The sequence below is a fragment of the Salmo salar genome, chromosome 06 (assembly GCF_965601325.2).
Source record: "Salmo salar chromosome 06, fSalSal1, whole genome shotgun sequence".
In the NCBI taxonomy this organism is placed as follows: Eukaryota; Metazoa; Chordata; class Actinopteri; order Salmoniformes; family Salmonidae; genus Salmo; species Salmo salar.
Window position 1 is genome coordinate 82,428,656 of NC_138296.1, and position 72,089 is coordinate 82,500,744.

Here is a 72,089-nt window from a genome sequence, read left to right on the forward strand (position 1 = left end):
ATATGCCATGTACTGACAGGGAGAGATACAGTACAACAATGGAGTTGGAGTTGTATGGAGTTGTATGGAGTGGCAGATTACAAGTATTTCCCTTATAGCACCAACCAGTGTCATAGAGATGCATTTAAAGTGAAAACCAATTCCACACAGTATACTCCTACTCACTGTTGCTTTAACATTGGCACCGCTGCATGACAATTAACCTCATTTCATAAGTGGCTTAATGATGGATCGGCCTCTTAACTAGCTGTTGAATGGCTTATGTACGGTTTAGCTCTCAACTCAAGGGCCTCCATCTGCCATTAGCTTAGCGTTGTGTTGTTATGTCAGCTGCATGCTCATTAATGATCCCGATAGCACATGGAAACAGGTGTTTTAGAATGGAACAACTAATTAAAGATAGAGAGGGATGTCAACACGCTGTTCATTCTACCATCATCAGAACACACAGCTCTGTCTATGAGGTTCACTGGCTGTATGTCTCTGACAGGGATAGGACAGCAGAATGAAATGGTTGGCAGCTTAAGTGTGGTCTGGCAGGGTGTGTGTGTGTGTGGTAGGAGGATGAGAGAGAGAGAGACTACAGTGTAATATATAATAGTACAGTACTTAATATAGAATTCTGAAGTATACTGTAGAAAGCTATGGTAAATACGGTAACACTTTACTTGACACCCAGTGTCATAACACATTATGACAGGGTCATAACCATGTTGACATAACTTGTCCTAATCTGTCATACGATGGTCATAACATTGTCATAACCAATGTTCCCTCTAAGCTGTGAGTGGGCGCAAAGTAGCCCGAGAATGCCGTGCAGCTCCCCGGGACTGCCATGCAGAATAAATACTGTATCAGCCCGTAGAGAGGAGCACGAGAATGAAATTCACTCAACACTATCAACATTTTCCTTTACTGTGGCAATTGTGATAGCATGAACGCAATATTAGCCCCTTCAATGCAACATCCCAAAACAAAATGAACAATGCAAGTGATTTTGTTTTAGGCAGAATGCATTAGATGAGGATTCTAATGCACTGACACTCATGACTCAGACCGTACTCTACAGTAGGCCTACAGTGCTTTCGGAAAGTATTCTGACCCTTGGCTTTTTCTACATTTTGTTACGTTACAACCTAATTCTAAAATGGATGAAATAGTTTTTTCCCCCTGTTAAATGCAATGCATTCCAGGTGACTACCTCATGAAACTGGTAGAGAATTCCAAGAGTGTGCAAAGGTGTCATCGAAGCAAAGGATGGCTACTTTGAAGAATCTCAAATATAAAATATATATAGATTTGTTTAACACTTTTTTGGTTATTACATGATTCCATATGTGTTATTTCATAGTTTTCATGTCTTCACTGTTATTCTACAATGTAGAAAATAGTAAAATAAAGACAAACCCTTGAATGAGTAGGTGTGTCCAAACTTTTGACTGATCCTGTATATATACAGTACATCACATGTACATAAGTATTCAGACCCTTTACTCAGTACTTTGTTGAAGCACCTTTGGCAGCGATTACAACCTTGAGTCTTCTTGGGTATGACGCTACAAGCTTGGTACACCTGTATTTGGGGAGTTACTCCCATTCTCTGCAGATCCTCTCAAGCTCTGTCAGGTTGGATGGGGAGCGTCTCTGCACAGCTCCAGAGATGTTTGATCGGGTTCAAGTCCAGGCTCTGGCTGGGCAACTAAAGGACATTCAGAGACTTATCCCGAAGCCACTCCTGCATTGTCTTAGCTGTGTGCTTAGGGTTGTTGTACTGTTGGAAGGTGAACCTTCGTCCCAGTCTGAGGTCCTGAGAGCTCTGGAGCAGGTTTTCATCAAGGATCTCTCTGTACTTTACTCTGTTCATCTTTCCCTCAAACCTGACTAGTCTCCCAGTCCAAGACACTGAAAAACATCCCCACAGCATGATGCTGCCCCCACCATGCTACACTGTGGGGATGGTGCCAGGTTTCTTCCAGGCATGATGCTTGGCATTCAGGCCAAAGAGTTCAATCTTGGTTTTATCAGACCAGAGAATCTTGTTTCTCATGGTCTGAGAGTCTTTAGGTGCCTTTTGGCAAACTCCAAGTGGGCTGTCATGTGCCTTTTACTAAGGCCTGATTGGTGGAGTGCTGCAGAGAGGGTTGTCATTCTGGAAGGTTCCCCCATCTCCACAGAGGAACTCTGGAGCTCTGTGAGAGTGGCCATCGGGTTCTTGGTCACCTCACTGACCAAGGCCCTTCTCCCCCAATTGCTCAGTTTGGCTGGGTGACCAGCTCTAGGAAGTCTTGTTGGTTCCAAACTTCTTACATTTAAGAATGATGGAGGCCACTGTGTTCTTGGGGACCTTCAATGCTGCAGAAATGTTTTGGTACCCTTCCCCAGATCTGTGCCTTGAACACAATCCTGTCTTGGTACTCAACCCTGTTTTTGCTTTGTCATTATTGGGTATTGTGTGTAGATTGATGAGGAAAACAATTGTTTTAATGCATTTTAGAATGAGGCTGTAACGTAACAAAATGTGGAAAAAGTCAAGGGCTCTGAATACTTTTCAAATGCACTGTAGGTGTCCTAACCAGCCATAAAATAACAAAATACAGCTGAAGTGGGAAGTTTACATACACTTAGGTTGGAGTCATTAAAACTTGTTTTTAAACCACTCCGCAAATTTCTTGTTAACAAAATATAGTTTTGGCAAGTCAGTTAGGACATCTACTTTGTGCATGACACAAGAAATTTTTCCAACAATTGTTTACAGACAGATTATTTCACTGTATCACAATTCCAGTGGGTCAGAAGTTTACATACACTAAGTTGACTGTGCCTTTAAACAGCTTGGAAAATTCCAGAAAATAATGTTGTGGCTTTAGAAGCTTCTCATAGGTTAATTAACATCATTTGAGTCAATTGGAGGTGTACCTGTGGATGTATTTCAAGGCCTACCTTCAAACTTAGTGCCTTTTTGCTTGACATCATGGGAAAATCAAAAGAAATCAGCCAAGACCTCAGAAAAATAATTGTAGGCCTCCACAAGTCTGGTTCATCCTTGAGAGCAATTCCCAAATGCCTGAAGGTACCACGTTCATCTGTCTCCTAGAGATGAATGTACTTTGTTGAGAAAAGTGCAAATCAATCCCAGAACAACAGCAAAAGACCCTGTGAAGACGCTGGAGGAAACAGGTACAAAAGTATCTATATCCACAGTAAAACGAGTGCTATATCGACATAACCTGAAAGGCCGCTCAGCAAGGAAGAAGCCACTGCTCCAAAACCGCCATTAAAAAGCCAGACTACGGTTTGCAACTGCACATGGGGACAAAGATCGTACTTTTTGGAGAAATGTCCTTTGGTCTGATGAAACAAAAATACAACTGTTTGGCCATAATGTCCATCGTTATGTTTGGAGGAAAAAGGGGGATGCTTGTAAGCCGAAGAACACCGTCCCAATCGTGAAGCACAGGGGTGGCAGCATCATGTTGTGGTGGTGCTTTACTGCAGGAGGGACTGGTGTACTTCACAAAATAGATGGCATCATGAGGTAGGAAAATGATGTGGATATATTGAAGCAACATCTCAAGTCATCAGTCAGGAAGTTAAAGCTTGGTCGCAAATGGGTCGTCCGAATGGACAATGACCCCAAGCATACTTCCAAAGTTGTGGCAAAACGGCTTAAGAAAAACAAAGTCAAGGTATTGGAGTGGCCATCACAAAGCCCTGACCTCAATCCTATAGAAAATGTGTGGGCAGAACTGAAAAAGCGTGTGCGAGCAAGGAGGCCTACAAATCTGACTCAGTTACACCAGCTCTGTCAGGAGGAATGGGCCAAAATTCACCCAACTTATTGTGGGAAGCTTGTGGAAGGCTAACCGAAATGTTTGACCCAAGTTAAACAATTTAAAGGCAATGCTACCAAATTCTAATTGAGTGTATGTAAACTTCTGACCCACTGGGAGTGTGATGAAAGAAATAAAAGCTGAAATATATACAGTGGGGCAAAAAAGTATTTAGTCAGCCACCAATTGTGCAAGTTCTCCCACTTAAAAAGATGAGAGAGGCCTGTAATTTTCATCATAGGTACACGTCAACTATGACAGACAAAATGAGAAGAAAAAAAAATCCAGAAAATTGTAGGATTTTTAATGCATTTATTTGCAAATTATGGTGGAAAATAAGTATTTGGTCACCTACAAACAAGCAACATTTCTGGCTCTCACAGACCTGTAACTTCTTCTTTAAGAGACTCCTCTGTCCTCCACTCATTACCTGTATTAATGGCACCTGTTTGAACTTGTTATCAGTATAAAAGACACCTGTCCACAACCTCAAACAGTCACACTCCAAACTCCACTATGGCCAAGACCAAAGAGCTGTCAAAGGACACCAGAAACAAAATTGTAGACCTGCACCAGGCTGGGAAGACTGAATCTGCAATAGCAGATGGTTGGTTTGAAGAAATCAACTGTGGGAGCAATTATTAGGAAATGGAAGACATACAAGACCACGGATAATCTCCCTCGATCCGGGGCTCCTCCACGCAATATCTCACCCTGTGGGGTCAAAATGATCACAAGAACGGTGAGCAAAAATCCCAGAACCTCATGGGGGGACCTAGTGAATGATCTGCAGAGAGCTGGGACCAAAGTAACAAAGCCTACCATCAGAAAGGGCATTGAAGATGAAACGTGGCTGGGTCTTTCAGCATGACAATGATCCCAAACACACAGCCCGGGCAACGAAGGAGTGGCTTCGTAAGAAGCATTTCAAGGTCCTGGAGTGGCCTAGCCAGTCTCCAGATCTCAACCCCATAGAAAACTTTTCGAGGGAGTTGAAAGTCCGTGTTGCCCAGCGACAGCCCCAAAACATCACTGCTCTAGAGGAGATCTGCATGGAGGAATTGGCCAAAATACCAGCAACAGTGTGTGAAAACCTTGTGAAGACTTACAGAAAACGTTTGACCTGTGTCATTGCCAACAAAGGGTATATAACAAAGTATTGAGATAAACTTTTGTTATTGACCAAATACTTATTTTCCACCATAATTTGCAAATAAATTCATAAAAAATCCTACAATGTGAATTTCTGGATTTTTTTTCTCATTTTGTCTGTCATAGTTGAAGTGTACCGATGATGAAAATTACAGGCCTCTCTCATCGTTTTAAGTGGGAGAACTTGCACAATTGGTGGCTGACTAAATACTTTTTTGCCCCACTGTAATTCTCTCTACTATTATTCTGACATTTCACATTCTTAAAATAAAGTGGTGATCCTAACTTACCTAAAACAGGGAATTTTTAAAAGGATTAAATTTCCGTAATTGTGAAAAACTGAGTTTAAATGTATTTGGCTAAGGTGTATGTAAACTTCCGACTTCAAATGTATATGTGACAACAGGTCTAAATATGTGTGTCATGACAGTGTTAAGACCATATTGTAACAGGTTATGACAAGTTATGTCAACTGTTTGTGACCGTGTCATAAAGTGTTATGACGCTGGGCGTCAAGTGAAGTGTTACCGTAAATATTACAAACACTAATGTCTGCAAAAAGCCTACAATCCAAAAAAACTATAGTAAATACCCCAGCATTTAATTTGCATATACCCTGCCCATTCCCCTCACCCACATCTCAAGTTGTTCCATCCATAAGTGAGAAACCTACAGTACATGCCAAGCAAACAGGAAAACGCTCATCCAAAGGTGGCATCTAGTGGCCGGGGACTTTAATGCAGGGATACTTAAATCCGTTTTAAGTCATTTCTACCAACATGTTAAATGTGCAACCAGAGGGTAAAAAACTCTAGACCACCTTTACTCCACAAACAGAGACACATACAAAGCTCTCCCTTGCCCTCCATTTGGCAAATCTGACTATAATTATATCCTCCTAATTACTGCTTACAAGCAAAAACTAAAGCAGGAAGCACCAGTGACTCTGTCAATAAAAAGTGGTCAGATGAAGCAGGTGCTAAGCTACAGGACTGTTTTTCTAGCAGAGACTGGAATATGTTCTGGGATTCTCCGATGGCATTGAGGAGTACACCACATCAGTCACTTCGTCAATAAGTGCATCGATGACGTCGTGCCCACAGTGACTGTACGAACATACCCCAACCAGAAGCCATGGATTACAGGCGACATCCGCACTGAGCTAAAGGGTATAGCTGCCGCTGTCAAGGAGCGAGACTCTAACCCGGAAAATTATGAGAAATCCAGCTATGCCCTCCGACGAACCATCAAATAGGCAAAGCGTCAATACAGGACTAATGGAAGGACAGCCGCGAGCTGCCCAGTGACACAAGCCTACCAGGCGAGCTAAATTACTTCTATGCATGCTTCGAGGCAAGTAAAACTGAAACATGCACTAGAGCATAAGCTGTTCCGAACGACTGTGTGATCATGCTCTCCATAGCCGATGTGAGTAAAACCTTTAAACAGGTCAACATTACCAGGACTTGTACTCCAAGCATGCGCTGACCAACTGGCAAGTGTCTTCACTGACATTTTCAACCTCTCCCTGTCTGAGTCTGTAATACTAACATGTTTCAAGCAGACCACCATAGTCCATCTGCCCAAGAACACTAAGGTAACGTGTCTAAATGATTATTGCCCTGTAGCGCTGACATCTGTAGCCATGAAGTGCTTTGAAAGGCTGGTCATGGCCCACATAAACACCATTATCCCAGAAACCCTAGACCCACGCCAATTTGCATACCGCCCAAACAGATCCACAGATGATGCAATCTCAATTTCACTCCACACTGTCCTTTCCCACCTGGACTAAAAAGGAACACCTATGTGAGAATGCTTCTCATTGACTTCAGTTCAGCATTCAACACCATAGTGCCCTCAAAGCTCATCACTAAGTTAACGGACCCTGGGACTAAACACCTCCCTCTGCAACTGGATCCTGGACTTCCTGACGGGCCGCCCTCAGGTGGTAAGGGTAGGTAACAACACATCCACCACGCTGATCCTCAACATGGGGGCCCCTCAGGGGTGCGTACTCAGTCCCCTCCTGTTCACTCATGACTGCATGGCCAGGCACGACTCCAACACCATCATTAAGTTTGCTGATGACGCAACAGTGGTAGGCCTGATCACCGACAGCGATGAGACAGCCTATAGGGAGGAGGTCAGAGACCTGCCCGTGTGGTGCCAGGACAACAACCTCTCCCTCAACGTGATCACGACAAAGGAGATGATTGCAGACTACAGGAAAAGGAGGACCGGACATGACCCCATTCTCATCGACGGGGCTGTAGTGAAGCAGGTTGAGAGCTTCAAGTTCCTTGGTGTCTACATCACCAACAAACTAACATGGTCCAAACACACCAAGACAGTCGTGAAGAGGGCATGACAAAACCTATTCTCCCCAGGAGACTGAAAAGATTTGGCATGGGTCCTCAGATCTTCAAAAAGTTCTACAGCTGCCTGGTATGACAACTGTTCGGCCTCTGACCACAAGGCACTACAGAGGGTACTGTGTTCGGCCCAGTACATCACTGGGGCCAAGCTCCCTGCAATCCAGGACCTCTATACCAGGCGGTGTCAAAGGAAGGCTCTGAAAATTGTCAAAGACTCCAGCCATCATAGTCATAGACTGTTCTCTCTGCTACCGCACGGCAAGTGGTACCGGAGTGCCAAGTCTAGGTCCAAAAGGCTTCTCAACGGCTTCAACCCCCATGCCATAAGACTCCTGAATAGCTAATCAAATGGCTACCCAGACTATTTACATTGCCCCCCCCCCCCCCTTTTTTTTACACTGCTGCTATTCTCTGTTTATTATCTACGCATAGTCACTTTAACTCTACCTAGATGTACATATTACCTCGACTAACCGGTGTCCCCACAGATTGACTTTGTACCGGTACCCCCTGTATATAGCCTTGCTATTGTTATTTTACTGCTGCTCTTTAATTATTTTCACCTTTTGTTTCTTATTTTTTACTTATGTATTTTTTACTTAACACATATTTTTCTTAAAACTGCCTTGTTGGTTAAGGGCTTGTAAGTAAGAATTTCACTGTAAGGTCTACACCTGTGATTTGAAGTATAAACCATGTATTGTGTTCCATACAGGGAAGAGGAAATAGCGGACACTCTGAACTATCTGGTCAGACCTCAGTCCTGCCTATCTACAGGTTATGGAACATGTGCTCTTATAGTATTTCTTCCATAGGTTTCCTCAAGGAGAAAACCTCCACTTCTATGTCAAAGATAATAATTCAAAACACCATAGTAAATACTACAGTAACGTCCGCATAAACACTACAGTATACCGCAGTTATAAAACACTACAGTATTCTACAATCCGTAAAACACTACATTATTTACTATAGTATATACAACAGTTCTTATACTACAGTATTTAAACTATAATTGACTGTAAATACTACAGTATACAACGGTAAAGTCCAGAAAAACACTACAGTGAATACTATAGTATTTATACCACAGTATTCTTTCCCCTGTTTGAGAGAGAGAGAGAGAGAGAGAGAGAGAGAGAGAGAGAGAGAGAGAGAGAGAGAGAGAGAGAGAGAGAGATTGCATCACTGGGCTCTGATCTTCTTCTCAGACAAGAGGAGGCTGGTGGGTGGAGCTATAGGAGGACGAGCTCATTGTAATGGCTGGAATGGAATTAACGAAATGGAGTCAAACATGTGGTTTCCATATGTTTGATGTGTTTGACACCGTTCTATTAATTCCATTCCTGCGATTACAATGAGCATGTCCTCATATAGCTCCTCCCACCAGCCTCCTCTGTCTCAGACAGTAGAACACACACAGACAGACACACAGACACAGACACACACACCAACCAACCTGACATGTAGATAGATAGCACACGTCAACATTTAAATCCAGTGCACACCAGGCAGGTTGCTGTGAGAGAGCCGAGAAATAGTTTTCCTCGCACTACTATTTCACACCCATGAAAATGGCAGAGTGATTTATGCGTTTCCACTTGAAATATGAATTTTGTAGCATGTTGGAAATTTGGCAGGAAAAATGATTAAACTAGAGGCTCAAAGCAGGTGAGAGAGAGCCAATGGAGAGAAAGAGCTTGATGTGATTAATAGTGTGTGTGTGTGTGTGTGTGTGTGTGTGTGTGTGTGTGTGTGTGTGTGTGTGTGTGTGTGTGTGTGTGTGTGTGTGTGTGTGTGTGTGTGTGTGTGTGTGTGTGTGTGTGTGTGTTCTATTGTCATCCTTGAGGTTCTGATAGTGTTTTTTTTGGGGGGGGGGGGGGGCTGAGGGGGGGGGCTGAGGTTTGTTTCATCAACAGACCCTTCCTCTTTTACCCATGATCCAACTGTGAAAGGGAGCTATTGAAATAACGCCCTGAGTAGGGGAGGTGGAGAGGTAGAGAGCAGGACAGGAGGACAGAGGGAAAAAGGTTATCAGGGTACATAAGCCATTTCTTTGAAAGTAGAGGTCACCCACAGCGGTGAACACACACCACAGAGAGCAGAAGATCTACATGAACTCAGGGTGGTGAGAGGATACGAACAAAGGGAGAAGCACAGGCTACATTGTGCTCCAACCAGGACTTCCGGAAAAACAGAGAATTTATTAAAAGTTCTCTGAATTTTGCAAAACTGACTAACACTTTCTATCACACTTGTGCGCCAAATTTACTAAAACTTTCTGATGGGAGAAGCAATAGAAGGGAAAGGTGAAAGGGGCTACTGAGTCAGTTGCACAACCGAAATGTGTCTTCCGCATTTAACCCCTCTGAATCAGAGAGTTGCGGGTGGCTGCGTTAATCAACGTCATCGGCGCCCGGGAAGCAGTTGTTCTGAGGGTTAACTGCCTTGTCCAAGAGCAGAACGGCAGATTTTTCCACATTGCCAGCTCGTGGATTCAAAGATGCAACCTTTCGGCTAAGGAAAGGGAAAGGGGGATACCTAGTCAGTTTTACAACTGAATGCATTCAACTGAAATGTGTCTTCCGCATTTAACCCAACCCCTCTGAATCAAAGAGGTGCGGGGGGCTGCCTTAATCGACATCCACGGCGCCAGGGGAACAGTGGGTTAACTGCCAGCTTGGGGATTCGATCCAGCAACCTTTCGTTTACTGTCCCAACACTAACCACTAGGTTACCTGCTGCAAAAGCTTTTTCCAGAAACATTGTTTAGTTGATCTTGATCATTGTTTGTTTCTTGCTACATTACTTAACTGAGCTTGTCCAATTGAGTATGGAGCGATGATGTATAATGCTATGTCTTCCTAGACAGTAATGATTTGATACTTTACAAATCAAAGCGGTTTTCAGTAACAATGTTTCAGTCAAAAGTATTCAACCTTATGTACATTCAGAATATTCAGACCCCTTTTGTTACCCTACAGCCTTACTCTAAATTATATATATATTTTTATGTCCTGATCAATCTACACACAATACCCCATAATGACGAAGCGAAAACTGGTTTAGACATTTTTACAAATGTATTAAAATTAAAAAACATAAATACCTTATTTACATAAGTATTCAGACCGCTTGATATGAGACTCGAAATTGAGCTTAGGTGCATCCTGTTTCCAATGACACTCCTTGAGATGTTTCTTCAACTTGATTGGAGTCCACCTCCACAGCACGCTTGGAGTTTGCAAAAAAGCACCAAAAGGACTCTCAGAGCATGACAAACAAGATTCTCTGGTCTGATGAAACCAAGATTGAACTCTTTGGCCTGAAAGCCAAGCGTCACGTCTGGAGGAAACTAAGCACCGCTCATCACCTGGCCAATACCATCCCTACAGTGAAGCATGGTGGTGGCAGCATCATGCTGTGGGTATGTTTTTCAGCGGCAGGGACTGGGAGACTAGTCAGGATTGAGGGAAAGATGAACGGACCAAAGTACAAAGAAATCCTTGATGAAAACCTCCTCCAGAGTGCTCAGGACCTCAGATTGAGGTGAAGGTTCACCTTCCAACAGGACATTGACCCTAAGCACACAGCAAAGACAACGCAGGAGTGGCTTCGGGACAGGTTTATGAATGTCCTTGAGTGGCCCAGCCAGATCCCGGACTTGAACCCAATCTGACATCTTTGGAGAGACCTGAAAATAGCTGTGCAGTGACACTCTCGATCCAACATGACAGAGCTTGAAAGGATCTGCAGAGAAAAATGGGAGAAACTCCCCAAATACAGGTGTGCCAAGTCTGTAGCGTCATACCCAAGAAAACTCAAGGCTATAATCGCTGCCAAAGGTGCTTTAACAAAGTACTGAGTAAAGGGTATGAATACTTACATAAATGTCATATGTCAGTTTTGTATTTTTTATACATTTGCAAAAATGTCTAAAAATCTGTTTTTTCTTCGTCATTTTGGGGTATTGTGAGGGGAAAAACGATTTAATAAATTTTAGAATAAGGCTGTAACGTAACAAAATGTGGAAAAAGTGAAGGGACCTGAATACTTTCTGAATGCACTGTATACCACAGATGAAGAATGTTGGCCCGCGTACAGTAGCCCTAAGGGGCAAAGACTTTGTCTATGCTTTCATTCACTGTCAGTTATCATTGCCCAGTCTATATTGTATCTCAGGATTTCATCGATGCCCAAGACCTGAAGGCCTTACATGGAAATGAAGAGTTTTTTTCCACAACGCTATAAATCCATTTTCAGAAATGTTTGGTAAATTCGCTTTTATTGTTTAAAGAACCTATGAAAGAGATTGGTGTGTTTTTCACTATATAATCGTGACAGGTGAGTTGTTCAACGACAGACATCTATTTGTTTAAAATCTATGATGACTTCCTTTTCAGAGACAATCATATATCCGCCTCACACTCAGATAAATAAATAGTACTGCTAGGTTTTCACAATCAAATGTTACAAATATCTACATTTTTTATAAAGAACTGTACAAATGATACTTTTCTGACATCAATATTTTAAAACTTTTGCTTAAATGAATCAGTATAGTAATACAGTATGAGATCTGTGGGCTCTATTTTCAGCTGGCGTTAAGACGGCGCTAGTGTCAAACGCACCTTAGTTTGTAATTTCATCATGTAAAAACTGGTAAACTTCTGACCCACTGGGAATGTGATGAAAGAAAGAAATGAAAGTAATAAAAGCTGAAATATATAATTCTCTCAACTATTATTCTGACATTTCACATTCTTAATATAAAGGGGTGATCCTAACTGATCTAAAACTGAGTTTAAATGTATTTGGCTAAGGTGTATGTAAACTTCCAACTGTAGCTCCATTCTTGTATATTTTATTCCTCTTGCGTTACTATTTTTGTACTCTTACGAGGCCTTGGGAAGGGCAAGCATTTCATGGTAAAGTCTACACCTGTTGTATTTGGCGCATGTGACAAATATTTTTGGGGGGATTTTATTTTATTCTCACGTATCACGCTTGTGACGTCCCGGCCTGATGCTTCTGTAATGAGATGCTATATGAGATGTGCCAATGCACCCACACACTGTGACAAAGAGTAAAACAACATGAGACTGAAATAATGTGATAGGAAGAGCTTTCAACAAGGAAGACGATGTGATGAAAGCAGATAAGGAGCACTAAATGATCAGGTCTTATAACCTACTCAGTGGCCTTGTGGTTAGAGTGTCCACCCTGCGATTAGCAACTTGGGGGTTCAATCCCAGGTTCAGTCATACCAAAGACTAAAATCTGACTCTAAAAACCCTCAGGAGATAGGCTCCTGCCATATGGGCCCTTCAGGATCAGACAAGGCTATTGTACTTTAAATGGCCAGAAGTTATCACAATATTTGATATGAGGCTTGTGTAATTTCAAGTAACATTAAACATTGTCATGCATCTGATGGGTCACAACATATGGCTGGGGGCTGGTCAGGACAGGGGCTATTTCCCCCCCATGTTTAAGTTGCATAATTTAGCATTTTTCAAACACCTGAAACAGCTTTTTCCTGTAATCTAGAGCCATAATCAATATCCTTAATTCTATGTAAAAAATATGTTTATTGTTCTGTATATCTAAGCATACCTCTTGAGCTGTTTGTCTGCCTCCTGACTGGTGGTCTTTTTTCTAAAGACACATAATATGCTTCTCTGCTTCTCTGCTAAAATCTGGGTAAAGATTTAAAGGAATGTGAGTCTTAGTCAGTACATTTAGTTAATGATTTATTTTCTAAAGTCTACCAACCTTGCCAGCAGGCATGCCAGCTAAGATACATGTAACTGACAAAATAATGGAAACACTTGAGCAAATGTGGGATACAAATTATACTGAAAGCAGGTGCTACCACCCATGGTTCCTGAGTTAGGCAATTAACATCCCATCATGCTTAGGGTCATGTATAAAAATGATAGGCAGGCCATTATCTTCACTACCATGGCTATGCCCCCATCCACAGGGCACAAGTGGTCACTGAATGATTTGATGAGCATGAAAATGATGTAAGCCATATGCCATGGTGGTCTGAATCACCAAATCTCAACCCAATTGAACACTTATGCTAGATTCTTGGAGCGACGTCTGAAACAGCGTTTTCCACCACCATCAACAAAACACCAAATGACAGAATTTCTCGTGGAAGAATGGCGTCACATCCCTGTATTTTCTTTATTTTGGCAGTTACCTGTAGTTAGACAAGCTAGCTATTATAAGTTGATTGATAGCCTGAAATGGCTTCTTGGTAGCTAGTTATGAGGTTGGGAGATTGGGAACCTATCTGGGCCAGCTAAAGACAACTTCATAAAATTTCTAGGTGGCCAGTAGTATTACAGAGAAACAACAAGGTATTTTTTTTTTAACAGGACATATCTGAGGGGGCATGACGCCTCTGACGTTAAATTGAATATTCACTCAAATATGTATGCACGCACACAAACACTCATACATGCCACACACATCGTTTTCGTGATAGAGTTCATGGCGTTACACTCTAAAGCTAAGGATCAAAGGTTCTGAATCCCACAGACAGGACATTCTAACACTGAATTCTGGTTCTCTACAACTCTCAATCTCCCACTGGCTCATAGAGTTAACACTGGATTTCACAAACACAACTGCTTGGCAAATAGGCGATATTAATATTAACTCTCTCTCACTTTAGAGGCAATACACTTCTTTGTGTGGTTGCATGTGGCAGAACAATACTACTGCTGAGTAGGGTTGCAAAATTATGGAAACTTTCAATAAATTCCCTGGTTTTCCAGAAATCATGGTTTGAGGATTCTGGATTCCCTACTTATTCCCTCTTGATTACGGGAATTCTCCAACCGGAATTTCGGGAAAACCAAGGAATTTATTCAAAGTTCACTTAATTTTGCAACCCCACACTCTGAGAAACATCGCCAGACCTACTTTGATTGGTCTTCTGGCTCTTAGTTTTTACTCCATAATGGTTTAAAATGGTCTTAATTTGTATTTGGTACCTCATTTTGGCAGCCGGGTATAACATGCTTTAAATCACAATCTTAAGTCTGGAAATGTGCAACGGATCACAGTTTTCCCAGTTAAGCTCATTTCATGAATCAGTCGGACTCTCTGACTCTCTCAGCAGCTCTGTGAATTCACCATTCAGAACGTTGGGCCTTTTTTAATACCAAACCAAAGATAAGAACACCCCACAGTGATTCATGCTTTGATCAGTTCACTTCTCTCTGGAACAGAATACATATATGGAATTATATTATTGTTCTCTACTACATATATGCATGTGTGTCAATCACCAGAGCCATATTTTTTATACTGAGATGGGATATGGGCTCTTCACCATAGCTGGTGCATCTTCCTACATGAGAACCCTTGACAGAGGCGGTAAGCTACTTGAATGCAGTGTAGTTTAGGCCTACTCAATGAGAGTGAATGAGTATGCCCAGCCTAGCCCGGGCCCATTGATGGGATGTGAAAGCTACAAGAGCAGAAAAGCAACCTGCGGTGATTCATCCCCTCTGACTCAAGGGCTCTTTATTAGCTATAAAAAAAATAAGGAACGTTTCAATGGAAAATGAAGGAGAGAGAGGGGGGGTATAGAGAGATAAAGAGGGAGAGAGAGAGAGCTATAGAGAGATAGAGAGGGATGGGAGAGGAAGAAAGAGCTGTACAGGGGGAGAGAGAGAGCGAGAGAGAGAGAAAGAGAGCTGTGCTTTGTCAAGACTAGATATGTCTCCAAGCCCGTCAATATTTACCCTACCCAACATCATCATCATCATCATCATCGGGGTGGCAGGTAGCCTAGTGGTTAGAGCGTTGGACTAGTAACCGAAAGGTTGCAAAAAAAAAGTTTATTTTTTTTAAATAATTACAGTACCATATTTATGAGATTGACAGCGCAGAGGATACTTTTTGTTTTTCCTTTCCTCCAATAGACATTTTAAAACTTCCTCCTTTGTTGAGTTTTGTTGGACTTTTAACACCCACAAAGTCTTGGTTAAAATGGATGCGCCTGTCCCTGCCAGGAGATCAGTGCTTTGAACCAATGTGCCGGTAAGGAGAATGTTTGTCTCACAGCTAAACGTCAAACAGCTCAGAGGGGGAGAAAGGAGGAACAAGGAGAAAAAAAGAGGGGAGGAAGATCTCTGAGAAAAGGAGTGAACCACAAATGGATACCGTCATTATAAGTAGTGAGAGCTGGCGTGAAATAAATGTGAATAAAGGGCCAGCTCTCCTCCCACCATCGACAGCTCGCACACCTCAGTGAGCTGTGCACTAACCTTGATGTAATTGCTCCATCTAGTGCTGAGGGATAATAGAGAATGAGCCAATGTATGACATATCCTATTGATTACACTATTGATTACAGTAGGATTAGAGCCCATATGCTATAGTATGGACTAGGAGTCTAGGACTACACTGTTTTGCAATATTGGACTTCAGGATTCACACGACTCTATTTCAGAGGAGAACTTACACTGCATCTGAACAATTTAACATGAGGCTTAGAGTCATGTTAGCGTCACTACTGAGGGAGTTGACGGATTTCAACATTTCCTGGTGCTGTAGTGACTCCTACTGGACAGGAAAGGCATTGTCATAAAGGAGAAGACACGTGACACTTTCTGCTCCTGTTCTGACAGTAAACCAGCAATTTGGAAACATATATTGACAAAATATTGCTTGTTACAGGCTGTTATCAATGCTAGATTAAACATTGTTAGGGTGACAAACAAAGTAGGGTGCATGTGTTATCAAACATAAAAACACTTATGCTCACTATGCTTAATTCAATGATGTTATGTTTCAGTCAGTGGACATATACAGTTGAAGTCAGAATTTTATGTACACCTTAGCCAAATACATTTAAACTCAGTTTTTCACAATCCCTGACATTTTAATCCTAGTAAAAAAATCCCTGTCTTAGCTCAGTTAGTTGAAAAAATGATTTATTTCAGATTTTATTTCTTTCATCACATTCCCAACGGGTCAGAAGTTTACATACGCTCAATGAGTATTTGGTAGCATTGCCTTTAAAATGTTTAACTTGGGTCAAACGTTTCGGGTAGCCTTCCACAAGCTTCCCACAATAAGTGGGCGTATCCTTCCTGAGCGGTATGACGGCTGCGTGGTCCCATGGTGTTTATACTTTTGTACTATTGTTTGTAAAGATGAACGTGGTACCTTCAGGTGTTTGGAAATTGCTCACAAGGATGAACCAGACTTGTGGAGGTCTACAATTGTTTTCTGAGGTCTTGGCTGATTTCTTTTGATTTTGCCATGATGTCAAGCAAAGAGGCACTGAGATTGAAGGTAGGCCTTGAAATACATCCACAGGTACACCTCCAATTGACTCAAATTATCTCAATTAGCCTATGAGACGCTAAAGCCATGACATAATTTTCGGGAATTTTCCAAGCTGTTTAAAGGCACAGTCAACTTAGTGTATGTAAACTTCTGACCCACTAGAATTGTGATACAGTGAATTATAAGTGAAATAATCTGTCTGTAAACAATTGTTGGAAAAATTACTTGTGTCATGCACAAAGTAGATGTCCTAACCGACTTGCCAAAACTATAGATTGTTGTCAAGAAATTTGTGGAGTGGTTGAAAAACGAGTTTTAATGACTCCAACCTAAGTGTATGTAAACTTCCAACTTCAACTGTACCCAAACAGTATATGCTGGCGCCAGAGATTACAAAATGTTCAGTGGTGAAATCTCTCTTAATGACCCCGTTGCATATTTGAAGCGAGATCACAGATCTTCATTGAAATTGGAGCAAAAAATGACCCAGTCATGTGCCTATACGTGACGTCAATTTCCCAGCGTACAAGTGTGTATTATATGCATGTGTGAAATGTAAATCTGTTTTTTGCATATGCCCACTCTCCCTGAGACACCCTTGGAGAGTGGGGTCACGGCGAGGGTCAGCCATTATCAACAGCAAACCTAGAGCAATTAGGGTTAAGTGCCTTGCTCAAGGGCACATTGACATATTTTTCACATTTGACATACCAAAGCCTTACTGTACATTATGATAGAGCTGTTTTAGTACATATCATAGAGCTGTTATAGTACAATATCATAGAGTTATTTAGTACATTATCATAGAGTTGGTTAGTACATATCATAGAGTTGTTTATTATATTATCTTAGAGTTTAGTACAATATCAGAGCTGTTTAGTATCTTATTATTGAGCTATTTTAGTACATAACATTGAGCTGTTTTAGTACATATCTTAGAGCTGTTATAGTACAATATCAAAGAGTTGTTTAGTACATTATCATAGAGCTGGTTTAGTACATTATCATATAGCTGTTTTAGTACAATATAATATAGTTGTTTAGTACATTATCATATAGTTGTTTGGTATCTTATCATAGAGCTGTTTTAGAACATATCATAGAGCTGTTTTAGTACAATATCATAGAGTTATTTAGTACAATATATTAGAGCTGTTTAGTACATTATCATAGAGCTGTTTTAGTACAATATCACATAGTTGTTTAGTACATTATCATATAGTTGTTTAGTATATTATCATAGAGCTGTTTTAGTATAATATCATAGAGCTGTTTTAGTACAATATAATGTAGTTGTTTAGTACATTATCATAGAGTTGTTTGGTATCTTAATATGGAGCAGTTTCAGTACAATATCATAGAGTTAGTTTTGTTTTTCTATGTTGTTATGTTCTAGTTTTGTATTTCTATGTTGGGTTTTGTTTGGGATAATCTCCAATTAGAGGCAGCTGGTCCTCATTGTCTCTAATTGGAGATCATACTTAAGTAGGTGGTTTTTCCACCTGGGTTTGTGGGAGATTGTTTTTGAGTAGTGTATGTTTCACCTCTGTGTCACGGTTTGTTGTTTTGTTCTTTAGTTTATGTTTATGTATTGCATAGTTTCACAGTGTAAATAAAGTGTGGAACGACACACGCTGCACTTTGGCCCGCTTCTCCTTACGACACCCGTGACAAAAGCACCTCGCCCAAGTTGCTCTGGATAAGAGTGTCTGCTAAATGACTAAACTGTCAATGTAAATATGTTGTCCCCTATTGGATATATTTAGATATGACATGTATTAGGGCCTCAAAGAGCAAGTAACCAGCCCACCTACTGGCTAATTGATTAAATATCATTGTATGAATTGATGGCCTTTCTGACTTCTTGTGGGGATCCTGTGTAACAAATCAGATTAGAAAATAACTTGTCTTTTCTAAGTCTAGTAATCAGTGATAACCCCTTAACAGGGATTAACGCAGGTTGAGGGTGGTGGGGCCCACTCAACTTAATCATAACATATTGATAGCCTTAACCATACCACCATCTAGGGTGCCCTAGTACAGTGTTTCCCAAACTCGGTCCTGGGTCCCCCCAGGGTGCACGTTTTGTTTTTTTCCCAGCACTACACAGCTGATTCAAAGCCGGATGATTAGTTGGATATTTGAATCTGCTGTGTAGTGCTAGGGCAAACAAAAAAAACATGCACTTCTTTGAGTGGGAAGTTTTGAAAGAGAAAAAAACAACTCATAAGTCAACAACATAATAATAAAAACAATAATAATAATAATAATAATAATAACCAAAACTAACACACTAGACCGATTTATAAATGAATGGATGGTTTCATATTTTGTACCATCACGATAGAGTTGTTTACTCACATTGATAATTCTGGCAAGCCTTTGTAGGAAGGAGAACTTCACTTTGGTAGTCTTCACATCCTCAGCCAGAGGAAGAGCCTCAGGTCTGGTAGCTTCGAACGATGTTCTTCTGGATGATTAGTTGGTCATTGCTGCCTCATTATATCTGTCGAGGAGTTCTTTACTCAAGGACTTGACAAGAATCCTATCAAATGAGTCCTGAGTCGACACGGCCAATTGAAGGATTTTCTCCAAGCCAAACTCCTCCAACATATGTTTGTACACGGCCCTGTACACTTTATGAATCTTTAGGTTCTCTGTATATGCTTGGGTCTCAGAGGAGCCTGACATTGCACAGAAGACAGATTTGACTTTTGGGATTAGGTCTTGTGACGTGCGTGCAACGTCAACTGGGTACAGATCAGTTTGAGTTGTGATCTTCGACAGAAGTCTCAACACAAGCATGCTGATGAGGCTGGTGAAGTCATCATCAGTGTCTGAGTTTTCAGAGGATGGGGTTGGAGGCGGGGCATCTTTGACAACATCCGGGCTGGTTGTAAACTGATCACCAACAATGTTCTGAGCTACACCAGAACGACTGGTGGTATCCTCTTTCTCTTCATCCATGTTGGCCCTAAAGCGTCGTGCTACAGTGGAGGTCTCACTGACACGGGAGAGAGACAGCTGAGGGGAAGAATTGCCACTCAATAAACTGCCAAGGTCAGTGACATCTGTCAGAGATTCTTGGAGAGATTCTGATCTCTTGGTTGGAGATGACCCTCTGCTTTGAGCATCAGAAACCACAGAGTCCATGATCTGGCTTACCATTACTTTATTAATATACAGACTAACTGTGCCACTAAATATTGATGTGGAAGAAGTGCATGACATCCTATCTTCGGACTTGCTAGCCGACACACTGACTACCTGAGCCAAAGTCATTGAAGATAATGAAGGCACAAGGCTAGGAAGAAAGAGGCGCTACACAGACTCCTCTGCAAACAGCCGAACCAGCTCGTAAGCTGTGTCCTTCCCTGTATCCTCCTTCCTCTTCAGCTAAGTAAGGACTGTATTCAATGCACTCTTTCCAGTCGCCACTGTCAAAACCAGAGGGGTCAAGTTGCTGTCAGAAATGATGCGATTGACTAAGTGAGTAAGATCACGGGAGAGAGCACCAATCCTCCCCTGAGATGTGAGCTTCTCCAATCTAGCTATTCAGGCTGTCAGATCATGGTGAGATGTAACCTGCCCTTCTTCCTCTGGATATACCTCCTTCATGGTATCTGCTGTAACAGACATGGACTTCCTGGCATCACACACCACATTTTCCAGTCGATGATTAACTAAGCATCTCACAATGGTCAGAGGAGTTCTCTCGGGTAATTCAGAAGAGATTGGAGTGCCAGGGATTGCAAATTCCCACTCCAACTTCCTTGATTTGATTGAAGATGTTGATTTGGCTAATGATGTTAATTTGACTGATAACATTGACAAGGAGGAAAAAGGCCCCTGTGGCTCTCGCAAGACCAGTTCCTCACCACAATCACTGCTTACATTCTAAATGTCCTCCAGCATCATTTCAACCACATTCTCTATTTGTGAAGGCTCCCCTGCTGCCACCATTTGTTCAGATTTCGACAGCTCTTTCTGAATGGAAACCAAAATATGGCTGAGGGATTCTTTGGCTTGAGCCATCATTGCTTTGGCTTGTTTTACCAATGTGAAATAGCTTCTCATCTTCAGATTGTGGTAAAAAGTATTTGCAGTTGTCCAGATCTTCTTCTCAGATACTTTCACAACAGTCTGGGAGCCTTCGGGTGCGGCCTCGGTAGCTTTGGAGATTTTCTCATCGCGCTCTTGAAGCTTAGAGTCTACATGCCATAGAGTAGCAGTAGAAGACAGCAGGAGAGAAAAGGCTCTTCATGTCGTTCGCAATTGATCCAACCATTTCAAATGCAGCTGTATGCTTCAAGGACATGATTGATGTTGCTGGAGACCTTTGATAATCTGTCTGGTGGAGAGGTGTTGACTGGCTTGATCTGGGTAAGCTACTGACTGATTTGGTCAGTATTTAACTGACCTTGTTAGTCACCTTCATCTGGAACTCTTCACTTGAGAGATTCTCGATGACAGAGGATGAAGAACTGGACAAAGACGTCTTCTAGGTAAGACATGAAACTGCCCAAAAAGTCACCGACATCAAGGGAGTTGTAAGAGGAACTAACTCTCTGCAACAGAGGATATGCATTCTAAATCTGCCACCTCTGAACTGTACATGGCCACAATCTGAGATAATACCTCTTTGGTGCAGAACTCTCAGTTTGGATCATAGAGAGCCAGTAAAAGTTGCACGTTCTCACTCTGGCATTTGTGTAGAACACCAAGACCAGCTGACCTCTTGCAGTTCACTCTTACTGAGAAGAGGAAAGATGCGGCTTTGAGTATGATCTGATCTGGATTCAGGTTGCTCTGGTGTTTCCTCTGCTACAGAGGTAGCTGAATCCCTTCAACCAGACAGAGAAGATGAGCTGAGTTCTGCTACGGGAGATTCACTCCTACTTGGTGAAGAAGAGTCCAGAGTTGAACCAGGCAGAACACTGGAGCCAGCATGCTCCAGAAGCACAGCGCTGGAGATAGTGTTTTCTGGGAACAAAGCACTGGAGTCCATTGTCTCCAGAAATTCTTCCTCTTGGACTGTAGCTCCATTCATTCTGAGGAATAATTATTTGAGTTTTGCCTGAAGACTGCCGCAGAGTCTACGAGGTGCATGGAATGGTTTCCGCTTTGACATACAATGTCCCACTTGGGGATATCTCTGGGTGCTTGTTGATTGATCTGATTCAGCTTGCTTCACAATGTCTTTGACATCATCTTCAAAGTTGTCAATTATTTTAGATGCCTCAGAATCCACATTGGTCTGTATGAGCCCAGGGGCCACAGAATCAAGGATCCTGTCAGATGGGCCAGACGTATTCAGCTGGGAGTGGCACTAAATGTAGGGGAAGTTTGAAACAAAACAGAGGTAGCGCTACAGAACCTTCTCAGTACAATCTCGCTCACAGCCTTTGAGGGTTTAGACTTAAACTTGGCACTTGACAGAGTGTCAAGGTTTTTCACCACGTTGTGGCAGAGTTGCAAAGAAAAAGCCATATCTCAGACTGGCCAATAAAAATAAAAGATTAAAATGGGCAAAAGAACACAGACACTGAACAAAGGAACTCTGCCTAGAAGGCCAGCATCCCGGAGTCGCCTCTTCACTTTTAACGTTGAGACTGGGGTTTTGCGGGTACTATTTAATGAAGCTGCCAGTTGAGGACTTGTGAGGTGTCTATTTCTCAAACTAGACACTCTAATGTACTTGTCCTCTTGCTCAGTTGTGCACAGGGGCCTCCCACTCCTCTTTCTATTCTGGTTAGACCAGTTTGCACTCTTCTGTGAAGGGAGTAGTACACAGCGTTGTACGAGATCTTCAGTTTCTTGGCAATTTCTCGCATGGAATAGCCTTAATTTCTCAGAACAAGAATAGACTGATGAGTTTCAGAAGAAAGTTATTTGTTTCTAGCCATTTTGAGCCTGTAACCGAACCCACAAATGCTGATGCTCCAGATACTCAAATAGTCTAAAGGCCAGTTTTATTGCCTCTTAATCAACCCAACAGTTTTCAGCTGTGCTAACATAATTGCAAAAGGGTTTTCTAATGATCAATTAGCCTTTTAAAATGATAAACTTGGATTAGCTAACACAACGTGCCATTGGAACACAGGAGTGGTGGTTGCTGATAATGGGCCTCTGTACGCCTATGTAGATATTCCATAAACAATCTGCCGTTTCCAGCTACAAATGTCATTTACAACATTAACAATGTCTACACTGTACTTCTGATCAATTTTATGTTATTTTAATGGACAAAAAAATGTGCTTTTCTTTCAAAAACAAGGAACTTTCTAAGTGACCCCAAATTGTTGAATGGTAGTGTATGTTCAGGTCCTCTGGAACAGGAGAGTCTTCAGTATCCAGGTGCTCCACTGCAAGGGCACTGCCAGATGCCAACATTTAAACTTTCACAGCCACTTCTCAAAGCAGCTTAGCCAATTCCCAATCTTCTTTTTTTCAATTCCTCCAACGTCTTCAAAAACAGTCATCACCTCCTCTATTGCAGGTGGAATGCAGGAATCAACATATAATTGGTCCATTGGATTTGTGTGATCATCAAAAAATCTCTGGACCATGTTGACCATCTGTTCAGTTGTCTGAGTACCAGAGGCAAAAGGGGATGACCGCCCTGAAAGGGTTCTGCTGATAGTCAAAGAGAGGGCAGAGTTGAGCTGTTCACCTCCTTGATAAGGCCAACGGTAAGCTCAGGTGGGCAAGAGGACAGGATCTCATGGTCAGACAGTTGCTCCTGGACACTGCTGATGATACTGTCTGACATCTCTAGGTGGACTTTCACTGAGCTCTGGGAACTTCAAAATGAACACGCAATGCATGATCAAATCAATCTCTTACTGATACGTTATTTGAAAACAAATCCAACAAACATTGTTACAGATGTCGGATCTTAATTTGAACTCTTTCGTCACAGTAGCAAAATAATCCTGTGGCAGGAAGATTTTAATATCTGGAGAAATACTTAGAATCACAGCCAGGGGCAGCAGGAAGCTGTGTTTGTATACAATGCACACCATCCTACATTGTACCTTATGTAGGTTACATGCAGGCTACAGCACATCTCGTGTGAATTCTTAAGGACATATTTGAAGACGTAGATGTATTATTCGTTAGGGAAAATCTGTTTTTATATATAAATTGTTTTATTACATGTTGTAGGCAAATAATAGGCAGAATAAATTATTGATTTCTAGAGGTCGACCGATTATGATTTTTTTTTTAACGCCGATACCGATTCCCGATTATTGGAGGACCAAAAAAGCTGATGCCGATTAATCAGCCTTTTTTTTATTTTATTTTATTTATAATAATGATAATTACAACAATACTGAATGAACACTTACTTTAACTTAATATAATACATCAATAAAATCAATTTAGCCTCAAATAAATAATGAAACATGTTCAATTTGGTTTAAATAATGCAAAACAAAGTGTTGGAGAAGAGAGTAAAAGTGCAATATGTGCCATGTAAAAAAGCTAAGGTTTAAGTTCCTTGCTCAGAACATGGGAACATATGAAAGCTGGTGGTTCCTTTTAACATGAGTCTTCAATATTCCCAGGTAAGTTTTAGGTTGTAGTTATTATAGGAATTATAGGACTATTTCTCTCTCTACAATTAGTTTTTCATATACCTTTGACTATTGGATGTTCTTATAGGGGGAGTGATGAGCTCTACAGCAGAGTCTCACAACTCAATCGCTGGTTGAAAACTGTGTTCTGCCCCTCCCAAAAGATGGAATTTGTAGATAATTGGCCCTCTTTCTGGGACTCACCCACAAACAGGACCAAGCCTGGCCTGTTGAGGAGTGACGGACTCCATCCTAGCTGGAGGGGTGCTCTCATTTTATCTACGAACATAGACAGGGCTCTAACTCCTCTAGCTCCACAATGAAATAGGGTGCAGGCCAGGCAGCAGGCTGTTAGCCAGCCTGCCAGCTTAGTGGAGTCTGCCACTAGCACAGTCAGCGTAGTCAGCTCAGCTTTCCCCATTGAGACCGTGTCTGTGCCTCGATCTATGTTGGGCAAAATTAAAAATGGCGGTGTTCGCTTTAGCAATCTCACTAGTATAAAGACCTCCTCCATTCCTGCCATTATTGAAAGAGATCGTGATACCTCACATCTCAAAATAGGGCTACTTAATGTTAGATCCCTCACTTCCAAGGCAGTTATAGTCAATGAACTAATCACTGATCATAATCTTGATGTGATTGGCCTGACTGAAACATGGCTTAAGCCTGATGAATTTACTGTGTTAAATGAGGCCTCACCTCCTGGTTACACTAGTGACCATACCCCCCGTGCATCCGGCAAAGGCGGAGGTTTTGCTAACATTTACGATAGCAAATTTCAATTTACAAAAAAAAAACAATGACGTTTTCGTCTTTTGAGCTTCTAGTCATGAAATCTATGCAGCCTACTCACTCACTTTTTATAGCTACTGTTTACAGGCCTCCTGGTCCATATGCAGTGCTCCTCACTGCGTTCCCTGAATTCCTATCGGATCTTGTAGTCATAGCAGATAATATTCTAATTTTTGGTGACTTTAACATTCACATGGAAAAGTACACAGACCCACTCCAAAAGGCTTTCGGAGCCATCATCGACTCAGTGGGTTTTGTCCAACATGTCTCTGGACCTACTCACTGCCACAGTCATACTCTGGACCTAGTTTTGTCCCATGGAATAAATGTTGTGGATCTTAATGTTTTTCCTCATAATCCTGGATTATCGGACCACCATTTTATTGCGTTTAGAATTGCAACAAATAATCTGCTCAGACCCCAACCAAGGAGCATTAAAAGTCGTGCTATAAATTCTCAGACAACCCAAAGATTCCTTGATGCCCTTCCAGACTCCCTCTGCCTACCCAAGGACGTCAGAGGACAAAAAATCAGTTAACCACCTAACCGAGGAACTCAATTTAACCTTGCGCAATACCCTAGATGCAGTTGCACCCCTAAAAATTAAAAACATCTGTCATAAGAAACTAGCTCCCTGGTATACAGAAAATACACGAGCTCTGAAGCAAGCTTCCAGAAAATTGGAACGGAAATGGTGCCACACCAAACTGGAAGTCTTCCGACTAGCTTGGAAAGACAGTACCGTGCAGTATCGAAGAGCCCTCACTGCTGCTCGATCATCCTATTTTTCCAACTTAATTGAGGAAAATAAGAACAATCCAAAATTTCTTTTTGATACTGTCGCAAAGCTAACTAAAAAGCAGCATTCGCAAATGGAGGATGGCTTTCACTTCAGCAGTAATACATTTATGAACTTCTTTGAGGAAAAGATCATAATCATTAGAAAGCAAATTACGGACTCCTCTTTAAATCTGGGTATTCCTCCAAAGCTCCATTGTCCTGAGTCTACACAACTCTGCCAGGACCTAGGATCAAGGGAGATACTAAAGTGTTTTAGTACTATATCTCTTGACACAATGATGAAAATAATCATGGCCTCCAAACCCTCAAGCTGCATACTGGACCCTATTCCAACTAAACTACTGAAAGAGCTGCTTCCTGTGCTTGGCCCTCCTATGTTGAACATAATAAACGGCTCTCTATCCACCGGATGTGTACCAAGCTCACTAAAAGTGGCAGTAATAAAGCCTCTCTTGAAAAAGCCGAATCTTGACCCAGAAATTATAAAAAACTATCGGCCTATATCGAATCTTCCATTCCTCTCCAAAAAAAATGTGAAAAAGCTGTTGCACAGCAACTCACTGCCTTCCTGAAGACAAACAATGTATACGAAACGCTTCGGTCTGGTTTTAGACCCCATCATAGCACTGAGACTGCACTTGTGAAGGTGGTAAATGACCTTTTAATGACGTCAGACCGAGGCTCTGCATCTGTCCTCGTGCTCCTAGATCTTAGTGCCGCTTTTGATACCATCGATCACCACATTCTTTTGGAGAGATTGGAAACCCAAATTGGTCTACATGGACAAGTTCTGGCCTGGTTTAGATCTTATCTGTCGGAAAGATATCAGTTTGTCTCTGTGAATGGTTTGTCCTCTGACAAATCAATTGTATATTTCGGTGTTCCTCAAGGTTCCATTTTAGGACCACTATTGTTTTCACTATATATTTTACCTCTTGGGGATGTCATTCGAAAACATAATGTTAAATTTCACTGCTATGCGGACGACACACAGCTGTACATTTCAATGAAACATGGTGAAGCCCCAAAATTGCCCTCGCTAGAAGCCTGTGTTTCAGACATAAAGAAGTGGATGGCTGCAAACTTTCTACTTTTAAACTCGGACAAAACAGAGATGCTTGTTCTAGGTCCCAAGAAACAAAGAGATCTTCTGTTGAATCTGACAATTAATCTGGATGGTTGTACAGTCGTCTCAAATAAAACTGTGAAGGACCTCGGCGTTACTCTGGACCCTGATCTCTCTTTTGAAGAACATATCAAGACTGTTTCAAGGACAGCTTTTTTCCATCTACGTAACATTGCAAAAATCAGAAACTTTCTGTCCAAAAATGACGCAGAAAAATTAATCCATGCTTTTGTTACTTCTAGGCTGGACTACTGCAATGCTCTACTTTCCGTCTACCCGGATAAAGCACTAAATAAACTTCAGTTAGTGCTAAATACAGCTGCTAGAATCCTGACTAGAACCAAAAAATTTGATCATATTACTCCAGTGCTAGCCTCCCTACACTGGCTTCCTGTTAAGGCAAAGGCTGATTTCAAGGTTTTACTGCTAACCTACAAAGCTTGCTCCTACCTATCTTTCCGATTTGGTCCTGCCGTACATACCTACACGTACGCTATGGTCACAAGACGCAGGCCTCCTAATTGTCCCTAGAATTTCTAAGCAAACGGCTGGAGGTAGGGCTTTCTCCTATAGAGCTCCATTTTTATGGAATGGTCTGCCTACCCATGTGAGAGACGCAGACTCAGTCTCAACCTTTAAGTCTTTACTGAAGACTTATCTCTTCAGTAGGTCCTATGATTAAGTATAGTCTGGCCCAGGAGTGTGAAGGTGAACGGAAAGGCTGGAGCAACGAACCGCCCTTGCTATCTCTGCCTTGCCGGTTCCCCTCTTTAACCCTATTACAGGGGCTGAGTCACTGGCGTACTGGTGTTCTTCCAAGCCGTCCATGGAAGGGGTGCATCACTTGAGTGGGCTGAGTCACTGATGTATTTATCAAATGTATTTATATAGCCCTTTGTACATCAGCTGATATCTCAAAGTGCTGTACAGAAACCCAGCCTAAAACCCCAAACAGCAAGCAATGCATGTGAAAGAAGCACGGTGGCTAGGAAAAACTCCCTAGGAAAAACTCCTTAGAAAGGCCAAAAACCTAGGAAGAAACCTAGAGAGGAACCAGGCTATGAGGGGTGGCCAGTCCTCTTCTGGCTGTGCAGGGTGGATATTATAACAGAACATGGTCAAGATGTTAAAATGTTCATAAATGACCAGCATGGTCAAATAATAAATCAAGTGGACTGAGTTCTTTGTGCCAAAAGGGCATGGGACGGAATCAAACCTAATGCTGCCGTGTGCATTCAGAAGCCACCCTAACCACTAGACCAGCTCAGGCCACAATTTAGACCTTAGGATACACTTGTATGTCGTAGCCTGGTGGAGACCAATATCTATCTTGTGTTATTAAGCTATATAAAATGACGGTTGTTGATGTGTATGGCTGCATTTCAGATACATTTTGGTACATTTGAATGTTGCAGGAATAGGACCTAGGACTAGCGTTTGAGCGAGAGAGAATGATTTTGACAGCAAGCCCTGATCCCAGTGACTGCCCCCGCATGGAGAGAAAGAAAACTGCTTTTTTTCAGGGACTCACAAGGCTCCTGATGCAACAGGAAAATCCTCTGTGACAAAAGATTAATATACGAAATATGTAGTCTAGTATTCTAAATATAATTCACATTTGTGCTTGATTTCTTTTTTCCTCATCATCAATTCAAATCTGCTCAAATAATGTGAGTTGATACAACATTTTGTACTGCATTAGATGGTGTGGAATGCACCTGCTAGAAAGCTGAGAAATATGTGAATTTCAATGGAGAAATGATCAGGGATATCCACACACACACACACACACACATTAACACCTTGTGGGGAACATACCCCTTGGAAGAGCGTGTGCTGGACCTGAAACAAAAATATAAATAGTAAAGTACAGATACCCATAAAAAACTACTTAAGTAGTACTTTCAAGTATTTTTACCTAAGTACTTTACACCACTGTATTTCGGTACGTCATGTATGATCCACTTTTCCCTCATCACTGTCTTACATGCTGACCACACCGCTTGCGTTGCTCGCGCGCATCAACGAGCGTCTGCGTAGCCAGTCGCTAAAATAGAACTTGGTTCTGAAAGTCCCGGCACTGCAAGTCCCGCCTCTCCCATCTCCTCATTGGTTTTTAGGAGCATTTACCCATGTGCCATCTCCTCATTGGTTTTTAGGTGGATATACCCACGTGGGTGATTGAAAGATGAACTGAGGTCCCCACTCCAGTCCAGTTGGTAGTGCACTTTAAAGTTGGTTGCCAAAGAGGAAGAAGAAGCCTAAAGGAGGCGAGATTACAAGAAACAAACTCGGTTTACCCTTTTATTTGTGGATTAATTGTCGAAGTAGAGGACCTTGTGCATTTCAGGTAAAATAACAATGGAATGGTTATATCCCAGGGAAAATTAGCTAGCAAAAGCAAACTAGCTAGCTAAATTGCCATAAATGTTTAATGCTTTTCGACCTGTCACCAAATGAATATAATTAGTTCAGAGTTTGTTTTGATATTTCAAACTGCGTGTCCTGATCGCGTCTGGTGTGGGTGGACAAAATCAACATGCAAGCAATGGCGGACGCACGCTGACCACACCGTCCGCGTCGCATGCGTGAGTGTTGCAAAATAAATGAACAAATACATGTTATTCAATCATTGCACCCACACTGCTCACGCGTCTGCATAGCCAGGCGCTAAAATAAAACTTGGTTACATTTGTGACGCTTGATGCACTGCAAGTCTCGCCACTCCCATCTCCTCATTGGTTTTAGGATCATATACCCACATGGGCGTTTCGAAGATGAACTCAGGTCCACACTCCAGTCCAGTTGGTGGTGGTAATGCACCTTAAAGTTGGTGGCCAACAGCCATATAAAGTCCAAAGAAGGTGAAGCATGAAGGAGGAGATATTTCTAGAAACGAACTCGGTTTACCCTTTTATCTGTGGATTAATTGTCAGTGTAGAGGACATTGTGCATTTCAGGTAAAATAACAACGCAATGTTTATATCCCAGGACAAATTAGCTCGCAACAGCAAGCTATCTAGCTAGTTAAATTGCCATACATTTCTTATGCTTTCGACCTGTCCCCAAATTAAAATAGTTGGTTCAGAGTTTGTTTTGATATTTCAACCTGCTTGTCCTCATCGAGTCTGGTGTGGGTGGGCAAAATCAACATGCGCGAGATGGCGCACGCGCGTGCCCGGTGTAGTCAGCATGTTACACTTTTATTAATTAGTTATCATCAAACCCAAAACCTCAGACAAACCCAAAAGCTTTAGAAGGCTTTTTCCAAACCTGCTTTACCTACCTGTCAACTTAATGTTGCAAAGATACTGTACCTTACTAGGCTGTTTTAATTCGGTCTACTTCCATCTGATTGTCGCATACACAGGTCAAATAAATGTTAGGCTACATTTAAGTAGGGTAGCTTGTCTGATTGAACTTTTATGGATGTTTAGTACCTAGGCCTACATTGTAGCCTAAACATGATCTAATGAGCCAGTTCTAAAAATCTCACATATTTAGTAAGGCCTACCTTGTCTTCATCCATATTTGCATGATGAAATGAGCCATGAATGCGCATGTCCACTGTTACGGATTTCAAGTCCTGCTGCCTACTTCATCACGTGATGCCGTGACCTAACAAATTACAAAACACTTTTGCGGTGATAGGCCAAGGCTACATAGCGCTACGAATGTGGGAAAACATTTATACAAATGGAAAAGTACAGTATTATTTTTCTTTTTACAGTGCACACATTTGACCAGGCAAACGGATGTGTTTAAATGTTATTGTCATCACTGGTTGTAGTCTAGGAGTTGTTTTGGTACTGAAGCAGAATTCAGGTGCAATTGCATTAGGAAAGATAATACGTTGGCCGGATCGACTGTCGACTTCGATGACGTTTCGCTTTCACAGAAACTTGGTTGATTCAAATACAATAGAGAGTGAAGTGTAAAGTGCAACACTGCTCAAAGATATGGCAGACATCGCCATCACATTTGCCAAGACCTGATTTGATTTAGTTATTATACATACACATTCAATATTGTTTACCTAACTAATAGTCTTTGAAACACATATATTTGCCGTCTACCCATCTGTCTGGAATATGGACATTTAAATACTGAATTGATTAAGATGTTTAAAAACACTTTCTGGATGAAAATGAACAGGGCCCATATTGATAAAGTCTCAGGAGTGCTGATCTAGGATCACATCCTCCCATGTCCATGAAATCTTATTTATTCTGATCTAAAAAGCAAAACTGATCCTCGATCAGCACTCTGACAGGCCCAGGCATTGAATCAAGTGGAGTGAATTATAGGAAAATGCTGGACATACTTTCTGGAGGGGGAGAAGGACCTGCCACATCTTTCCCGGATCGCCGATCCACCTGACATTTAAATACTGGCCCTCCTCCACAGGGGTCAGATAGCACGCTTCTATCTTACAGGAGTCTGGGAAGTTTCCTGTGTGTTGACGTCACATGATGCAGTAAGAGTAGCACAAGCTCTGTCTGGTGGGATGACTTTTATCTCAGTATACGGTACAGTGGGCCAATGTGTTTACCACAGAGGCGTTATGTCGATGTCTCCATTGTGATACCTTGTAACCCCACCTGTTATATTGTGATACCTTGTAACCCAATCTGTTATATTGTGATACCTTGTAACCCAATCTGTTATATTGTGATACCTTGTAACCCAACCTGTTATATTGTGATACCTTGTAACCCAATCTGTTATATTGTGATACCTTGTAACCCAACCTGTTATATTGTGATACCTTGTAACCCAACCTGTTATATTGTGATACCTTGTAACCCAACCTGTTATATTGTGATACCTTGTAACCCAACCTGTTATATTGTGATACCTTGTAACCCAACCTGTTATATGGTGATACCTTGTAACCCAACCTGTTATAAGTGTTACCTTTTAACCCAACCTGTTATATTGTGATACCTTGTAACCCAATCTGTTATACTGTGATACCTTGTAACCCAACCTGTTACATTGTGGATACCTTGTAACCCAACCTGTTACTATCATAACATGTAACCAAGTCCTTAACATAGGAACTTTGCAGGGCCTCAAAATCTGTTTGTTCAGTGGGGTGAAAGAGAGTACCAGCGTGTGTATCCATGCACGTGTGTTACTCTACCTTTTGAAGTGGTTTCATTTACATAATTTAGCAGACACTTATCGAAAACCAATTAGGGTTAAGTGCCTTACTCAATGGCACATCGACAGATTTTTCACCTACTCAACGATGAGAACCAGCGACCTTTCAGTTACTGGCCCAACACTGTTAACTGCTAAGCTACCAAGTGGTTGGTGTCTATCTCGATATGGCTGATCATTCCAGAATGTTTGAGGACAGCCCCATCATAACGTGATACCTGTAGGATGCCCTTCCCATCCACCTGTGGAGCAACGTATCACATCACCAGACGATTCAAAAGGGCACAACATAGCAAAACATTTTGAAATGTAAACCAAGATGAGTGTTTCTCACAGGAGGTTGGTGGCACCTTAATTGGGGAGGATGGGCTCGTGGTAATGGCTGGAGCAGAATAGGTGGAACGGTATCAAATACATAAACACATGGTTTCCTTGAGTTGGAGGCCATTGCATTTGCTCCGTTCCAGCCATTATTATGAGCCACAGCCACTCAGCCTCCTGCTCCCTGTCTTAAACCACTTCCACCTACTGAACACCACCCAGTTCTATGGCATGTGCCAAATTGTGAGCCCTGAAGTTACCTCCAGTTTACTGGGCATGTCCAGTCGAAGCGCTGTCTCCCATCCATCACCCATGTTAGCAAATCTTCCCAAACCTGTGAAGGCATGACATACTACAGTCAACCTATTCTATAGACTGCTCTTTTTGATATATTCATTACCAATGGTATGCATTAAGAATGAGATTCTGGATTGAAACATATAGGCACATCTGCCTATATGGGTGCACTTCAACTGTTAAAGAGAGATCACCAAATGAGATAGACAGACGTTTTCATTTTTCAAAAGCATCAGTGGTAAAGTACGTTTCCCTATTTGTTTTAATGTTATATTCCAGTGGTATCTATACTGAAGTTAATGATTCTTGCTTTCAGTATGATGACAGAAGCCCCATTGAACTGTTGGCAGACAGTTCAATGACATAAAATCCTCTTCCGTGGGTTGCCAAAGTGGGCGTCGCTAAAGTGGGCATCGCTATAGCCCAGACAAACCCCACCATTGACCAGCGCCACCAGATCCAGTTGGATCTGACTGGTTATCTACTCTAAACGGTGCCTGAGGAAGGCACGACACATCATCAAGGACCCAACACACCGCAGCCATGAGCTGTTTTCTCCCTTATCGGTGCATGAGGTCCAACAGGCTCAGAGAGTTTCTGTCTACAAGCCTGCTGAACACTTGAACTGACCACATGTCCTTATTCTCCACACCATAGCACACATACTAAGTATACAAAACATTAACACCTATTTCCATGACATAGACTGACTAGGTGAAAGCTGTGGTCCCTTATTGATGTCACTTGTTAAATCTACTTCAATCAGTCCACCACCCAAAGGACATCCAGCTAACTTGACACGACTGTGGGAAGTATTGGAGTCAACATGGGCCAGCATCCCGGTGGAACGTTTTTGACACATTGTAGAGTCCATGTCCCGATGAATTGAGGCTTCACAATATTAGGGAGATGTTCCTAACGTTTGGTATACTCTGTGTACATTCATACTACACACAATCACAACTGCTGCTGTCAGACTCGTATTATTGTTGTGGCATTGTCCAGAAGGAAGCTGTAGCGTTTCGTTGTACGATGTATACCATGCGTATCCCGTACATAGAACTAAATACAATTTGAAACCACAGACCAGTCTTTCCACCCAAGGTCATAGACCTTAATTGCATTTATTTTTGCAGGGACAGTGTACATTAATCAACATTTTCAGTAAAAGTGCCAGTTTTAGGCAACCGGCAAATTTTAGATCTTAGTCCTTCAGTCTATCAATCCTCCATCTGCAAAACATTAACCAAACAGCAGGTGTAGCTTTCAGTGGGCTTTAACAGATCCTTTAACTGATGAAAGCAGTAGTGTAACTACATGGAGTATCTGACATGGAGGTGTTACCTGAGTACATGTTGAGTTGTAGGTGGGTGACTGCCTGGATAGGTGATGGGAAAGTAATTATGACAGGAGTCCTGAGTATCCAGGCTTCAGCTCAACCATCCCATATAATAGCAATCAGTCAATAAAATCAAGAACTATCATCAGGAATCACACGATATGAATGAGTGGGGCACTGTATAATATAATACAAGTCTGACAGCAGCAGTTGTCACAGGAACACGCTCCTCATCACTCAGAGCGCAACTGTCAAATGGTTGATCATTGACCTTCTCCAATCAAGTGGCAGAGGGCGGGTAATTCTGGTAAAGGATGTGTCCACATCCAGGCTGTTTCCTGCAGTCAGTGATTTACCCATAGATTATATATATTTTTTCCCAAATGCTTCTATTACAGTCTTACACCCATCCTACCTCAAAACCTAAGGTTACTCCACTGATTATAGTTTAAGTATTCCTCACAAGGAAGCCATGTTAATTTATGGACTGCTGGTCCATGCAGCCCAATAGCTCTCAGTGGCCTCGCACTGCACAACATAAGCTTAAACTTGACTGTCGTGAGCAATAGCCTATATTGGGCACATATCCCAGTGTAGATTGTAACAAATGATGGATTTATACATAAGCAAATACATTACCTGTCAATTCCACTCAACATCTAATAATTGGATCAGGACATTTCCCAGTGTGCAAAAAAACCCATTGAATACTACCATTACAGAGGCCCAAAAGCAATCTGAAAAAGCCCCCTAGCACCACAAGGTGTAGGACGTGGCAATACAACTGATCAGTCATCAAAGCTGCTCCAAGTCTTCAGTTACTCAAGTTAATGGTCCTTCTGACAGACATACTTTTCTGAAAGGATATTAGTCTCTAGACCAGGGCTCTCCAACTGTTCCTGGAGAGCTACCGTCCTGTAGGTTCACTCCAACCCTAATCTAGCGCACCCGATTCTAATAATTAGCTGATAAACTGAATCAGGTTTGTTTCAACAGGGGTAGGAGAACACCTACAGGAGGCTAGCTCTTCAGGAACATGTTTGGAGCCCTGGGCTAGACCATCATGTATGGGATTGGCATGACTGACCACCCTATCCCCAGAGAACACAGAGCAATGACATTGAGAGTAAACTCATTTATTTTGTCATCTGCACTCTACAGTTGGAATTCGGGGAATTCAAAAACAACATCTTTGCCTGTGAGCTTCTTGTAGACACCGGAGAAGGTCTCAACCTGAAAATAAAGGCAACCACTGGTTAACGACTGCATAGACTGCAACATTTACAGGATGATGATGATCAATATGTCAATTGCATATGACAACACAAAAGGCATGCATTTGGCACAAGACATTTGCAGCACATACACCATTTGAGTCGTCAGTCAAGAGAAGTTGTACACTGCATGGTTTAGCCCCCCAGTCATGGCCCAAAGGGCTCTGGGAAGATGTAGGAATATACAGAACGCCGTCCTCACCAGCCGGAGGGCCGGGGACAAAGCTTGCTCTCCAACGTCGTGGAACGGGACTGTACGTCACAACACTGAAGTGCTACGCTCCCATACGCCACAAGGACAGAGCCATGCGAGAGCAACCTCACCGGATGTCCACGTTGGGGTTAAGGTGGGTGAACTAGCAAACTGCGACATGACTCACTTTGTGTTCCACATTGTTCTGCTGAGCCTTGTCAAGGTGGACCTTGATGAGCCGACTGCTGTCCAGTTTCACGCGGATCCTCTTGCCAACAATCTCACTGGGGAAGACCAGGTCTTCAAGGATGGCATCGTGCACAGCGGTCAGAGTACGGCTGGAGAAACAAAGCACAACGTGCATTAGACATTTGAGGTAATTACAGAAATTTTCTAAACCTTGCGAAAACGATTTTCCCTACAATCAGTCTCATTCAAAATCAGAGGAAGATTCTTTATGCATGTATTGAAAGGGCAACAATCAAATAGCTATACAGGTATTTTGAAATCATTACTGGAGACAAGCAGAGTCTGCTTTAGATTATAATTGTTATTTTACCAGGAAAGTTTACTGAGAACACATTCTTATTTACAGCAATGACCTGGGGAGTAGTTACAGGGGAGAGGAGGATGAATGAGACAATTGGAAGCTGGGGATGATTAGGTGACCATGATGGTACGTGGGCCAGATTGGGAATTTAGTCAGGACACCAGGGTTAAAAAATCCTACTCGTAGGGTAATGCAAGGTAATAGGAAGGAAAGTTGCATTATATGGTTTGTCCCCGTTTAATCGTGTAGCTATATAATAACCTATTATAAGATCCCATTAAAAGCATACAACATGGTGTTAGTAAAGTTGTACACTGCATGGTTTAGCCCCCCAGTCATGGCCCAAAGGGCTCTGGGAAGATGTAGGAATATACAGAACGCCGTCCTCACCAGCCGGAGGGCCGGGGACAAAGCTTGCTCTCCAACGTCGTGGAACGGGACTGTACGTCACAGCACTGTGAAGTGCTACGCTCCCATACGCCACAAGGACAGAGCCATGCGAGAGCAACCTCACAGGATGTCCACGTTGGGTCCAAATATGGTGTGCAAGTACGGCAGCATCAAATATGGCACAACAATTTCAACTTCTAAACCTAGCACCCATTTGCTCTAACTTTAAAGCTACAATCCACTCTCTTCCATACAGTATGTAGTCGTGGACATGCAGGCGAGACAACAAAACTCACCTCCTGGGACGCTTCTGCTTATTCTTGATACGACTTTTCCTGGTTGGTTTGGGCAGGATTCTCCTCTGCCAGTTAAAAAAAAATAAAGGATTACCAATTTACACAGGCAGACTTTTAAAGCCCAACAAGCATTCTAAATAAATAATGTACACTGCATGGTTTAGCCCCCCAGTCATGGCCCAAAGGGCTCTGGGAAGATGTAGGAATATACAGAACGCCGTCCTCACCAGCCGGAGGGCCGGGGACAAAGCTTGCTCTCCAACGTCGTGGAACGGGACTGTACGTCACAACACTGAAGTGCTACGCTCCCATACGCCACAAGGATAGAGCCATGTGAGAGCAACCTCACAGGATGTCCACGTTGATATTACGCTACACTCACAGCACAGAAACATGTATATTTGAGCACTAAAGATGTCTGTTTATAGACTTCCCCAAAAGAACCAAGCTAACCGACAGCGGGGTCACCGCAACAGCTCTGCAGCTGCCCCTGCAACTTGTGGAAAACAGGACAGCGAGACAACATCACCCTAACCTGTGCAACGAAGACGACGTGTTTTCCGCTGAACTTCTTTTCCAGCTCCCTCACGAGTCGCACCTGAATCTTCTGGAAAGACTTCAGCTGGGGCACGGGAACAAAGATGATGATGGCTTTCCTGCTACCACCAACTTCAATTTCCTGAGGGAAAGGATAGCATTTCAGTTAGAACAAACTGAGGCAAATACAAACACTTTAATAGATGCTTTGAGTGCTTCAGCTGTCTGAATGAAAAATTGTATGCACTGCATGGTTTAGCCCCCCAGTCATGGCCCAAAGGGCTCTGGGAAGATGTAGGAATATACAGAACGCCGTCCTCACCAGCCGGAGGGCCGGGGACAAAGCTTGCTCTCCAACGTCGTGGAACGGGACTGTACGTCACAACACTGAAGTGCTACGCTCCCATACGCCACAAGGACAGAGCCATGCAAGAGCAACCTCACAGGATGTCCACATTGGGGTTAAACTCAAACACAGCTCCTTTTACTAAGCATCAGACAAACTCCTACCACGTTCATCTTCAGTTATCCAAAAATGGTGTGATCAAACAGTCAGAATGAAGGCAAGTACAAGACATGCAGTACAGGATCCTTACCTTTGCAGCAGTGATGTTCAGCTCCCTCAGCTGAGCCTTCATGTCCGAGTTCATCTCCAGCTCCAGGAGAGCCTAGAAAGAAGGCTGACATGTTGAATACTGCTTACAGCATTAGCCAAGCGACTAAGGAAGTTTTATATGAAGTGCCATATATTGACAGCTTTGCCATAGCTTACCTGGGAAATGCCAGACTCGAACTCATCCGGCTTTTCGCCATTGGGCTTCACGATTTTGGCGCTGGTACTGAACATGGCCTATGTCTCTGGAATTAATGAAAGACAAGACTACCATTTGAGCATTCTCCCGAGTCCTGTATGTCTTTGGCCATCATGCAGTTTCAGGTAATGTAGTATACACACTGAAACTAACAAACGTTAGCCTAGTGGTCCATGCCGACTCCATCACACCATACAGACATGCAGTTACTAGCTAGCGCTTTCGGCTAAGGTTGATCAAACGAACAGTCGACAATGGCTGATTTCATGTACACATTCAAAATACAAACTACCTTAGCTAGCTAGTAGCCATGCCATCATAACCAACCTAACAACTATTGCATCAAACATTGTACAGGAGATAGGGTCGCATGTTCCAAGTTAAACTACTTAACATTAGCTAGCTAGCTAACGTTAGCCAGTTGGCCGTCTTTAAACCAGGTTCATTATCAAATGGCTAACGTTAGCTAGCAACGAACTACAGACAGTAGTCAACCATACTTTAGGCTAAACAACTGTCAGGACACTTGATAAAAGGAAAATATTAAAACGGTTAAATAAAGCCACTAGTCGACGAACTACAGGCAATTCTTACAAGAACACATGGGCCTCAACGCGCCAGTTATGCCTCCTTTCAGTTTTCATGTTAGGTCTATCCTGAAACACTTTATACAATTCATTACACAACGGCCATCCAAAAACGTAAATATAATAATCTAACGCATCAACAGTCTTACATGAACTCTGATACAAGAACTAGAAAATTCTGTGCACATTTACAACAGTTTGACAAGAAATTCCGATCAGTGGGAGCATTATCTTGACCTACCTCAATCAACGACGGCCAGGGAAGAGGCCGGAATCTCGCGAGATGAGTATACAAGGACGTCGTGGAAGGAATCATGGGAACACGGAAGTGTGATTTTTAACATCAACAGATCAGTGCAGCAGATATCGTTAACTTTAAAGCCATTAATGTAAATACCGAGTCCAAAAATAAGTATGTCAGCGAAGATCATGTTCAAATGTATAGCTAACTTGTAGAGTTGTGTGTTGACATTACGGTTGTCAGGTAGTAGCTAGCAAAATGTGTTTGTTTTGGGTTAGTGGTCTAGCAAGCTAGCCACTGTTTACATACCTGCATTTGTTTCCAATGATGGCTAGCTAATAGTTGTCCTTGTATTTTAACACATAGCTAGTTAGTTTGTTCAACTTGTTAACATTTCTGAAATTAAGACAATGACCGGTGCTTCCACTTTTAAGTAATTGCTGGTCTAAGTGATGTTCAGGTTACCCGTTCTTTATAGTATAATACACAGGGCTGTCTGCATTGGCACAGAGGAGATGGTGAAAGGCAAATTCTTCTACGCTGTGAGGAAAGGATTCAAGCCTGGAGTTTACCAAACTTGGTGAGCTGTGTAGTAGTTGCCTAGCTAGGGAGCTAGTTACCACTGTAGTGTGTCTTTAAACACATTTGTCATTTCTATTCACATTGAATATCATGTGTTTACTTTTTCAGGGATGAATGTAAGAGCCAAGTTGACAAGTTCCCATATGCCAGCTACAAGAAGTTTGCTGCTGAAAAGGATGCCTGGGCTTTCGTGAGAGGCAAAGCAATGTCGATAACACCAGACGTGTCAGAGGGTAGAGCGATGGCTATGTTCTTTCTCTATAGGTCACTGTTCTTGTGAAATGACAATACAATGGGTACTGTTGTTACTGGCTTTAGGAATGGGCAGCCTATCTTGTCATTAGACAAGTAGTGCAACATTCAGGCACAGCAGAATCAGACTTCTACTCACACCAAGGTATTATCTTTCAGGAACCAGCTATGAGGGAACACTCCCAAGAAGGGCCCCGGAGGCCCTTGAGTATATTCCCATTGGTCAGAAGAGACACTATGATCACCTGGAGGAGGAGGAGGAGGTGGTGTCCCCTGCCAAACGAGCTAAACCGTCCCAGGAGGCATCTCAAGACAGCTGCGCATCTTCAAAGAGCTCTGATGGATTCACCTACATGGGTAAATATACCTGTTACTCCTTTAAATCATATTTCTTGTTTTTGTTTAGAAATGTAAAACATAATTTTTGTGAACAATTATTTTTTGTATATTCCATATAAGGTAACATAAAAGCAGTAAATACAGCAGTACACATGAAAAAGTAATAATAAATAAAGCAAAGTATCAAGAAGGAAAACACAATGTTTGACTGTCATATATACACATACCTATACACATAAACATGCACAAATAAACCCCAAACTTACAAATATAGCTTATAGTAGCAGCAAATGTCCTATAATGATGATTGAAAACTAATTAAACATGATTAAGACAACAGTCTGTTTTTCCAGGTGATGCAGTAGTGGTGTACACAGACGGCTGCTGTTCAGGCAATGGGAAGGCCGGAGCCCGAGCTGGGATCGGGGTGTACTGGGGACGTGACCATCCTCTGTGAGTAGGCCTGGGTCTGTGGTTATAACTCATAGACTGTTTGACACTACAGTGGGTTGGTTTTCATGTGGACTCTTTACTGTAGGAATGTAGCAGAACCGCTGGATGGAAGACAGACCAACCAGAGGGCAGAATTACAGGCAAGTACTGTGTTTGTCTTATTTGTTTTAATTCTGAACTCTCTTAACCAGATTGCTGTTATTTGGATGGAATTGCCACAGCAACCTTTGGATTGTAACCCCACAGAGATTTAATCCCACATTTTGCTTCTGAATGGCACAGGCAGCCTGTAAAGCCTTGGAGCAGGCCAAAGAGATAGACATCAAGAAGTTGGTGCTCTATACAGACAGCAAGTTCACCATTAATGGTATGTGTGTGCTGCTTATAGCACTTTACTAACACTCTATCAGCTAGGGACTGACTGATTGTGACATGGCTTTGTGTGATGCTGCAGGCATGATGCAGCATCTAACGTTACTAGCTAGGCCTGCTAATGCGACTATCTTAATGACTGTTGTGTTGTTTCCTCCAGGCGTCACCAGCTGGGTGAAGAACTGGAAGCTGAACAACTGGAGGCTCAAATCTGGTGGCCCTATCGTCAACAAAGAGGACTTTGAAAAACTTGACAAGTTAAATGAAGAGCTGGAGGTTGTATGGGTAAATATCAATGACGCCTGTTGCTCTACATATCTGTTAATATTTTCACTTCAAGTGTAGTGGGTTTCAAAGAATAGAACATAGTTTCCCAAACTATGGATGATGAATGGGTCGCGTGTCCTGTGTGGCTCAGTTGATAGAGGTTGTGGGTTCGATTCCCACGGGGGACCAGTGTGAAAATGTATGGGCTTACTAATGTAAGCTGCTCTCGATATGACTAAAATAAAGAAATATGTGGGGTCTCCTGATTTGAAAATGGTTTTAGAACACCTATTCATACAAGGGTTTTTCTTTATTTTTACTATTTTCCACATTGTAGAATAAGTTTAGACATCAAAACTATGAAATAACATATATGGAATCATGTAGTAACCAAAAAGGTGTTAAACAAATCAAAATACATTTTAAATTCTTCAAAGTAGCCAACCTTTACCTTGATGACAGCTTTGCACACTCTTGCATTCTTTCAACCAGTTTCGTGAGGTAGTCACCTGTAATGCATTTCAATTAACAGGTGTGCCTTCTTAAAGTTAATTTCTGGAATTTCTGTCCTCCTTAATGCGTTTGAGCCAATCAGTTGTTTTGTGACAAGGTAGGGTTGGTATACAGAAAACAGCCCTATTTGGTAAAAGACCAAGTCCATATTATGGCAAGAACAGCTCAAATAAGCAAAGAGACAGTCCATCGTTACTTTAAGACATGAAGGTCAGTCAATCCGGAAAATGTCAAGAATTTTGAAAGTTTCTTCAAGTGCGGTTGCAAAAACCATCAAACGCTATGATGAAACTGGCTCTCTTGAGGACCACCAACGGAAAGGAAGACCCAAAGTTTCCTCTGCTGCAGAGGATAAGTTCATTAGAGTTACCAGCCTCAGAAATTGCAGTCCAAATAAATGCTTCACAGAGTTCAAGTAACAGACACATCTCAACATCAACTGTTCAGAGGAGACTGCGTGAATCAGGCCTTCATGGTCGAATTGCTGCAAAGAAACCACTACTAAAGGACACCAATAAGAAGAAGAGACTTGCTTGGGCCTAGAAACATGATCAATGGACATTAGACCGGTGGACTTTTGTCCTTTGGTCTGATGAGTAAAAATTTGAGATTTTTGGTTCCAACTGCCGTGTCTTTGTGAGATGCAGAGAAGGTGAACGGATGATCTGCATCTGTGGTTCCCACCGTGAAGTATGGAGGAGGAGGTGTGATGGTGCGGGGGTGCTTTGCTGGTGACACGTCTCTGATGTATTTATAATTCAAGGCACACTTAACCAGCATGGCTAACACAGCATTCTGCAGCGATACGCCATCCCATCTGGTTTGCGCTTAGTGGGAATATAATTTGTTTTTCAAGTTGGACCACAGAGTGAAGGAAAGCAGCCAACAAGTGCTCAGCATATTTGGGAACTCCTTCAAACATTCCAGGTGACTACCTCATGAAGCTGCTTGAGAGAATACCAGGAGTGTGCAAAGCTGTCATCAAGGCAACTTGATGTGGCTACTTTGAAGAATCTTGAAAATAAGGGAGAGCCGCACACTCTAGGAGCTCAGATGCAAAAATGTAATATCCAACGTTTCGACAGCCAAGCTGTCTTCATCAGGGTATGATCACAAACACTGCGAGATGACTCGTGTCTGTAATCATGGCCAAGTGTGGCCTAATATCATTGGTTAATTCTCAAATATAAAAATGGCATACAAAGAACAGCATACAAAAAAAATACTTTGAAGAATATAAAATATATTTTGATTTGTTTTACATTTTTGGTTACTACATGATTCCATGTGTTATTTCATAGTTTTGATGTCTTCACTATTATTCTACAATGTAGAAAATAGTAAAAATAAAGAAAAACCCTTGAATGATGTGTCCAAACTTTTGACTGGTACTGTGTGTGAGCTATATATTACACATACACACACACACACACACACACACACACACACACACACACACACACACATACACATACACACACACAGTGCCTTTAGGAAAGTATTCAGACCCTTTGACTTTTCCCACATTGTAAGGTTAGACTCACTCAAATTGATTAAATAGTTGTTTACCCTCAATCTACACACAATACCCCATAATGACAAAGCAAAAACAGGTTTTTATAAATTATTGGTAATTAAAAAAAAAAGATTACTTCACACATTTACCTAACTATTCAGACCCTTTACTCAGTACTTTGTTGAAGCACCTTTGGCAGCGATTACAGCCTTAACTCTTCTTTGGTATGACGCGACAAGCTTGGCACACCTGTATTTGGGGAGTTTCTCACATTCTTTTCTGCAGATCGTCTCAAGCTCTGTCAGGTTGGATGGGGAGGGTTGCTGCACAGCTATTTTCAGGTCTCTCCAGAGATGTTGGATCCAGTTCAAGTCCGGGCTCTGGCTGGGCCACTCAAGGACATTCAGAGACTTGTCCCAAAGCCACTCTTTCATTGTCTTGGCTGTGTGCTTAGGGTTGTTGTCCTGTTGGAAGGTGAACCTTCGCCCCTGAGCGCTCTGGAGCAGGTTTTCATCAAGGATCTCTACTTTGCTCCATTAATCTTTGCCTCGATCCTGACTAGTCTCCCAGTCCCTGCTGCTGAAAATAATCCCCACAGCATGATGCTGCCACCACTATGCTTCACCGTAGGGATGGTGCCAGGTTTCCTCCAGACGTGACGTTTGGCATTCAGGCCAAAGAGTTCAGTGGGCATAAGCCCACTGTCGCTGGACCAGACAGGACTGGCAAAAAGTGCTGTTCACTGACGAGTCGCGGTTTTTATCTCACCAGGGGTGATGTTCGGATTCGCGTTTATCGTCGAAGGAATGAGCGTTACACCGAGGCCTGTACTCTGGAGCAGGATCGATTTGGATGTGGAGGGTCCATCATTACATTTACATTTACATTTAAGTCATTTAGCAGACGCTCTTATCCAGAGCGACTTACAAATTGGTGCATTCACCTTATAATATCCAGTGGAACAACCACTTTACAATAGTGCATCTAAATCTTTTAAGGGGGGGTTAGAAGGATTACTTTATCCTATCCCAGGTATTCCTTGAAGAGGTGGGGTTTCAGGTGTCTCCGGAAGGTGGTGATTGACTCCGCTGTCCTGGCGTCGTGAGGGAGCTTGTTCCACCATTGGGGTGCGGTGTTCCACCATTGGGGCGGTGTGTCACAGCATCATTGGACTGAGCTTGTTGTCATTGCAAGCAATCTCAACGCTGTGCATTACAGGGAAGACATCCTCCTCCCTCATGTGGTACCCTTCCTGCAGGCTCATCCTGACATGACCCTACAGCATGACAATGACACCACGCACAGAATGTCTGATTTCCTGCAAGACAGGAATGTCAGTGATCTGCCATGGCCAGCGAAGAGCCAGGAGCTCAATCCCATTGAGCACGTCTGGGACCTGTTGGATTGGAGGGTGAGGGCTAGGGCCATTCCCTCCAAAAATGTCCGGGAACTTGCAGGTGCCTTGGTGAAAGAGTGGGGTATCATCTCACAGCAAGAACTGCCAAATCTGGTGCAGTCCATGAGGAGGAGATGCACTGCAGTACTTAATGCAGCTGTTGGCCACACCAGATACTGACTGTTACTTTTTATCCACCGGGACATGCAAGTACACCTATACTTTGACTGCTTTGCAATGACTGTCATTGGCTGTTGATTACATCACTTTTTCACATAGTTGGGGTTGCAATAATTTTCTGATATCAAAAAAAGTTTTGGAACAGTTTTGTTTTGAACAGTCCAGAACTGAAATTACTAACAGTCTCCTTCTGCCTTTGACTCTCTTCTCTTCTCTCTCTCTTCTTTCTCCAGTTGCACATCCCAGGCCACGCTGGGTACCTAGGAAACGAGGAGGCTGACAGGCTGTCCAGAGAGGGGGCAGCAAAACACTTACATTAGCCTTACAAGCCCTAATATGTCATATTTACTTCTCTTGGTTTCTCAGTTAAATTCTATCATATTGGGAGTTAAAGAATTAATCATTCAAGATCGTTTTTGTGTGTGGGGGGGAGGGGGGTATTTTTATTTTCACATGTTAATTTTCCAGGATAATTGTTTTGTCTGTTCTGTTGGGCTGCCAAGGTCTTTTCCAGAGAACAATGTTCTGTTTCTAAGTTTATTTGTTTTTATTAAATAAAGCATCCTGTCTGAAATATTTTTGGTTATTTAATTTAAGGAATTCATTCAGCTTTTACTTGTAGCATCATATGAGCATGTATTAATACTGCAAAGTAATTCCATTGTGGTAGTATAGTCGGCCTATTCACTAACCACGTTTCCATCCACAGTTTGTATGCCAGTAAAGTAGGGCTGACCCCAATTAGTCAACTGGTTGATTCTTTGGTCGTTAGGCTGTTGGTTGACCGAGATTGTTTTAGTCGAGCAGTAACAAATATATTATTTGCCCCCATCTCAGTGAACTTATCCATTGCGGAGGCCTAGACTAAAATCAAATGTATGCTTGATCTGAAAATGTGGTCGGAGGCTCCATATGGAGGGTGTGACGCAATTGCATAGTCTCCAGAAGCATGCAGAGGCCAAAGTTTGTAACAATGCGGATTGGTTGACGGTAGGCGGGTCGGTACATCTTGTATAAACACAAACTCACTTCCTCGATAACAGCTCTGCACTGCTCCGTAAAGCGCAAGAAGTATGAATGCACTGAGTTCTGCTGAGGCCATATCACAGTAAATGCTGCACGGCCAATGCAGACGTCGGATTGACCATGCAGCCAAATAACACAATGCACTTCTCTCTCTAGAATGCGCTCTCTCCCGCCAATTTGTGCACATAAATTGTTTCATAACTTCATTGTGTGAATTGTTAGCGGGTTTTTTGTTAGTGTATATCAATTCCCCATTACATATCACCAATAGTACATTTACCGTTAAATCTTACAATTTCCAATTAACAACGTTGCTTTGGCTACAGTAATTATTGTAATACATTCAATATTCTGTCTTCACGTTCTCATTGTCTGGCTGGACACATCGTTTGCAGAGTACACAACCTATGCTACATTTGTGAGAAACAAGTTTTGGTTTATTTCATCCCATTTACCAGTTTTGTCAATCTAGTTGTCTTTTGTTTAAGGGCCCTCCTGTCGATGTTGAGTAAGGACGCGCACGCATAGAAGTAGGCCTCTATAGGATACCTGACAAATGTTTCCAGCTCTCTCCCTTTCGATAACCACTCGAAAGGGAGAGCACGACCGAAAATGTCGTGTTCTGATCCAGTGGAATTACTTCTTATCTACCTGATTACTTCTTATCAGTGCTTGACTTGGACTGAAATAGGTTGCGGTGTTGTGCAGAAAATCACCCCCCTGCCATATAGTTGGGTCCAGCCCGAAGCTTGAGCTAGCGAACTTGCAACATTGTATAAAGTATTCTGGGCCCTCAGAGTTTCCCCTCAAGCGAGCTCGGGACAGACACAGCTGTAGGCTATTTGTTTCATGTGTGTGTGGCGGTTCTAGCTTGTATAGTGCCCTGGGCGAACCCTCCCTTCAGCGCCCTCCCCTGCGCCCGGTGCCGCCCCCGGCAAGATGCTGCTGTGGTCGGCTGCCCATGTCGCCTGTACCTAAATCCGCTTCTGATTTTAATTAGTCTTTAAATACATCTCTTTGCCAAAAGTCGTCATCCCTCCCATGTCTTATTTGACTAGTATTTTTGAAAGTGTAAGGATAATAATTCAGTAATAGTTGTTCTGAAATGTTTATTGCTTGGGGGGGGGGGGGTTCTGACTATAAATAGTTGATACAATGTTTCGAGTTCGTTGCAGACAGGCCTGTGTAGACAGTGTGATGAATAGAATATTTATTTTTATCAGGATATTTTCTACCTGCAGGCTGCAAGGTTTTATTTTTTTCGCTTTATGTAGGCTATTTGTACTTTTTACATAGTTGGCAATGGCAATAGAAGTTACTTTTTAGGTTTGTATCATTTTCATTTAGATGGGGGCGGGGTTCTACTAAGCAATGAGAAGTGTTTTAAGAAGGTAATACCAAGGATAATTTAGCTATTTGATTTTGAACTGACCCCTTGAAGTATCAAAATATATTTAAAAAAATAATTTGCTGACATTTTTTTTGCCTCACTACTACACTGTAGAAAAAAGTTTGGGGGATTAAGTCAAAATAACTTATTTCATCTATTCAAGTAAACTAACTGTGCAAAATGTGTTGATTTGACAAATCATGTTAAGTTAAGTTGACTTCAAATCAATAAAAGCTGTAAACATAAAAAATCAAGTTCAGGTAGCAAATAACAATTTTCTCAGTCAACTTTCAAATCAGAACTAATAAGTCAAATAAACTAAAACAAGATCCCAGTTGTGTTGACAAAAAATGACATATTATATTAACTACAAGTCATTACATTGTCTTAACTTATAAAATCAAGTTGAATCAGCTATGAACTATCTCTTCCCTCAACTTTCAAATTAGATCCAATAGGTCAAATTAACTAAATAAAGACAACAGTTGTTTGGACTTTAAATGTCAAGTTAGGATAACTACAAATCTTGACATGAACTTTACTTACAAAATTAAGTTAAATCAGCTAAGACCTGTGTGTTAATTTAACTTTAAATTCAGAACCAAGAAGTCAAATCAACAACACCAAGATAACAGTTGTGTTTACTAAACATTTCAAGATTTGATAACTACAATTAATTACACTGTCTTAACTTACAAAACCAATTTCAATCATCTAAGAACAATTTGTTCAGTCAGCTTTCAAATCAGAACTAATTAGTCAAATAAACTAAAACAAGATCCTAGCTGTGTTGACAAAAAAATGGCATGTTATATTAACTACAAGTCATTACATTGTCTTAACTTATAAAATCAAGTTGAATCAGCTATGAACTATGTGTTCCCTCAACTTTCAAATTAGATCCAATAAGTCAAATTAACTAAATGAATACAACAGTTGTCTTGACGTTAAATGTCAAGTCAGGATAACTACAAATCTGTACATTAACTTAACTTACAAAATTAAGTTAAATTGTCTGAGACCTATGTGTTCATTTAACTTTTAAGTCAAATCAGTGGTCTGTGCAAATGCCTCCAGTGCACATGTACTGTTGTGTGGATTTGAGTCTGAACTTATTAATTATTTCCCTAATGGTGTACCTATTGTTTAGTAGTGGAAACCATTATTTTCTTTTTGAGTTTGTGAGTGTTTTTGCTTTTCCACATTGTGATTGATGAAAAATGCATATTCCATGTGTGTTAACTTATTTTTATACCCAAATTAAAGGAGCCATGGAAGGCCACAATACAGCTCCTTTTTTCATAAGTAAGAATCCCTATGGGGTGCTAACAATTGTCACAATTGTAATTTTGTTGATCTGTTTTCTATTAAATGGAATTTGATTGGTGCAACTTTGCTGGAGTGACTTCCCCCCGTGTTCCATGCAGCCAATAAATTCTTGTTTTGTCTGTGAGGGAAAAGGTCACATGCAATATCTCATTTTCTAATTTCTGACACCAATGCAGCAAATGTTAAAGAATATGGAGCCACATAGCATGAACTGTGTCAATTGTATGGGCTATGGGTTCATATTGTGTTAGCTGAGGGTTACAGGTTTTTACTGCATGAAGGTCATGTGTAACTATGCCAAGCTGCTTGCTTAGCAAGTAGGCCTATTGCTTATTCCAGTAAGACTAACTGTAAGTTTCTCTGGAAAAGAGTGTCTGCTAACTGACTAAACTGTAGGAGAATGATTTACATATACTATTTCACTATGCATTCACATGTATTAGTGATCCTAATTTTGGGCCTAAGCTTTTCGTCTTTTGTGAGGCCAATGTAGTGAAAGTAAAATGTGTAATATTGCAATTGGTTATAAAATAGATTAACTACAAAAAAAACATTCGGATTGCATCAGATTACCGGTCCCATTGTGTGATATTTGTGTAGAGTTTGCTCCTTGTTTGCCATTGATAGGGGATATAGATCAAACTTAATTTGGTTTAGCACTTGCTCCTTGTAATTCTAGTAATCAATTAATTCTTAAACAAAAGTGTATAATGTTTAGAATCTAACATATTTTTTTATTTACTTAAGCCTTGTCATACTAGCACAATTTATTTTAGAACGCAGTGTTAATTTATAGGCGGCGGCTTCATTTCAGGAGTGGCTTGATCAAGACCATGCTTCGGCAACTATTCTACTGCATTTAGCAGCTTTCTAAGCTGGAGTGAAAAGCTTGGCAAATGTGAGTATCTCATTTAAAACAATACAATCACTTTCATGTTATTTATCTACTTGGTAACCTACACGGTATAAATAATTATTGGGTAAGTTAACAAGTGCCCTTAATAAAAAAACAATGATAACCTTTCAGCACAAGAATAGCAAGGACATTAGCCACTATGTTACATGCTAGCTTGCTGCTTAGCACCGCACACGCTCCATGTTAAAATGTTAATTTGGTTAAATTAAGAAAGAAAAATAGATATGTGGCTACGTTTGGCAAATATTATTTTACTATATCAGTTTAAATCAGATTACCTGTGCAATTCTGCTACGTGTACTGTAGTAACATTTAGTTAAGCTTGCTGTTATCATGCTGTTAGGACCGTTAGGACACCGAATTTGCACATGTGCTGTTTAATTTAAAGTGGGTTTAGTTAGCATGGTGCTAGATAGTGCAATTGCACATGTGCTGATAAAAGCTGCTTGTTGGCTAGCTTGGAAGTAGTTTGATAATCTGCATAAAAGTACAAAGGAAAGACGTTTGCTAGCCATGCTTCTAATTAGTATTTGGTGTTAAACCCATCTTTTTCCCAAAAATATATGATTTAAAACTTAGCTAAGAATATCCTAATGATTAATTAGCCTAATCTTGCAAGTAGTAATGTTAGCATATATTTTGTTATTTTACAATTGTTAGTTTGGGTGTAATCATCAAATGTATTTATATAGCCCTTCTTACATCAGCTGATAAATCAAATTGCTGAACAGAAACCCAGCCTAAAACCCCAAACAGCAGGTGGCTAGGAAAAACTCCCTAGGAAAAACTCCCTAGAAAGGCCAAAACCTAGGAAGAAACCTAGAGAGGAACCAGGCTGTGAGGGGTGGCCAGTCCTCTTCTGGCTGTGCCGGGTGGAGTTTATAACAGAACATGGCCAAGATGTTCAAATGTTCATAAATGACCAGCATGGTCAAATAATAGTAATCACAGTGAACAGGTCAGGGTTCCATAGCCGCAGGCAGAACAGTTGAAACTGGAGCAGTAGCACGGCCAGGTGGACTGGGGACAACAAGGAGTCATCATGCCAGGTAGTCGTGAGGCATGGTCCTAGGGCTCAGGTCCTCCGAGAGAGAGAAAGAGAGAATTAGAGAGAGCATACTTAAATTCACACAGGACATCGGATAAGACAGGAGAAATACTCCAGATATAACAGACTGACCCTAGCCCCCCGACACATAAACTACTGCAGCATAAGTACTGGAGGCTGAGACAGGGGGGGTCAGGAGACACTGTGTGGCCCCATCCGATGATACCCCCGGACAGGGCCAAATAGGCAGGATATAACCCCACCCACTTTGCCAAAGCACAGCCCTCACACCACTAGAGGGAGAGTAATGAGATGTTATGTTAAACAAACCATGTTATAAAAATGAATTTTGAAGTTAGTAAACAGGTTTACCTAGACAGCACTTATTGCACTTATCCAATCAACGCATCCTTATTAGACATTACAAATTGAAGCATGGTCATTATGCAAGAACCTGTCCATTACCATGTATCCATCAAGACTGTCCATCAGAAATAGCACTCAAGAAGCATTTGACTCAACACCGAAGAAATGTTCATGAAACACTTACTGCTTGTATAAAATGTGACCTCTGTAATTTTTCTGAGCCCTGTAATTTTAAGCAGTACTTTCTCATTTGAGAAGTCATTTCAACAATAAGGATTATATGCAAGGAGAGATTCAGAAAATAAGTCCTGACTGGGTAACTGTTGATGCAGCAATGATCACTACTTTCTCATTAAGAAGAAAGGAGATTGTGGAAGCTGAGCCCCTTGTGATTGACATAAAATGTAGATGGCCAGTGCTGTTCAGACATAAGTAAGTGCTTATTTAAAATCTGCAAAAGGTCCAATAAGATTTTCTGTGATTGTTGAAATTAATAATATACCGTTTCTCATACCTCAAGAGCTTGTCTCCCTTCAGATTTTTGTGCATTTTGAGTTGGTGATTAGAGGACACAAGGAACTACACAAGTTATTAATGTGATGCGCTTTCCAAAAATGTATTCCTTTTATCTGTAGTTGTCACGTCCTGACCATAGTAAGTTGTTATTTTCTATGGTAGAGTAGGTCAGGGCGTGACAGGGGGTGTTTGTCCGTTTTTGTATTTCTATGTTTAGTTTCTAGTTTTGTATTTGTAGATTCGTTTTTGTTTGGCATGACCTCCAATAAGAGGCAGCTGGTTATCATTGTCTCTAATTGGAGGCCATATTTAAGTTGATGTTTGTCCCACTGGTGTTTGTGGGTGATTCATTTTGTGAGTAGTGTATGCCTGCTCTGCGTCACGGCTTTCTTGTTTTGCATTTCAAGTTTATTGTTTATTGCATTCGTTTCACGACTGAATAAAAGATGTGGAACTACGATCACGCTGCGTATTGGTCCGATCCTTCTGAAAGCCCTGACAGTAGTGCTCTTAGGCTGGGTGTAAAAATCATAACTCTTGAACTGTTTATAGGTCACACTAATGCAGGGCTCTATACAGTGTAAGCCTTTCACTCACATTTTCTGAAGTCAATTATGGCTATAAACCATTGTTGTTTTCAAAGTATTTCTGTCACTTAGTTTCATAGCTTGACTCTGAATCCCTTAACTTTATTCAACATTGAGCGCAGAGGCAGTCACAGGCTGTCATAGATACATTTTAAATTATCCCAACTGAGACTTAGCTAGTTTTCATGTTTCTTGGCTATGTATATTTCAATCACATGCTTCCGGGTTTTTTTGTGTTAGTTTCAGTTTAAACTGCAAAATCAAGATATATTTCCCTCAAATCAGTATAAGTACTGTAGCTCCATTTCCATGGTTACCCTTTGGTCTGAAAGTGGCAGCGGATCATTTTAATCACTTTCCTACATTAAATGCTTAAGGTTTTTTAACAAGTGCTTTTTTGTTGTTTTGTAGCAATGCAATGTCTATTTTGCTTGATGGCCTTTGTGCCCTGGATGATTTGTTTTGGTGCACTGGCAGATTAGGCACCCCCTTATCCCTAAAATTCCTTCCCTGGTATGTTATGCTTTTCAAACAGGTTGCTCTGGAGTTCATGAGACTGGTGTCTGTGGACCTCAAGAAGACATTTTATGAAGGCCTGGACAGTCATCTTTCTAAGCTCCTTGAATTCTCCCGGGCCAAGAGTGGTGGAGGGATGGAGCTAAAACACCTTATGGACAGTCTTGACAAAGACGTATGTTCCATAATATTGACATTAAAGTCTTCTGTACAGTTATTACCTACGTTATGGTGTATTGATAATTGCTACTTTTTTAAATACACATCAATATTGGGGATGAGACCTTATCGTTGACAACCACATTAACAATGTCGTAAAACAGTCAATTGTGCATTTGTTGTTAGAGTTCCAATCAAAGGTAGAGTGTGCTGTGCTCCGAGGCTTGCCAGACTTCCTGCGAGAAGACCCTACCAATTTTTTGAAGACGTGAGGTATACAACCCTACAACATAACTTTATGCTTTCTCCCAGGAGTGAAATTTCCTATGAATTAATGATGCATTGTAACATTCAATGGAGTTAAGTTGAATGTCTGTCGCCATCTGAAGTGATTATAACACACAGGCTAAATCAAATGTGAACCAACTACACTATATAATGACCTCTCTTTTAGCAATGTTTTAGTTGTTTTACTTTTACTCAACCTTTCTCCCTTGCTATTCATTCAGTTGAGAATAGTGATTTAGCCTGCTTTTTGTCCAGAAGAAACAATCTTTATCTTGGACTGCAAAGCAGAAATCAGGACCAAACATTAAACACAATACTAGGTTTGGGTGATAATACCTAACTACCATGTAAGCAACTATTGATAGCAGTTGTCGACGGTTGTGAAATGTATGTATGTTCAAGTCTTAGCATATTTGAACGTATCACACATCCCTGGTGTATGGCAGCACACAATACTGCAGTGTCCTTAGTGACATGTCCAATCCCCTATTGTTAGACAATTAACAGAGTTAAAGTGGCACTGTGAGGAATTCCAAATTCTATACAAAAGCTTTAAAAATGGTATTTCTTGTTATTAAAAAAAAGAAAAAGATTTTGATAGGACACGCAGTGCTGATTTTGCCATTTGAACAGGAATTCCAATCAGTTTTGCTTCTACATTGTTCGTCAGTGGGCTCACGCCGGTCCGTCTTCAATATAAACGTAGCATTTTAGGCTGTGCTTCTGTGTAACAAATGAATTCCATATTGTAGGGAGTCATTGTCCTATCTAAATAACTTTTTTATATTTTTTTAATATCTAGAAATGTAGTTTTTACAGCTTTTGTAAGCTGGTCATTTAAAAGGAAAGTAGTAGAGGTGGAATTCTACACAGTGCACCTTTAATATAATGAATGTTGTAGAAAGAGCTGATTGTCAAAACAGCACTGAATGATAGATGAGGCTTTACGTGGTTTTCCCCCTCATTTTCAGTGTTGGATGACCATGGGCTTTTGCGGCGCTATAGCGGACAATCAATTGTTTTTTGCAAATAGGAAAAGAACAGACGTTTTACCTCAACTAAGAACCCATTCGATCTAGACCTGGGAGCAATCATGGTTGACTGACGTGCTAAGGACCATGCTTGTTTACTGGCGCCATGCTCTTGACCACTAGGCTACTTGCCACCCCACTTGCCTGCATCAATATGCAACAGTATATTTGCAGAGAGTTTCGCAGAAAAATTCTATTGGAGGATGTTCTGTAGGGCAATGCCTCTAATCTTTGCCTATTTTTGTTCTGTTTTTCAGGGGAAGTCACCCACTGAGTGAAAATCGGTATACTTGTCGTTGTGGAAGGAGCTGCAGCAGATGACCCAATGCCAGTTGACAGTGTGGACGTTGGCCTTCCTTGTCGTTGTGGATGGAGCTGCAGCAGATGACCCAATGCCAGCTGACAATGTGGACGTTGCCCTTGTGATAGAAGAGCAGGTGATCATACATGAGCTTCACAATGTTCCAAATGCCTTTGCCACTTTGATTGGGCTTCTTAATTATCTGAACATGGATTACCCAAAATGTTTGAGGAATACTTTTGAGGTAGTTCAGAAAATATTGTTGAAGATTGGTGCAGAAAACTGTACAGCAAAAGTACATGGGCTGAAGAACCGTCTTCTTTGTTAAGACATCTAATTGGTGTGTTTTTGTTTTACTGGCAATAGTTGAGTTAATTCCTCGGACAACGATGCTGTTATTTGCCTAAATCTTACAAATCTCAGTTTTGGGAAGACTTAAGTTATCCTATTTTTACGTGTGACCTTCAGTCTACAAACTACAACTGTCTTTTGTTAGAGACCATTGATTTGCTATCATCTCTTCCCATTAACTACAGTGCATTCTGAAAATGTTTACAGCATGTTATAATTTTTCACACTCAACACCAACTTGGCTTAGAAACCATTCTGAAGGTTGTCTTTGCTCAGTTGGATTTTTTTTTTTTACCGTGCCATAAAACCGTGTTTCAGTGGTACCATTTACAAATGTGTATGGGTTTATTGGACAGTAGAATCATTTATTTATTTTTTTGACAAAATATTTCTCATTTGAAAACAAAATTCTTAGCTGATATTGATTAAAAGACCAATTAGTGACTGCAGAATTTGGCTACTCGTTTAAATGTACCTGAAGACATGCATCTAAAAATATACATTGTTAAAAAAAAATACTGATGACAATCAAAATGCATTCTAGGGAACAATACATTGTTGCAAATGTATTTGTTTGTTAATACATAGATTAATAAATGTTCTGAAATACACGATAGGACTATTTTGTTGTCATTACAAGCTAGATGGAATTAACTGATTTCAATGTACTCTTGATGGTAAATCAATTATTGTAAATATAAAGTCATTTTGAAATGGAGATAAGCTTTACTAAGTCTGAACATCGTTGAACTGGGTTATATTATGTCGACATGTTTAATTAGTCAGTCATTTTGTTGCGTTTGAATAGTGGTTCTCAACTTGCAGCCTGTGGCAAGCTTGTATGTTATGTCATTAATAGTATAGTTATTTATTTGTGTGGGCTGCTTGACTTGCTCGTAGCCACAGTGTAGCACCACCAGCCAAACAGGTTGAGCACTCTGTGTTACAATAACTCAATATGAAATAGGCTTGACTTAAGTTAACTCTTTTAAATGTGTCTTTAGATCAGATAACTCACACTTTAATGTTGTTTCAACTTATTATTTCCAGTTATCTAGTTACATGGCCTTGTTCAAGCTCAGAGTACGTTACATGTCACCTTATCCTAGCTTAGACAATTTTGTTATGTAGACTTTAAATGTAGTTATCATAACTGTGTTACTAGTTATGATAACTTTAATAAAAGTTGACAACAAAATTGGAAAAAGATTCAACTCAGAATAGTAAGTTATAATGGCAAATGGTTAACTCTTTTCTAAATTGAAGTAACTGACTTTAGTTCAGATAACTCTAGCTGTAAGGTTGTTTCAACTTGTTATTTCCAGTCATCTAGTTGCGTGGCCTTTTTCAAGCTCAGAGCACTTAACATGTCACGTTATCCTTGCTTAGACCATTTTGTTATGAAAGCTGTATTACTAGTTACAATAACTTAATTGAAAGTTGACTTAACAAAAATGTGAAATTAATTCAACTAAAAATGGTCGGTTATACTGACATGATGTGGACTTAAATGTTTTTTATTCGTCAACAATAAATGTTGAGTTAATAAATGTTTAAGTTGATTCAAATGAGAATAGTAAGTTACACTGAAAAATGAAGCAGTGGACTTAACTGTCTTTTATTTGTCAACAATAATGTAGCTTTAGTTATTAGAACTCCACATTTATTGTTAACATAACAAAGGTTTAAGTTGATTCAAATAATATTAAATTAAGAATTAACAAATGTCAAATTAACCGTCTATTGTTAGTCAAAATAAATGTATTAAAAGCTAGGATAACGTGAAATGTAAAGTAAACTGAGCTTGAAAAGGGCTACGCAACTAGATCACTGGAAATAATAAGTTGAAACAAATCATTTTTTGTGTATTAGCCCATACAAACGTATTGAATAACAGATTCACTACATGGAACAACAGATAGTCCCCCCCCAAAAAAAAAAAATCTAAAGGAAGTTTGTTCCGAAGTGTCTGTTCTATATCTGAGAGATCAGGAAACACGTTTTTTTTTTTACATGCAACAGTTTGTGACAACTATCGGTAGAGTAGAAAATGCGATGGAAACAAATTGAACTTCAGGTTTTTATTCTATAGGAAGCAGACCCGTCTTCCAGGGCAGGTGGGGTTGAGCCCCACCTGTTTTGAGCCCCACCTGTGTAGCAAATCTTTTTTATAAAAAATGGTTGCCTGTTTTGCATGTTGTTTCAGCATTAATATGTGTCACATATCAGTTTGCAAACAATGTAATTTTTTACATAATTGAGTTAATAAAGCAGCATACAAACAGTCTCTTTTTTGCTTTCTTGAGTAAGGCAGCTCCAAAATGCAGGTGTTTCAGCCAAGCTCTGTGTTTCTGTGGTGGTGGGGCAGCCAGCGGAAAATATGGAGCGTGGGGGTTGGTAATGTTCTCTAGTTGCGCCATGATTGGCTCAGTGTTCTGTCACTCATGGGGACACTATTTCACCGCAAAATCTACAGGGAGAGCTCTATTTCAAGCCCCATGGGTGCTGCCATAGAGTTACATTAGAAGTGCCAATCCAAGAAGACTCAAGGTCATTGGCCACAGATAAAATTACGTCAAATCATGTTATATCTACCTTAGCTTTGATTGGACTGGTCATGTCAACATCAAGCCAGACAAGCAGTCATCATGAATCAAGTTGATAATCTACTTTCAAATCCTTTTCAATCCTTGTCATATGAAGAGTAATTATAGATAAAACATATCAGTGCTCATTGGCCATATGACATAAACATTACACAAGTAGGAAATCATAAATTCAACTGAGTGGTTTAGAAGGAATCAGTGGGTAACTGCAAGTGTTGCAAAGCAATCACTAGCCTGCTAAACAGTGGAGTGGGTGTGTGGTCCAAGGTTTAAGGGTCTCTTTTCCAAGCTTAAAAGGATCAACATTCAACACCATGGGCATGACTTCTACCGCATTCAAAACAACTGGAAACTCTGAACTTAGAAATCTCAGACTTTTGTGAGTTCAGACAACTGGGGTCTCGGGGGAAAAAAACAAGCTCCGACTGGGAAAATACGTTTTGAGCGGTCATCCAACTCACAATTCCAAGTCAGGAACTCGGGCCTCTTTCTAGAGCTCCTACCTGAAGATCACTGACGTCATCATGATTCTCCCTTGTTTTTTTCCCAGAGTTCCCATTGTCTTGAAATCACCATAAATCCAGAGAATGCCAGACTTTGATAAAGTTTGATGACAAAATTTGCCCACGAGAAGGACCGTCGCTCCACCTTCCTGTTCAAGAGAGCACAGCACAACAAGGTGAGTCCAAAAATGTCTTGTATTCTGCTTTAATATGCCAGGGAGATATGTATACTGTAGATAAGAAAGTAATACTAAGTGTATGTTGTGTAGTAAACTGTTAGTGGCCCATGTGCCTCACCCTAATAATTTAGTCCCTTTCCCCCTCAATTTAGCCTACTGTTCTGACTTGGTGGTGGACATGTAGCCTATGGCCTGTTTTAGAGAAATGTAATAATTTAATATTGTAAGAGCTTTCATTGTCTGCTTATATACCCACTTTATTCATCCTCCATTTCTGACTTGGTGTACAGGTGTAACCGATGTGAAATGGCTAGTTAGTTAGCGGTGGTGCGCGCTAATAGCATTTCAATCAGTGACGTCACTCGCTCTGAGACTTGAAGTAGGGTTTCCCCTTGCGTTGCAAGGGCCGCGGCTTTTGTGGCGCGATGGGTAACGATGCTTCGTGGGGTGTCAGTTGTTGATGTGTGCAAGGGTCCCTGGTTCGAGCCCGGGTTGGGGCGAAGAGAGGGACGGAACCTACACTGTTACACAGGGAGATTCCTGTAAAAATGGCCCATGTTCTGAATTCTGTCGCTGTACATTTCAAAAGTGCTGAACAAATACTTATATTGGCTGTGCCCGTCCTAGCTCGCTCATTAATGTCTCAATCGTATTTAAGGACTGCCTTTTATCCGCTCATCGTCCCCTTATGCCATAGTTTGTACATCTTAATTGTCAGTAGAAACCACATTTGTTTAAGCAAGTCAGCCGTGTCAGCTATGTTTTTTAAAAAGGCAGTAAATGAGGCTGAACTGTTTCGCTGCCGTAGTGGCAAAGATTCACTCCATGGTGCTGAACAGAGGGCTCTGCTATTGGGACAGCTTTATGTAGGCCCTAACAGTTTGTGGGCACTGTTTGTCATTGTTAGAGTGCGATGAATGCATTGTTTAGTGTTGTGTAGTGGATTTGCTGGGGTCTACATTTGTTGGGGGGAGTTTGCACCATCAAGATTTACATGCTGAAATCGCCACTGCATTGAACATTTTTATTCGGGAAGGTAGGCCCTACATGAAAACTTCCTGTGCTTCCATGTCATCACACAAAGATTTTTATCCACAACAAGTCTGTTTGGTGGAAACACCACTGGTGGGAAAATGAGCATATTTTCTTAATGTGGATTTTAGAATATTCGCATGAAAATCTGTCACCAATGGATTGAAATCTAGTTGCAGATGTCTTTTTTTCTGCCTATTTAACAAGGGTGTGTAATATACAGTTCAGCCAGTAGATAGAGCTCGAGATCATTTATCAGAACACAAATCCAATACCTCAGAATAGAACTGGCTCTCTTAATCACATTCCTCACTCTGTGGAAAGAGGATTTCTCCCATATAAACCATAGAAATCCATCATCCATGTGTGAGAAATGCTGCATGCTATAAGATAATATATAAGACTGACATTTTGGGGTGACCTCGATGATTATGGGTCTTCCTCAAATGCGAAAAAGGGAGTGAACGTTATTTATAATAAGGGTGACATGGAGAAAATCGGCTCTCTGAAATGAAAATGGGAAATAGGAAGAAATAGGCTCCAACACAAAACCCTCTTGTTGTTAGTAAAGTCTCATTAAAATGAAGACGTTGAAATGAATTACGCTTACTTGAATCTTTCAGCACCACGAGCCGTCCATTTCAGATTGATTGTGCAGTGGTTACTGCTTCAAATTTCAGCACCACAATCAATGTAAGTTACTAGAATCTGGCTTACTGTGAGGTCAATAACTGATAAATTCATAATGGACAAGAAACGTATTGTTTTTAATAAAATCAATTATTGTAGTTGCAAGCTATCAAAGTTGACCCCCGGTCCTTCTCATATTCACCCTCTCCTTCTCACACTGAACAGAACATAGGATATAGTATAGACTATTCTGTGCAACATCTTTTGGACTGGGCATAATAAAACATTATTTTCAGAAGAAGCCTTTAACTCTCCTCCTGAACTACCACCATTTGCCTACACAGCACCGCCATTGGTTAGGCAGCACAAATAAAAGTTGTATAACTTTGCTCTGTGCCTATATGGTATTGATCATTTGATTGAAACATCTAAATGGCCTATAGACGCACTTGATATTGCACGCCCAGCAGAGAATCAGAGATGAGGGGCGGAATCGGACATAATAAGCAACTAATTCTAAAACACTGAGAAATGTTTGACATTTCATCAATTACAAATGACATGACCATCTCCATCCCTAACCTATCACTAGAACCAGTGGTGGCATTGTTTCCCTCTTCTAAAACAAATGGAAACAATTAGCCTATCTATTCATGTTTGCTCTGACATTAACTGATCTTGGTGATACTCTATGACTAGTTGGTGCGCAATTCCATCTCAACTTCGCTCAGTCAGCTCTTGACAGATGTACTTTGTCTTCTGTAGGTGTCTCATCCATTCCGTAATCTGGTGTCTAGACACTGGACCTATACGCGTGTGTGTGAGAAAAAATAATGACAGCTCTAGCTGCAGTTGAGAAAAGAAAAATCCCCATATGGCCTTTCCCCTCTGAGGCTGGTGATTGTAGGAAACCAGAGCACCCCATCACTGACCTTCGCTGGCGGGCTCTCCACGGCTCCCTCTCTGCTCATCTGGAGATGTGAACACCTACCTGGGGCTGGGTGTTGGAGAGACTGCGGCTGCAGTCAGAGATCAATGCAAGACGGCGTGGGTAGGGGTCACAATGCTTCACCCCAACAGACTGAAGCTCATTAGGGCTTTGTCTCAATACATTTCCCCCATCAGCAAATATGCTGTTCAGGCATTCATCTGTTTGACACCCACTCTTCTATTTGGCTCTTGTGGCTAACAAGCTCTTGTCCCCTAATTGGTAGTCTCCCTTGCCAGATGCATGGATGTCAGAGTCACAGCGGAGGTGGGAAGAGACTTCCTCATTGGTGACTCTTATTAAGAGTACTGGGTGTTGTGTAAATTAACTGCATGAGTAACTCCCACCTCCCAATAAAGTCTAGATTCGAAGATAGTATTTTATCAGAGGGTTGATTGCTACAGTGAAATATATTGCCAAATAGCATAGCCCTATGGTTATCTAGATAATCAATTTCAATCTGTTATTTTTTTCTAAATAATAAATAAGTACTCAGGGTGTGTGGCAATGGAGAACTATTGAATGCTATTTATCAGTCTGAGATACAGGCGAGGAGTAGACTGAGTCCTAGTCATTACCACATCTTGTGCTGACTGTTCACAGAGTGTCGGCAGCTGACTCTTGTCATGTGCAACCCATCCAGCGTGTGTTACTGGTGGCAGTAGCAGGCCCTCTTTGTGCTGGGAAACATCAAGGGAAGCCACACTTGGTGAAAGGCAGAGGGAGTCACAATCAAACAATGTTGGCAGCCGCCTCTGTGGAGCAAAGCGGCACCTCGGAACAGAACTGGCATCTGTTTCCATGACAGCTGTCTGGCTCATCCTAACTAACTCCCACCTTAGAACTAATGCAATCGTTTGATACCACCGCTAAAAGAAAGACACATTCTGTCAGAAATACTCACTCAGTATTGTTTTCTTTCCCTGAATCGAAAGGAAGTCGAACAACAAGGTTGTTTTTCTCATCTCAGCAGGGCCAGCTAATGTATTTTAACCTGCAGTCATTGTTGGACGTTAATTGAAGGTGGGGATATAAGGGGGCAGGATAAAGGGAATATGAGGTAAATATTTTTGAGATACGGATGCTTCATAAGGAGGAGCAGAAAGGAAAATAGAGAAAAAAAGTAAATGGACATGCAAAGAAGCTTGAAGCTAAAATCATTGAAAAGTGTGAGCTGCTGAATCTCTCTACCAACTGTGCCACAGGAGGTTACTTAATCAGCCTCATTAGGATCTCTGTCCCTCTCCCACTTTTTCTCTCTCTCTTTCTCTCTTTACTGGCATTCAGTCTCCCTTCCTCCCTCCCACACTCTCTGTTTCTGTGTCCATTCCTCTCATGCTGTCTCTCTCTATCCCCGTTCCTCAGCAACCAACTCCTCTCCTCCATTCCTCTCTCCTCCCACTTTCTTCCTCCTCCTCCTCTTCCTCCCCTCTGTTTGGTGAGGGTTGGGTAGAGCAGGCATCCAGGCCCAGTCTTGGCATGCTGCCCCTGGATGAGAGCCTGTTAGGCTGTAGGCAGTAGTCAGGCCCAGCATGGGCACCTCAGAGCCTGACAGCTCACTCCCAGAGACATTCACCGCTGGAAGAGGGGGAAGGGCAGGGCCAGCCTGCTGTCTGCATGTGAGCCGTGCCCGCAGAGGGGCATGACAAGGTGAGCGGCTGGCACTGCGGTATTCTGCAGCTCCTCCTCTCCTAAAGGCTGCCTCCAGCCCACCCCCTCCCTACCCGACAATACACCTGCTCAGGAAGACGAACACTCTCCTAACTCATCCTGTAGCTCGTTAAAAAATGCAGGTATCATATGGAGCGATTTGAGAAAATATATTGCAGAAAGGTGTTTTAGCTCAGTTTCTTGCTCACAGTAGATGAGACATATTGATCAATTTCAGCAAGCCTTCACTTTCTACCATCTAATTACACGAGATCCATAAAAAGTAACAGGATTCAGTTGATAAAACCCCTCCCTAAAGCGATGATTATGAGCCCTCATTTAGACAGTATTTGCAGTCTGAACACTGTGGTCATGGATTGTGAATAATATGAGCATGTGAGGTCTATTGTTTAGCTAAGAGGTAGGGTATTCGCCACTCCAGCTAGGAAAACACCACATTGGTAAACTGTCAGTGTGTCTGGTTTTCATCCCACGGCTTGACGAGGAGTCTGAGAGGATGGCATCTGCTTGTGCCAGCATAGAGGCAATTTTAAGTCTCTCTTCTCTACAGAGGATGCTTGGGATGAAAATCTGCAGTGTGTGCCTGTGGAAAGAGAGAGAACAGCCTTGAAGTTTTATCTTCCCTTGCTGGCTTGTATAAAACATCTACACAGACACCCACAGGCCAAATCACAGATGGAGGACACATTTTGAGCGGGAGTTTGTTCGGGTCTGAGGCAGTTGGACTGGCAAGGTTCCTGAATCTTAACATTGGGATCGGTGCTTTGTGCAGAATTTGTACAGGGACTTCAGGGTCACAATATTTCATTTCTAAAAAAATTACAATATTGGATGGTCAAGGTTCTGTTCAGCTTATTATTTTGCCTTTGTTGTACTGCCAGCTTGCAACTGCAGCCATCAATTAAACTGTGTTTATACCGTACCAATGTTGTCTTTTTCTCTGAATATGCCATAAACTACACTTTGTATACAACATTAACCTTCTATAGTGTACCCTTCATGCTCCTGCAGCTTTCAGCACTCAGGCCATCCAGAGAAGCCTGCAGGGGGAGTATCAGCCGTTCAGGGGAGTAGAAAAGGCTGAGAGAGGATGAGGTGGAGGGGGGGACAAATGGTCCCATTAAAGCCAGCAGCTGCTTGCTCGCCAGCGCTCGAGCCGGTCCAGTCGGCCCTGCCGTCCCGTAATGATGGGAAGGTCAGGCGGGTTGCGTGGCGTGCCGCTGCAGTGCCATCCATCAACCACCAGGCCTCTATTAAAGCTGCAGATCCCTAACCAAGCGTGAGATGTCATTACGCAGATGGAAGCTCTTCTCTTTCGCTCTCTGGCCGACACTGGGACGTGTGTGTGTGTGTGTGTGTGTGTGTGTGTGTGTGTGTGTGTGTGTGTGTGTGTGTGTGTGGGGGGGGGGGGGGGGTTTGAGAGGAGCGAGTGTCAGGTGTGTGTGTAACATGGGTGGAGGTGGATCCATTGCCTCTGAATTGTCATTAGTTGAGGCAATGTAGCTCGAAATAGCAAAACAAAAAGGTACAGCTCTCTGAACAGACTGATTCAATCTTTCTGAACTGGACTACTCCACCAGCTTAGCCAGACCAACAGAGCATCAAAATTATTATAGCACAACCCCAGGTTCAAAATCCTAGTATTTTCCCCTTCTGTATTCCATGGCAGCGTTTATTCTTCTCAGCACCAGAAAGATAACACTGTGAAAACATTGCATTGAATAAGTCATTCAAATCGTTGTTATGCTTCTCTCCCAACCACAGGGGCTAGAGGAAGTGATTTAATTGCCTCTATTAGCTTTTGAACCTAGGTTACCCTCACACCCATGGCTTTCCCTGAGCAGTGCCTAGGTTACCCCCACACCCATGGCTTTCCCTGAGCAGCACCTAGGTTACCCTCATGCCCATGGCTTTCCCTGAGCAGCGCCTAGGTTACCCTCACACCCATGGCTTTCCCTGAGCAGCGCCTAGGGTACCCTCACGCCCATGGCTTTCCCTGAGCAGCGCCTAGGTTACCCTCACGCCCATGGCTTTCCCTGAGCAGCGCCTAGGTTACCCTCACGCCCATGGCTTTCCCTGAGCAGCGCCTAGGTTACCCTCACGCCCATGGCTTTCCCTGAGCAGCGCCTAGGTTACCCTCACGCCCATGGCTTTCCCTGAGCAGCACCTAGGTTACCCTCACGCCCATGGCTTTCCCTGAGCAGCACCTAGGGTACCCTCACGCCCATGGCTTTCCCTGAGCAGCACCTAGGGTACCCTCATGCCCATGGCTTTCCCTGAGCAGCACCTAGGTTACCCTCACGCCCATGGCTTTCCCTGAGCAGCACCTAGGGTACCCTCATGCCCATGGATTTCCCTGAGCAGTACCTAGGTTACCCTCACGCCCATGGCTTTCCCTGAGCAGCACCTAGGTTACCCTCATGCCCATGGGCTTCCCTGAGCAGCACCTAGGTTACCCTCACGCCCATGGCTTTCCCTGAGCAGCGCCTAGGTTACCCTCACGCCCATGGCTTTCCCTGAGCAGCACCTAGGTTACCCTCACGCCCATGGCTTTCCCTGAGCAGCGCCTAGGTTACCCTCACGCCCATGGCTTTCCCTGAGCAGCACCTAGGATACCCTCACGCCCATGGCTTTCCCTGAGCAGCACCTAGGGTACCCTCACGCCCATGGCTTTCCCTGAGCAGCACCTAGGGTACCCTCATGCCCATGGCTTTCCCTGAGCAGCACCTAGGGTACCCTCACGCCCATGGCTTTCCCTGAGCAGCGCCTAGGTTACCCTCATGCCCATGGCTTTCCCTGAGCAGCACCTAGGGTACCCTCACGCCCATGGCTTTCCCTGAGCAGTGCCTAGGTTACCCTCATGCCCATGGGCTTCCCTGAGCAGCACCTAGAGCTGATGTTTAATTGTAATGAGAGGTGAATTCATGGAAGAAACTGCGGGGTGCTGGAACACAACTGAGAAGAAGTGTGTTCAAAAAGGAGCGGTTGGGGGAGAGAGGAGATGGAGAAGACAGACTGAGATGTGTTAGAAAGAAGTGAGAGCAGTGGTGAAAAAAGTACCCAGTTGTCATACTTGAGTAAAAGTAAAGATATCTTAATAGAAAATTACTCAAGTAGAAGTGAAAATCACCCAGTAAAATACTACTGAAGTCAAAGTCTAAAAGTATTTGGTTTTGAGTATATTAAAGTATCAAAAGTAAAAGTAATTGCTAAAATATACTTAATTATCAAAAGTAGAAGTATAACTTGCTTCAAATTTGTTATATTAAGAAAAACAGACCGCTCCATTTTCTTGTTTTTAAATATACGGTTAGCCAGGGGCACAATCAAACTCTCAGACATAATTTACAAACATAGCATGTATGTTTAGTAAGTCTGCCAGATCAGAGGCTATAGGGATGACCAGGGATGTTCTCTTGATAGGTGAGTGAGTACCCGTTACATTCTGTCCTGCTAAGAATGTAACGAGTACTTTTGGGTGTCAGGAAAAATGTATGGAGTAAAAAGTATATAATTTTCTCTAGGAATGTAGTGAAGTCAAAAGTAAAAGTTGTCAAAAATATAAGTAGTAAAGTGTAGATAGCCCAAAAAATGACTTAGGTAAAATACTTTTAAGTACTTTACACCACTGTATGAGACAGCAAGGGAAATGAGTGAGGCACTGAAAAAGAAAAAGAGAGGAGCGAGAAGAAGTGAGAAGAAATCAGAGTGACGTTAGGAAAACCTGCCTGAAGCTCAGATACATTCTTGATACCATTTGAAGGGAAACACTGACGTTTGTGGAAATGTGAAATTAATGTAGAAGAATATAACACATTAGATCTGGTAAAAGATAATACAAGCAAAAAAACATGTTTTCAACAACAAAAAAACGGTCATCTTTGAAATGCAAGACAAAGGCCATACATTGAGTTAGGATTATAGGTGTAATTTAGATGTTGTCCACAAGATGGCAGCAGTGTGTGTGCAACGTTTCAGACTGTGAAGAATTACATCGCTACACAGTATTTTGTATCAAGTCTGCCAGGAGTTTGCCCAAATGTGCCGAATTGGTCAATTTATACATTTTCGAGTACATAACTATAGAGAACACACAACAATGTTATGGTAATAAACACACTCCCAGGAATGTCATACATGATGGATCATTAGCTTCCCAACAAAAAATACGCTAACCTTCACACATCTAGATGGCCGGGTGGGGATGGGTGTGAAGCCAGAGACAGCAGTGGGGTCAAACTGTAGACCCCAGTTATTACATTTGAATATAAAAATTGATTTTATCAAACAAAACTATGCTAGGTTTTATCTCTGGGACACTCAGGAGGACAAATCAGAGCATGATTACTGAATGTAAATACATTATTTACCTTCAGAGATGAATGTATCAAACCAGTTGCCGTGATAAGTTTTTTTTATCCTCAAACAATAGCATGATATTATTTTGCTGTAATAGCTACTGTAAATTGGGCACTACAGTTAGATTAACAAGCACTTAAGCTTTCTGCCCATATAAGACATGTCTTGGCTGTTGTTTACAACGTCATTCTAGTTACATTATCGTATATTGAGCAACAACTGTCCCAGTTTAGGAACACCAATCCTGTAGAGGTTAAACAGCATGTTCATTGCACAGGTGCATCTTGTGCTGGGTACAATAAAAGGTCACTCTAAAATGTGCATTTTTGTCAAACAACACAATGCCACCGATGTCTCAGGTTTTGAGGGAGTGTGCAATTGGCATGCTGACTGCAGGAATGTCCAACAGAGTTGTTGCCAGAGAATGTAATGATCATTTCTCTACCATAAGCCGCCTCCAACGTCATTTTAGAGAATTTTACAGTACATCCAACTGACCTCACAACCACAGACCATGTGTAACCACGCCAGCCCAGGACGTCCACATCCGGCTTCATCACCTGTGGGATCGTCTGAAACCAGCCCCCTGGACAGCTGATAAAACTGAGGGGTATTTCTGTCTGTAATAAAGCCCTTTTGTGGGGAAAATGACTTCTGATTGGCTGGGTCTGGCTCCCCAGTGGGTAGGCCTGGCTCCCAAGTGGGTGGGCCTATGCATTACCTGGCACAACCATGGCTGTGCCCCTGCCTAGTCATGTGAAATCCACAGATTAGAGCCTAATCAATTTATTTCAATTGACTGATTTACTTATATGAACTGTAACTCAAGTCAAATCTTTGAAATTGTTTCATGTTGTGTTTATATTTTTGTTCAGTGTATAATAATGGTAGGTTAATAAAAACATTAAAACGTAGTCCTAATGATAAAACAGATGCATTTGCTGTTGGTAAGAAGATCACATAGCAGCATGTCACTGTCACGGTTGTCGTCTGGAATGGAGGACCAAAACGCAGCAGGAATGTGGATGCTCATCTTGATTTATTTTAAAATAAAGTGAACACCAAAATAACAAACAACGAAGAACTAACGATCAACACAACAGTCTTGTCAGGCTTACATACGCAAAACAAGAAACAATCTCCCACAAACACTAAACCAAACAATTACCCATATATAGGACTCTCAATCAGAGGCAACGAGAAAGCACCTGCCTCCAATTGAGAGTCCAACCCCCATTAACCTAAACATAGAAATACAACTAACTAGACTAAACATAGAAATACATTAACATAGAACAGTGCCCAAAAACCCCGGAATACATAAATCAAATACACTTCTACAAAAACACCACCCCGAACCACATAAAACAAATACCCTCTGCCACGTCCTGACCAAACTACAATAACAACTAACCCTTATACTGGTCAGGACGTGACAGTCACTTTATATATTTATTTTACTTTTATTATATATGTCTAAATCATAATCATATTCGATGTCTCTCCTTTTCTGACATGACATGAATTATTGCCGCTCCACAACAAATATTAGGCTACCATTTATTCATCGCTCCTTCAATAGTCAAACATGCTCGACAGTATTAGCAGGCTACAGTAGCGTGACGAAATATATTATTTCATTTCAGAGCCTATACCAAGGCATGAGACCAAAACACATTCATGTATTGATAAAAAATGATTAAACATCAATTAAATCTCTTGTATGGGCTGTAGGCAGCATTTACTTTAAAATTGTTCAATAGACAATACATCTTGCAGAATGGGCAGCCAGTGTTAAGTACTCCCTATAGAGTTTTGTTTGAAAAAGTCACTGCAAAATATGAAAACATTCTGGCCGTAATTCTACAGAAATGTGATCAAATTTGCTATTCTGCTTTCTTTTAAAAACGGACATGACTCCGTTACATTTCCAAATCATACAGCAAATTAGGGTGTTGTTACCGTAAAAGGTGAGTGGAGGACATTTACCATATATAGTCACAAATATAATATGGCTCTGATTAATCAATGAAAACACACTTGAATGTTGCGTGCGAAAGATACATCGCAATAAATTGTGGCGCACACAAATCCTAGAATCTCCACATACGGCAGAATTTAGTTAGACATGTATGCACTGTTAATAAATGAGGCCCCAGGGCAGTGGTGATTTTAGCATGTAAATCTTGTTGGAGCAAATTATTTAATTTTCTTAGATGCATGCCAGCAAAGCCACAACACAACACTAAACAATACATTAATTGCACTATAACGGTGACAAACGTTGCCCACAAACTCTCAAGCCTACATAAAGCTGTCTTGACAGCAGAGCTCTCTTTTCAGCACCATGTAGTGAATCATAAAGATGTCCCGACAGCAGAGCTTTCTTTTCAGCACCATGGAGTGAATCCTTACCACTGCTACAGCTGGTTATCACCGGAGCCTTCTCTGGCAGCGAAACAGTTCATTCAGCCTCAAAATATAGCTGATATGGCTGACTTGCATAAACGAATGTGGTTTCTACTGACAATTGAGATGTACAAACTATGGAATAAGGGGATGACGAGCATATAAGATGCAATCCGTAATTTCGATTAAGACATTAATGAGCGAGCTAGGACAGACAAAGTAAATATAACTATTTGTTCAGCACTTTTGAAATGTACAGCGACAGAATTCAGAACATGGGCCGGTACTACGGTATTCTCCCTGTACACCAAGTGTCACACCCTGATCTGTTTCACCTGTCTTTGTGTTTGTCTCCACCCCCCTCCAGGTGTCGCCCATTTTCCCCATTATCCCCAGTGTACTTATACCTGTGTTCTCTGTTTGTCTGTTGCCAGTTTGTTTTGTTTCGTCAAGCTTAGCAGTGTTTTTCCCTTGCTCCTGTCTGTCTCTAGTTCCTGTTTACTAGCTTTCCCGGATTTTGACCATTCTGCCTGCCCTGAGCCTGCCTGTCATTCTGTGCCTTGCCATACCACCTTGGAATACTGACCTCTGCCTGCCCTGACCCTGAGCCTGCCTGACGTTCTGTACCTTTCGGACTCTGCTCTGGACTACTGACTTCTGCCTGCCCTTGACCTGTCGTTTGCCTGCCTGACTGTTTGAGTAATAAACTTACTGTTACTTCGAAACTGTCTACATCTGTGTCTTCTCCTGAGCCTTGACAGTACAAACTGGCCATGATGCACCCAGCAGACTCGGACCCAAGGAGCCACCATTGGAAGGCACGAGGAGTTGCTTCGTGGTCTTATGGAAGGGTTTCAGACCTTGGCTGAATTCCATGACCACGCATTGAACACTTAACCTCCGATACGCATGGGTTACCGGAGGTTAAGAACGAACTAGCAGCCCGGGAACTACCGACGGATCTCGACACGCTCATTGCCTTGACCATCCGGATTGATGGGCGGCTACGGGAATGTAGGAAGGAGAGGAGGTCTGATTCCACTTCCCCTCCGAGGCATCCCGGAGGACCCAAGGCTACCCGAGTTCCCCTGAGAGTCTCCGAAGTCTGCTGATTCCCCTCTTCCTCAGCCGATGCAACTAGGCAGAGCTAGGCTGTCCCCAGCCGAACGTCTACACCGGCCTCACACGAAGAGTTGCCTGTATTGTGGGACTACCGGTCATTTCGTGTCCTCCTGTCCACTAAAAGACCAGGTTCACCAGTAGGGGTGTGTACTCTGGTGGGCCATACAGATAACTTTTCCTCTCCCCTTACTTGCACCACTGTTCATGCCATCCTGCTGTGGGGGAACCAGTTGATATCTCTTCGGGTGCTCATTGACTCTGGGGCCGATGAGCGTTTAATGGACGCTACCCTGGTGTCCGAACTGGGCATCCCCACTCAGCCCCTCTCCATTCCCATGGACAATAGAGCCCTGGAAAGGCGCTCTATAGGCCGGGTCACTCACAATAACACTCCCATCAACCTACGAGTGTCAGGGAACCACAGCGAGGCTATCCAATTCATGCTGATTAAGTCTCCTCAGGTTCCCGTGGAATTCGGATTTTCTTGGCTCCAGCGACACAATCCCCTTACTGACTGGACTGCTGGTGCCATCATGGGCTGGAGCCCCTTTTGCCACGGCCATTGCCTGAAGTCAGCACAGCCTGCCCCGGACGTCTTCCGGTAGGCTCGGAAGTTGCCCCGGAGCTCTCCGCCATTCTCGCAGAGTACCAGGACCTCCAGGAGGTTTTCAGTAAGGCCCGGGCCACTTCACTTCCTCTGCACCGACCCCATGACTGCGGGATCGACCTTCTCCCAGGTCCCTCACCGTCCCTGGTCTCACATATCACTGGACTTCGTCACGGGGTTCCCCTGTCTGATGGCAACACCACCATCCTGACAGAAGTGGACCAGTTTTCCAAAGCCACCCACTTCATTCCTCTCCCCAAGCTACCCTCTGCCAAAGAGACTGCCCAGCTCATGGTGTAGCACGTCTTCCGGATCCATGGACTCCCGGTGGAGATGGTCTCTAACAGGGGTCCTCAGTTCTCGTCCTGGTTCAGGAAGGCATTCTGCAAGCTTATTGGGTTGTCGACCAGCCTGTCCTCCGGGTTCCACCCTCAGTCCAACGGCCAGTCGGAGCGAGCCAATCAAGACCCGGAGATGACTCTTTGCTGCCTTGTTTCCACCAACCCCACCGCCTGGAGCCAGCAACTCGTGTGGGTTGAATCTGCCCGCAACACCCTCCCCTGCTCTGCCACTGGGTTCTTGCCTTTCGAGTGTTCCCTGGGTTACCAGCCCCCGCTCTTCCCGGAGCAAGAGGTTGGCATACCCTCGCCCCAGATGTTTGTCTGCCGTACCTGGAAGAGAGCCCGGTCGGCTCTTCTCAAGACCACCTCCAGGTATCGACGACAAGTGCACCGCCACCGGATCCCGGCACCCCAGTATTGTCTCGGGCAGAGGGTATGGCTGTCCACCCGAGATCTGCCCCTCCGGGTGGAGTCCCGCAAACTTTCCCCTCGCTTTATCGGCCCTTCCCCCACCTCAAAGATTATTAGCCTGTTCGTCTTCTGTTGCCTCGTATCCTCCGTATACATCCCACTTTTCATGTGTCTAGGATTAAACTTATGTCTCACAGCCCTTTATCTCCTGTTTATAGGCCTACCCCTCTTCCCTGTCATCGATGTCCAACCGGCAAACATGGTGAGGCGCCTCCTGAAGGTTCGACCACTGGGCAGGGGATTCCAATACCTGGTAGACTGGGAGGGTTATGGCCCAGAGGAGAGGTGCTGTGTCCCCGCCAGGGACATTCTGGACCCAGACCTCATCGCTGAGTTCCAATGTCGGCACCCTGGTCAACCAGGTATGTGCCCAGTTAGGACGCCAGGTGGCGCCCCTAGAGGGGGGGGGGGTACTGTCACACCCTGATTTGATTCACCTGTCTTTGTGCTTGTCTCCACCCCCCTCCAGGTGTTGCCCATCTTCCCCATTATCCCCA

The 72,089-nt window shown here is 42.2% G+C and overlaps 2 protein-coding genes, 1 long non-coding RNA gene and 4 other non-coding genes across 9 annotated transcripts; 2 read left to right on the plus strand and 5 right to left on the minus strand.

Annotated features, from left to right (window-relative positions):
- Nucleotides 1-35,220: 35,220 nt before the first annotated feature.
- Nucleotides 35,221-39,064, minus strand: LOC106608110 (small ribosomal subunit protein eS7). The gene is made up of 7 exons (XM_014205827.1): nt 38,981-39,064; nt 38,113-38,198; nt 37,937-38,008; nt 37,339-37,482; nt 36,804-36,868; nt 35,755-35,905; nt 35,221-35,333 (listed from the first exon to the last, which is right to left on the minus strand). Exons 2-7 carry the CDS (start codon nt 38,185-38,187, stop codon nt 35,256-35,258), a joined length of 585 nt encoding a protein of 194 aa, XP_014061302.1. The 5' UTR covers nt 38,188-38,198; nt 38,981-39,064; the 3' UTR covers nt 35,221-35,255.
- LOC123743584 (small nucleolar RNA SNORA73 family) lies at nt 35,492-35,714 on the minus strand. Its single transcript, XR_006770440.1, has one exon. It is a non-coding gene; the product is annotated as a small nucleolar RNA SNORA73 family (small nucleolar RNA).
- Nucleotides 36,423-36,647, minus strand: LOC123743586 (small nucleolar RNA SNORA73 family). Its single transcript, XR_006770442.1, has one exon. It is a non-coding gene; the product is annotated as a small nucleolar RNA SNORA73 family (small nucleolar RNA).
- Nucleotides 36,946-37,168, minus strand: LOC123743587 (small nucleolar RNA SNORA73 family). Its single transcript, XR_006770443.1, has one exon. It is a non-coding gene; the product is annotated as a small nucleolar RNA SNORA73 family (small nucleolar RNA).
- LOC123743588 (small nucleolar RNA SNORA73 family) lies at nt 37,578-37,800 on the minus strand. The gene has a single exon (XR_006770444.1). It is a non-coding gene; the product is annotated as a small nucleolar RNA SNORA73 family (small nucleolar RNA).
- LOC106608109 (ribonuclease H1) lies at nt 39,024-45,426 on the plus strand. Of its 3 annotated transcripts, none has more exons than XM_082977018.1 (9): nt 39,024-39,128; nt 39,459-39,560; nt 39,671-39,795; nt 39,974-40,171; nt 40,507-40,606; nt 40,692-40,750; nt 40,893-40,973; nt 41,139-41,263; nt 45,084-45,426. In XM_082977018.1, exons 2-9 carry the CDS (start codon nt 39,496-39,498, stop codon nt 45,168-45,170), a joined length of 840 nt encoding a protein of 279 aa, XP_082833144.1. In that variant the 5' UTR covers nt 39,024-39,128; nt 39,459-39,495; the 3' UTR covers nt 45,171-45,426. The 3 variants fall into 3 exon arrangements, with proteins under 3 accessions (XP_082833144.1, XP_082833143.1, XP_082833142.1); XM_082977017.1 differs by having other exon boundaries at nt 39,044-39,151; XM_082977016.1 differs by having other exon boundaries at nt 39,053-39,560.
- A 3,769-nt stretch (nt 45,427-49,195) lies between these two features.
- Nucleotides 49,196-56,952, plus strand: LOC106608108 (uncharacterized). The gene is made up of 4 exons (XR_014392738.1): nt 49,196-49,493; nt 52,564-52,719; nt 52,890-52,976; nt 54,280-56,952. It is a non-coding gene; the product is annotated as an uncharacterized LOC106608108 (long non-coding RNA).
- The last annotated feature ends 15,137 nt before the right edge of the window (nt 56,953-72,089 follow it).

Bases quoted from the DNA above. Each gene is read 5' to 3' on its own strand.
- LOC106608110 (XM_014205827.1), bottom strand. From the start codon at position 38,187: ATGTTCAGTACCAGCGCCAAAATCGTGAAGCCCAATGGCGAAAAGCCG. The intron at 37,483-37,936 runs GTAAGGATCCTG...CCTTTCCCTCAG, and splicing joins TGAACATCACTGCTGCAAAG to GAAATTGAAGTTGGTGGTAG. The intron at 35,334-35,754 runs GTGAGTCATGTC...CTTTATTTTCAG, and splicing joins AGAACAATGTGGAACACAAA to GTTGAGACCTTCTCCGGTGT.
- LOC106608109 (XM_082977016.1), top strand. From the start codon at position 39,433: ATGTTCAGGTTACCCGTTCTTTATAGTATAATACACAGGGCTGTCTGC. The intron at 39,561-39,670 runs GTGAGCTGTGTA...TTACTTTTTCAG, and splicing joins CCTGGAGTTTACCAAACTTG to GGATGAATGTAAGAGCCAAG. The intron at 40,607-40,691 runs GTGAGTAGGCCT...TCTTTACTGTAG, and splicing joins TGGGGACGTGACCATCCTCT to GAATGTAGCAGAACCGCTGG.